Source organism: Salarias fasciatus, chromosome 6 (assembly GCF_902148845.1).
Source record: "Salarias fasciatus chromosome 6, fSalaFa1.1, whole genome shotgun sequence".
In the NCBI taxonomy this organism is placed as follows: domain Eukaryota; kingdom Metazoa; phylum Chordata; class Actinopteri; order Blenniiformes; family Blenniidae; genus Salarias; species Salarias fasciatus.
Genome location: NC_043750.1, coordinates 17624233 through 17694970, shown reverse-complemented (window position 1 = coordinate 17694970; position 70738 = coordinate 17624233). Strand labels below are relative to the sequence as shown.

The 70738-nt window shown below is 39.9% G+C and overlaps 4 protein-coding genes across 10 annotated transcripts; 3 read left to right on the top strand and 1 right to left on the bottom strand.

Moving 5' to 3' along the window:
* Window positions 1-24019: 24019 nt before the first annotated feature.
* On the top strand, window positions 24020-31633 carry bdh2 (3-hydroxybutyrate dehydrogenase, type 2). Of its 4 annotated transcripts, none has more exons than XM_030094086.1 (10): window positions 24020-24072; window positions 26831-26915; window positions 27792-27870; window positions 28938-29034; window positions 30094-30202; window positions 30502-30562; window positions 30673-30786; window positions 31139-31197; window positions 31268-31360; window positions 31524-31633. In XM_030094086.1, the coding sequence occupies exons 2-10, from the start codon at window positions 26844-26846 to the stop codon at window positions 31575-31577; spliced, it is 738 nt and encodes a 245-aa protein (XP_029949946.1). In that variant the 5' UTR covers window positions 24020-24072; window positions 26831-26843; the 3' UTR covers window positions 31578-31633. The 4 variants fall into 4 exon arrangements, with proteins under 4 accessions (XP_029949946.1, XP_029949947.1, XP_029949949.1 ...); XM_030094087.1 differs by having other exon boundaries at window positions 24029-24059; XM_030094089.1 differs by having other exon boundaries at window positions 24030-24059; window positions 26834-26915.
* A 787-nt stretch (window positions 31634-32420) lies between these two features.
* Window positions 32421-41827, top strand: si:dkey-162b23.4 (sodium/hydrogen exchanger 9B2). 4 transcript variants are annotated; one of them, XM_030094744.1, is made up of 13 exons: window positions 32421-32535; window positions 35173-35428; window positions 36100-36301; window positions 36515-36685; window positions 37670-37812; window positions 38238-38365; window positions 38604-38779; window positions 39376-39482; window positions 39590-39739; window positions 39981-40089; window positions 40300-40436; window positions 40522-40744; window positions 41071-41132. In XM_030094744.1, exons 2-13 carry the CDS (start codon window positions 35294-35296, stop codon window positions 41130-41132), a joined length of 1743 nt encoding a protein of 580 aa, XP_029950604.1. In that variant the 5' UTR covers window positions 32421-32535; window positions 35173-35293. The 4 variants fall into 4 exon arrangements, with proteins under 4 accessions (XP_029950604.1, XP_029950607.1, XP_029950606.1 ...); XM_030094746.1 differs by lacking the exon at window positions 32421-32535 and adding an exon at window positions 32930-33044; XM_030094747.1 differs by lacking the exon at window positions 41071-41132 and having other exon boundaries at window positions 40522-41041.
* A 1576-nt stretch (window positions 41828-43403) lies between these two features.
* Window positions 43404-46161, bottom strand: cisd2 (CDGSH iron sulfur domain 2). Its single transcript, XM_030094748.1, has 3 exons — window positions 45961-46161; window positions 43923-44137; window positions 43404-43769 (listed from the first exon to the last, which is right to left on the bottom strand). The coding sequence occupies exons 1-3, from the start codon at window positions 46061-46063 to the stop codon at window positions 43680-43682; spliced, it is 408 nt and encodes a 135-aa protein (XP_029950608.1). The 5' UTR covers window positions 46064-46161; the 3' UTR covers window positions 43404-43679.
* A 1473-nt stretch (window positions 46162-47634) lies between these two features.
* On the top strand, window positions 47635-70304 carry suclg1 (succinate-CoA ligase GDP/ADP-forming subunit alph). Its single transcript, XM_030094811.1, has 9 exons — window positions 47635-47767; window positions 49491-49588; window positions 53053-53169; window positions 53374-53586; window positions 54515-54572; window positions 55137-55220; window positions 58326-58477; window positions 63201-63389; window positions 69881-70304. The coding sequence occupies exons 1-9, from the start codon at window positions 47734-47736 to the stop codon at window positions 69905-69907; spliced, it is 972 nt and encodes a 323-aa protein (XP_029950671.1). The 5' UTR covers window positions 47635-47733; the 3' UTR covers window positions 69908-70304.
* The last annotated feature ends 434 nt before the right edge of the window (window positions 70305-70738 follow it).

The following is a 70738-nucleotide window of genomic DNA, read 5'->3' as shown; positions in this document are numbered from 1 at the left end:
CGTCTTGAGACTGTCTGGGGCAGGTGGGCGGCTGGAGAGGCAGAGAGCTGCTGGGCGCTGTGGCGAGCTGATCGAGACTCCAAACTGCAAACAAGGAATAACTAGGTTAACTCGAGTGGCGACAAAGCTGAAAGAACTGACACACGTCACACACGGGCGTTCATGTTACGATCCAGCGCTGACTTCCAACTCAGACGTCACTTAAATAGTGCCAGGGCTCCAAGCAGCTGAAAGTCATCCCGCTGATGAGCTGAACCCCCGCCGCAGCAAACCTCCTCTCCAACTCCACCCACCTGAAAAACAAAACCAGAACCCGCACAGCGCCACTAGGAGGCCGCTGCAGTGCGGGACATGACAAAAACACCTTCAGTTAGGAGCAATGAATCAGGAAACGTCTTTTGATTGACAGACTGTCCATTTCTGAGAACCAAGAGAGGAAGATCCCGTTTACACGACGACGATTCAGGTGAAAAAGCAAAGTTTTAGCTTATTTGTTTCAGGAAAGTTTGATGTTTACACGGAAACGCTGAAAACGACGTGGTTAGCCGTTAGCATCGCCACCCAAACGTTGCCACAAAGTGCTGTTTTTCCTCGTTCCCATGGAGACAGACCGTTTTCGAAAAGTTCCACTTTGGGAGCAGCTGTCAAAAAAGGTCTGTTGCACCGTTGTGAAAAGTTTTGCGTTTTCACTTGGAAATGTTTTCGGTGTAAACGGGGCCTGAAACCGACATGAGGCCAGAGTTCCAGTCAGGGGTGACTGGATTCTAGACTCTTCCAGCAGGTATTTACTGACCGACCAGCCGATGGATTTCTTTTATTTTATTCTTTTTATTTTCAATAAAACAGACATGTGTCTTCATAATGGAGACTGTGGATTTTGATCAGCTGATCGGTTCCTTCAGGTCTGGGGTCAGAAGCGGGACTCCACTGGATCAGCAAGAACCGTCACAGCTGTAGACTGAATCAGTTTTAAATCCTCTCCAAGTTCACCAGCTCTTCTCCAATTAGTAAAAATCCTCTCATTATGGACTTTCTTAACATGTGCAAATCTACTTGTGACAGCCAGAGGCTGAGGGAGACCAGGCGACCCCCAAACAGACCCGTTGCCAGACATTTGTCTCGGGGGGGGGGGCATATCAAGTGTATGAGGGGGCGCAAATGTGTGTTCAGCGAGGGGGGGTCCGCATGTAGCGTCCGAGCTAGGATGGTGCGGTGCGTGCTCGTGCTAATATATTTTGGGGGATTTAGTTTGAGGGGGCACAACATTTATTTGAGGGGGCCAGGCCCCCTCTTGCCCCTGCGTAGACCCGGCCCTGGTCTCTGTTATCATCATAGAAGTTGAAAGAAGTTGGCAACATACATATTTTCAAGGATTAAAAGTGAACAATCAGTGAATCAGTGCTTTGTTGTCTCTGTCAGGTTTGATGTTTTACCTTGTGTGTCTCATGTGTCTTCCTCTCCTTGTGTTTGATTGCTGTTCTCCACTCTGATATTTTTCACCTGAGAGTGATTGTTGTCACCTGGTGCCTCCGGTATATAAATGGCCCTGTGTGTTCTGCTTGTTTGTCTGTTCCTGTGCACTTGGTGTGTTTTCGTCCTCCTGCTGCACTCCTGACCTGCAGTGTCTGTGGCCTGCTTTATCTCAAGAAGGTTCTTCTTTTTTTGGCCTTTAAGTTTCTTCTCATGGAAAATAAGACTTTAAACTCAACAAAAACAACTGTGTTTGCCATGTGGGGTTCACCTTCCCTAACCACCACGTCAGTCTCACCTTGCAGAAATGCTCGTTTGACGCCAGCAGCAGAAGCAAACTGCTTGATACCTGCAGAGTCGTGTTAGAGGAGCTGGGATGTGATAAAACGTGGACTGATGTGATGGAACAACTTTTTTACTCAAAGAAATGGTGTGAATCATCCCGGTTAAAAATAGAACATTCTTCCACACTGTGGTTCTCATGAACCAGTTACTTCAGGTGCAATTCAGCAGCTGCATGTTTTCCAGATGTCCTTTATTTTCTTAAAACAAATTCTAAGTCAGACCTAAAGCCTTTCATTATGCATATAGGAATAGAACGTTTGATATGTATTTGTTTTTGTTAATCATTTATCTTTTTATTTATTTGATCAGTAAATGACCATTCATCACTCTATATGTGTGGATGACATGTATACAACAGTGTCATTGTACTATTTTAAATTTGATTTTATAGTACATTTATTTATTGTAACACAACCTAGTGAGCTACTGTAAATAAATAATCGTAATGAAGGAAATAAGAATTTGTAGAAAAAAAACATGTACAGACATATGAATCTGTACAAAAAAACACACACAAAGGCAGAACATGCAATTGCCACAAAGAAAATCTCCCATTCCCAACCCCAAGTACATCCAGGAAAGAGTGAGCTAACTATTGTTCATTACTATGTAATGCAACAAACTACTCTGACTTTAAGCACAGCAGGTAGGGGTGATGAAATGTCCCTCCGTCAGCTGTAAGTCAGATCAGTGGGAGCTAATAAAACTCTTATTCATAACCTGATGCAAAATAAAAGAGACAGAATCCTCTTCCACAGGTTCTTTGTCCATATAATGACAAAGTGACTGATGAAATGAAAAGAGCTGTGCTTGGAGCTGTGCTTATTGATTCTATTAGACGCCTATACCATTAGAGCATTAAATAGCGAGCCGGCGATGAAGAGTTTAAATGACTGATTGGTGCGGGACTGCTGAGACAAGAATAACAGATGCGATGACATGCACACACTTGTATCCTGCATCCCCACAGAGCCCAGGCCGGCGCGGTGAAGAATACAAAGCTGCTCCACGCTGATGCCACACAGCACAGAGGTAAGCTGTTCTAGAGGGAGAGGCACTCAATCTTTAACACGTCAGGCCTGAATTAGCTTTTGTGAGTGATGTTATACATAAGTAGGTCCATCATTTATATTGCGAATAGTGTGCACGTGTGATCAAGTGGTTTACCTAAAACCAAATCCTGTCATTAAGATAGCGCAGATGTTGCTTCGGCATACGTGTTAATAAAATGAACGATGGCATCAATCCATGGTGTATTTCAAATTTTTAGTAACAAAGTAACATGAAGAGAGTCATCAGTAATGCCGTTATTACCCCTGTGCCTTCGTTTCAGTGAAAAGACGTGTCTGCTGGAGTAAACACCATCAATAGGGAGTTTTCTTGTCCACTCATCCATGCAGGTAGCAAAAAGGTTAATGGAGACTCGAGTTAAGTTGTCCACAGAAATATTATTGGTTTAAATGGATCTGTACAGCAAATATGCTTAACCTCAGGATTAACTTTTTCACAAACCACACATACATTTGATCTTTGTGTGGGAATATAAAATGAAGAGCTCAGCTCAGCACAGCATATCAGGAGCTTCACACTGCAATGACCCCAAAGGAAATTACACAGCTTCAATAAATCTGGCACATTTAATGAGAAAGAGCCCCCCTTAGACCGGATAAACACATAGGAACGTTACAAGGCGTGTGCAAATGCTGAATCCCACATTGTCCACCCTAAAGCAAAGCTGGAGAGGTTATGTGGGAAACGGCTTAATGCAATTTGTATTCGCATTTTTTTTCACCTTCTATTGATTAGAGAGCCATGCAGAACAAGGAGGGAGGAGATGGAATATTATATGATAATGCATCATGCAAAATATTGTAATCCGCTTCGTAAAGCCCACAATTTGAAAAACATTTTGAAACATTTGCAGAAATACACTTCAGTTGCCTGGGCAGCATGTTTCTACATTACACATTCTATACAGAAAAAATTGAATTGAATACCTGCTAATGCAACGGAATTAAACTTGTAATGGAAAAGACTAAGGATTCTCTGGATATAGTGAACATGTTATGGATCGAGTTATAAATTTCAGCACATCCACAAAAATCTTATTTTGACTACATCCTGGAGGTTATATAGACACTGTGTACTGCTTTAGATGTGGTTATGATCTGTGCGGACACAGATGTTTTTGTCTCTACGAGTGACATGAAAACAGTAAATATCAAAGAACTATTTGAAATAGTGTGTTGCACTGCATTCTTGCATGATCACACTTTTATTTAATGTTCAGTTCACTGTTGGTTAACTTAAATATGAACAATAACTTCATCTGCACAGCTAAATCAGTATTTATCAAAATAGATCACTGCAAAACTAAATTTGTTACAGGAGACTGACTTTGTTTACTGCAGTGAAGCTATACCTCTGTACACAAGCCGCTATTAAATAAGAAGCCTGAACAGTCACACAATCCTGATGTCCAAATGTAACTCTGCTTACTGACTTATTTCTTTGGCAGGTGCATTATGGGAGGTCTTGACACTTGTAGACAAGTGTTGCAAATTTGAAAAATAGAAAATAAATAAATAAATAAATAGATGATTCCATTCTGGTCTCGTGTGGAAAAAGTACTTGCCCCCTAAACCTAATAACTGGTTGTGCCACCCTTGGCCACAACTGCAATCAAGTGCTTGTGATAACTGGCAATTAGTCTTTCATGGTGCTGTGGGGAATTTTGTCCCTCTCTTCTTTGCCAAATTGTTGTAATTCAGCCCAATCAGAGGGTTTCCAAGCATGAACGACCAGTTTAAAGTCATGCCACAGCAGTCATTCGGATAGCTGTCCAGACTTTGACTCTAAAACCTTAATTTTGTTTAATTGAAAGCCATTCAGATGGGTTTTTTTTTTGGCATGTTATGGATCACTGACCTGCAAAATAACACAAGTGCGCTTAAGCTTGAGGTCATCAACTGATGGGCAATGATGGACGGACACAATATTCTCCATCAGGACTGTCTGGTGGAGAGCAGAATTCGTGGATCCATCAGTTACAGGAAGTCATCCAGGTTCCGAGGCAGCAATGCAGCCCAAGACCATCACAACTCTATCACCACATTTTAGTGTTTACACCAAATGTTTTTTTTTTTTCTTTTTCGTTTATTATTTTTTGCAAAAGTGTCTCACTTTGTGTCCTTTTAGGTCAGCAGTGGTTTTCTCCCACAGATATTGTTGCTCAGACTCTTTGTTACTGACAGCGTTGGGAACCACTGGATGTTGTGTCAGATAACTGTGGATGTTTGTATTGATGTTGCTGCAACACTCCATTTAAGATTAATGTGATTGCACCACATTTCTAGCAGAACTGTATGCTATTAGGACTTTGTTTCCCTAAATCGTTCCCGTTAATGTCAAAGTAATCAACTTCATGGGCATACATCTCTTGTTCATTAAGCGCTTAATGCACCAGTTTGAGAGAAATGACTCATTTTAACACAACTTCAACATTAACATTTGCGATGGCTGTGCTGGCCTTCCCACTTCGCTTCATCCTACGAAATATAGATGGAGTAATCTTGTGCAAAGGCGGAACAGTGGAACAGTTGCAGTGTGCGACCACCCAGGTCATTTGCAAATTGATTTCAAACAGATGAACTCTCGGTAGGAAAGGTGCACTCTGTGCATGTGGCCTGTTCATCCAAATGTCACTGCAATAAGAGGGAAAAAATAAAAAATCCATGCAGCGTGCGCCACACTACTGGCCTCTGCTCGATTGACGAAGCATCAGAAATTTTACAGAAGCGACAGATGCAAACAAAAAAAAAAAATTAAAATCATACCAAATCAGACCAAAAAAGACTGCCAGGTTCTGTGACTAAACAGCACATACTCAGAGTCGTTATTTAAATGGGGCTCATTGTATTGAATACTGTACGCAATATAATAGAGCACTAAAATTACATTGGGTAATTTTATTTTACTGTTATTATGAAGGGTTATATGTTTTGGCATGAGGTTGCTACATTTATTCTGTTTTATCATGAAATAAGGCCATGGTAACTGTTGTCCTCCATCTATGCTTCGAAGCAGCTTTTCCAGTTCAGGGATCATATGACAACTGAGCGAAAATGGAGATATAACAAACTCTTAATAAATGATCACATCTTACAAGAACAACTTCCAATTCACAACACCAATGCCACACAGGAAAGAACTACATACTTTTTCCAAGCTACTCACTAGAAATAAAAACATTAGAATTGAGTTTACCTACTTTAAACCACCTGATCAATACTGTTTTGAAAGGAAGCATGTTTCATACTAGTGACCACTTAGGAGAAGAATCTGAAGACCACTTCAGGAGCAAAATAGATTTTATTCGATCCAGTATTTCATCTACGTAAAGAACCGTTTGTAGTGAAACTGAAGGTCTGTTTTAACGGCATTGCACTGACTCTCCATGTGTTTTTACTTTATCATTTTAAGTTTCTTTAAATGTCTTCAAGTTCAAAGTCTTAATATTCGTGTGTCTTCTTATCCTATATACGAGTATTTACTTTTATCCTATACACCACTGCATGGCCTCAGGTCTTCTGGCACCAGTCTTTGATCCTCCTCCAAAACCTGAGGGAAGCAGTGAAAATGGATATTTTTAAGAGAAGGCGCATGACCTTCCTTTAGAATAAAACTTTCAATTAATGTTCCAGTTTTTTTTTTTTTGTTTGTTTTTTTATTAAACCATTGTGATGTTTTAGAATTTTTATTTATTCATTTATTTGTTTTTGACATGCATGTATAATTGCAGAGAGTGGGCAGATATTTGGGTTTGCCTGATTTTATTTTTTTTTTCAACCTGTATAGGTTTAATTTAAACTTAATTTTCTTTTCTTTTTTTCATTCATTCATTCATTCATTTTCTGCCGCTGGTCCCTTTCGGGGTCGCGGGTGGCTGGAGCCGATCCCAGCTGCTGTGGGCGAAGGCGGGGTACACGCTCTTTCTTTTTTTGCCACAGACAAATGACATGTAATTATTCTTTTTATTTATGTCATCCTGGGGCTTTTTCTATAATAAACAAGGTTAAATGTTTCTATTTTAAAGTACTTCAATAAGTCCCCCGTGATGTGAACCATTTTTTGTTATAGTCAGGAAAACTTTCCCTGAAAAAACAATTTTATGTGAGTTATTACCATGATGTTATATATTTTGGGACTTCAGTTGAGGACTCATGTGTTTCTTCACTCATATATAAAATTAAGGACAAGAGCAGTGTGTTTGCCATTTCTTTCTCCCAATTTTCCCTCCTGCTCGAGGCAACTTTTTTGCGTTTATATTTTATATTGGCTTGTTATCAGTTGTGCAAAAATATGGTAATACTCTTGAAATAATGGTTTAAGGATTTATTTGGACTCCACAAATCATTTATAGTTACAAAACACAAAACAATTACTGTGTACTTTCTGCAGCTCATATAGCACTGACTTGAGATATTTTCTTCCTTGGATACGTTGCTTCCCTCTCCTTTCTGCTCCAAAATAAACATTATTCAGTCATAAAAGTGGGAATAATTTCAAAAAATAATCTTAAAGACCTAATGCTGAATAAAACAGCAGGGACAAGCAATAAAGTGGATTATCTCATTTTAAGAGCTTGAACAGTAACAGGGTGGTTGTAAACAGAATCAGTTTGTTATCTTAATTGTTTTTTTAATTAATTACGTACCTAAAGAAATATAACTTCAAAGTAACTCTGCTACAGCCAAGCATACCTGCCTCACATGTGGCTTATTGAATATGCATCAATAATTCATCCAATTTCATGCCTGACCAACATCATGCACCAGCAGCAAGCTGGAATGATTTACAACCTTCTTGTAGGTGGTAATGAATTTGTGCAAACAAAGCCATGAAAACTTGAGCAACTTTGTCCTATCTGGCATTCAGAGTTATGGATTGTTGTGCAACTCGTCCTGAGCCAGATTAATCAGCTCGGAGCAAACAGTGGTGGTTTTTGATAGGAAAGAGGAAAGAAGAAGAGGAGAAACAGGCAAAAGACAAAGGTATGAAGCCATGTCATCTCCTTATATTTACCATATTATATCATCTCTTACCATATTATGGAATGGATGTGATAAAATAAGCTAACTTTACTTATTATAACTCTATGCTATTCATTTGTTTTTTTCTACTGAGAGTTTTTTCAGTACCAAGGGCAGCAGAGCGATTGAGGTGCCATGCTGCATACCACATAAAGGTCAGAAACCAAACTGAAAGCTCATAAAAACCATTCTTATGATAATCAAATATCAATCGATCAAACCGAAAGAGAGAGCGAAACTGACAAATTCAAAAAATTTTCAAACTGCATGGAGAATCAGCTGATCACTGTAAACAGAGCTAAAACAGCAGAGACCCCACAGAATCATTTATATCACTTTAGAACCAGGATTCACTGATCCAGCAGCAAAATAAGCGCAAAATAACAACTCGCTTTCAACAAAACATCCAGAAATATTGTCTAAGAAATTATAATAACAGAGTATTTGTCTGTTAAAAAAACAAAAAAAAAAAACGTTTTCTCTTTTTTTTTTTGAGCAGAGAGCCCATGGAGGGTCTTGTGTTACTAATATATTGCATTTTTGTTTCATAATTATTTCTGATGAATTGAATGAGAGCCTTTGTGTTGTGACTTGTGGTATTGACATTTTCAAATGAAGCATTTTGAGCAGAAGAGTGTGTTGTGAGATGACTGTGATAAAGTTTAAGTTTGGATGAAGTGGATAAGCAAATAAGTGAAATGTTTGTCTGGATAATAGTGACACTTCACTTCCACCTTGCAGGTACATTCCCTGGAACTATCATGAGACACAACAATCTGGGTTAATAGATTACCCAATTTAATTAAAACAACCCAATTAAACTAACCAACAGTCTCAACCCAACATTTTTAAGTGTGTAGCCAGAGTCCACCCATTTCTCTCTCAGGCCAGTACAGAGGTGCTAATGCATGCTTTTGTCTCCTGTCGGTTAGATTATTGTAATGCCTGGCTTTCTTGTCTTCCCAAAAAGAATATTTAAAACCTACAATTATTAGAAAATTTCCCGCTGGTGGTGTTTCCCATGATGCTCAGTACCATGCCATTCCTCCTCTGTTGTGTGAAACAAACTGGGAATGCGTCTGCTTGTATGTGTGTGTGTGTGTACACCTGGGTGTCTGTCTATGTATGTGTGTGTGTGTGTGTGTGTGTGTGTGTGTGTGCATACGACTCTGATTGATGGTGCGGTTTTGTTTTCTTTTTGTTGTTTTTATGACTGATTTTACTGTTTAGAACTTTTCACTGTTTTTTATGAATATGAATAGTGCTTTAAAAATAAAGTTTGATTGATTGATATCTTATAAAAATAAACAAGACAAAGAAGACTTGCAAATGTGAAATATTCAAAGAAACACAGCAACTGATCATATCATTTTTTTTAGACACATGAGATGGAAGACTCGTCCAAAGAATTCTGTTTTATTTAAAATTTAGAAACATGTGATAGTGAAATCTTTTCACATGTCTTATCTTAAAAAGCATTTGGCAAGTTAAGTGCTTCATCACTGGACAGTGGAGTCTAGCAAATAAAAATTTATGGTAAATTGTGGATTAATTGAGCTGATGATAAACCATATTTTGTTCTAAGTTCAGGGGTTCACTGCATGTCCAATTCACAGCTCCGTGCTGGTTTCTCCCCCGTACCAGTCGTCGCCAGGGCTCGTGGCTTCTGCATTATTTAAGACTCAAAGCTTTCATATGATATACTGTGTCATCCATTACCTCGAGCCTCAGGGCTGCTGGTGTAAAGAGCTCTTGTGTAGGAGATCCAGCTGTGTTAATTCGGCATAGAGAAAACCCATTTGGAAGGAGTTTATCTAACACAGCACACAGTGCTCTGATAAAAGTGTGGAAAATGCAACTGAAGGACATCTGCTCTTGGGCCACACTTGGTCTCTGAAAAAATGGGGATTCTGTATAAAGCGTATAATGAGTCTAAGCACTGGCATTACAAATTACTGAAGGCGAACGGCAGTGAAGTGCACACAACAAGAAGGGGCCAAGATCAGTTCTGCTCCATTCTGAAGCAGAAGGCTTGTTATACTAAACATGAAGAACAGCAAACACTGAGGAACAATTTCCACCTATAAAACCTGATCGAGCGTGAAAATATTCTCTATTTACATCTTTTTAATCTTGACTTTAAAGGAATTGTTTGACCACAGTTGATAAATAAATGTCTTCAAGTAAAACCAGTCAAGTCACACTAGTTACGTAAAGTGGTGAAGCTGCTGTTGAACATCCTTTTTCCCTTCTCCTGACTCAGGGTTTTGCGATCGGCAATTGCCACTAAGCCTCAAAATTACCTTTGAATAACATTGATTTTCAAGGCTGTTTGTGGAAAGCGAGAGGTGACCAGCCGTACAGCCAGTCTGGGAAACGTGCATCTGAAATAGGATTATACATTTAATCCTTACAAGGCTGCACAAAGAGTCATCTCAAACTACGCCATTTTAACTTCGTTAGATATTTTACTCTATTATAGACATTTTTTTCCTCATTGTTTTATTGATTGATGAAAAGAGAAAGAGGGAGGCGAGGTGTTTGTGGCTCTTTGTTAGAATTAATGTAATAGTTTTTCTTGATGTTAACGTCATAATTACTATGTCACAGTTCTTATTTGTCAAACTGCAGCTCATGACTTTTATTACATTCATACTGACCAAATGGGACATTTTAGATCCGGTGGCTATCAAAAATAAAGACAGAGGGCGAGAGAGAGTGTCGGTGCGGGAGGAGATCGGGGCGATCGCATATTCTGCATGTATTTGTGTCTGCATTTACTAATTTAATTATGTTCATGAATTAAGTTCCATAACTTTAGGACTTCAATTATGCAAGGTAACATTTTGTTTTAATGTTTTTTTTTTTTTAAAGTTCTAAAACCTTATCTCTGTTGCTCCTCCTGGTTTCTCCAGCGAAGCTGCATTTACGTTCACGTTGCCCGGTGGAAGCACCTGACCTTTTTTGACCCTACCGGTCCGACCTGCCCAAGCAAAACAGAGCAGCTCTCTTATTCTGTCATCTTCATTAATAGCCGAGCCCGTGGTGCATATTGTACTTGGCATCGAAGGTGAAGGTCAGCGGAGAGGTGGATGATGTGCCAGGTCCCAGGGGTGAACCGAGGGGGAGATACAGGGAGGAAGTGAAGCAGGGTTGAGTGGTAAATTGTTCAAGGAAGCAACACAAGTTTAAAAAAAAAAAAAAAAAGACTTGCAGGAAGAATTTGGCTCATGGTTAATTTAAGATTTTTTTTCCTCCAGATGAAAGTATTGGAGTAAAAGATATACATCATATCCACAGGCTGGCTTTCAATGAGATAAAACCGGCAATCCGTGTTAAAGACGAGACACAAGCTGGGTGTAAGCCCTGCTAAAGAATTCAACTCATTCAGTCTGCACACGCTCACCAACTTCAGCTTCTGACTGAGCTATCTGTGTGTGTGTGTGTGTGTCTGTAGCACAAAGAAGCTCAAGGAAAGAAAGGACGGAGTGTCTTCAATCTGCGGACAAGCAGCTTAAATTGCATGAAACTCATTTTCTGACTGGAGCTCATGCCCTCAACAGTTTAGTACAGAAGTCAGTTTGAAAATGAAATCTGTGATACCTGCTGCATGAATGTTTTATTAGTTACCAAACCCATAAGTTAATTTTTATATGGCTGAAAAAAAAAAGTCTAGCAAATCTATTCTGTGAAACTTTGCCTAACGAGCTACTTGCTGGTTTTATTGGGTGATATTATCAGCAGAATACACTCCTCTTTTCTCTCAGTTCTGCTGTCAGTCAGCATAATGAAGCAGGTTACTGTACAGAATGACATTTTATGGTGGAGCTGAAGGTCACTGCGATGCAAAATCTGCGATGTGAATACAATAACAGCAACAAATTGAGCACAAATGCAACATCAGGACAGAAATGAACGAGCAGCAGCATGTCTTTAATGGATCATACTAATGTGGCTACATGTGCAATAATATTGATATGATGTTTCTGGGGAGCCACTAAGATAATGTAACTGAGACATTTAAGCATATTAGACTGTCACAACAGTTAAAGTACACTAACTACAGTGTGTAGCTTTTTAAAAAACTCCGTTCAGGGTGAGCAACAACCTGCAGTTAAACCTTGGATATTGGATTCAGTTCATAATGTATGAAAAACAAAAATCAGGTGTTTTAAATAATATACTGGTGCCTGCATGGTGATTATCATAGGCAATGAATTTGAAAAGCTTTCCAAAAACTCCATGTAACATCTGGTTTTAGCTCTTCTGTCTCGGTTCAACATGGTCTTTCATTATTAAAATGCTTTTCGACCATTAGAAATGTTGTGAAAATCTTGATTATCATGTTCAGTTTAGACAATGTAAGATCAAAGTTATCATATACTTTGCAGATTTCACTTCATGACTATGTTCAATATAAGAAAATAAAAAAGACAATTCATGTGCATCAGAGCTTTTTTTTTTTTTTTCGCAAAACTGGACCCTCATTAAGATATGGAATATCTGAAGCTCTTCTGTATTTGCTACTAGATTTTAATGGGAGAAACTGCAGCCTTTCAGCATTCACACAAGGCCTGTTCCAGCTTGAAAACCTCATTCCACCACCAGTGACTACTGATGGAAACAGTGGCCTGCTAACGTGCTTTGAAGAGCTTCAGAGAGAAAGTGGTTTAATCAACCCTCTCCAGGGAGAATCGGCTGACTAAAATCACATCCCTCTGAGGAACATGGCAGATCTCTAATTCATCCCATTTGGGAACTGAGATTTCAAGTCAGAGTCAAAGTGAGCTTTATTTTCAATTTCTACAGCACATGAAAGACACAGTAGAATAGAAATACCATCTCGGTCGTCGTCCCACTGTGTAAACATGGATTCACACTAAAGGGTCGGGTTAGTTCATTACCGTCCATGCAAATCTGTAAAGCTGTCACCAGGTTATTATTTAATGGAGCCTAACCTAGTTTTTCCGCACTAGACACACCGGATCTGTTCGTCAAGGTTTAGCTGTCTGAAGTTAGCCCAGGTAACCTGAGACTGAAAGTGTCATTGACTTCAAATAGGATTTAGAGGAGTCTAAAGTGAAGAAAACTCACTCATTTAACCATTGTTCAACGACAGGAAGATAAATATGTCACGTGTGACTTGAAGGGGGGAAACAAATTGAAAACTTCCATAACATGTCTTTCACTGTGTTTATTGAAGAAATGTGCTATCTTTGAAACTGAACTGACATAGGAAGACAAGGTAATCGTTCCAAAATTTTTTATCTCAAGCACACTGTTACGCAGACAGTCCTTCATTTGTGTGCTTTCTACAGGGATATTTGCATTTTTGTCTCTGTGCCTGCAAAGGTTGCTTCAAGTTTCTCTTGCAAATCCCAGAAAAAAAAAAAAAAAAAAAAAAAAAAAAAGCTTTTTAGGTAATAGGAGTCTGTCTGATGGAAATGTGTGAAACACACGTCCAGGATCTTAAAAAAAAATAAAATTAAAAATTAAAGATTCCGGTTACATTGACATGCTTCATAATTTTGATCACTTCAGATGGAGTTGTACATTTTGTTTTAATGTCGACTTTTGGAATATCTTCATTAAGAAAATGTCACATGTTTCTATACGAAGAAGACTGAATCTAGTATTCACAGTTTGACTGAGTTCCAGATTAAGAGTTACTGAAAGTAGATTTCTGGAGTTGATGTACTTTCACCATTACAATGTTGCAGAACATCCAACCTTTTACCCTCAACTACCAAACATCGTCATCACAGTCATCTGTGGAGAATCCTACGGATCAGCAGTCCATCACAATATCTGGGATATTCAATTAGCCTCAAATCATTAGATCATTAGAAGAAAAAAGTCTTCAGAACAGAATATTGACGTTGTGTGTTATTAACCAAAGCCAGTTATTCCTCAGCAGAATGAAAAGCTAAATACAACAGAAATGGTGCTCTCTCACTGCTTTCCTATAAACTTAGATTGCTGATTTCACCTGAGTGCTTATTCTTAAAGTGTATTTGACCACCAGCACTTTTACTCAGATATGTTTGCTGAGCTCCAGGCATCATCCTGCGCTCCAAGCAGCTGGCTTTGGGTTCCAGGGTAATAATAACTATGCTGGTACTCGAGTAGAAAGCCAGACTGTATATAATGGGTTGCGCTGCAGTATGACAAGAGGCAGGGGACAGATGGAGCTGACATTGCCTGTTTGAAGTGTTGTTCACATATCTTGACTTGCGCATTTGAGGGACTTTTTTTTTTTTTTTTTTTAGAAATAATTGCCGCTGAAGGCAACCTCAGCTTTCAAATTGACAGGAAACTGTGCATCATGGCATTTTGAAGGCTTACCTTGCTCAGATTGAGATGCACTAACCTGTTTTGATCCCACGGTCTGAGTTTATTCATAAAGGCACATAAAAAATAAGCTTTTGTGACAGGGTGCACCTGCTGTGTGCCTCCGGCTCCACATCAGTGCAAAGCCCTGATTCATAAAAACCCGTTTTCCATTGACTCAATATTTTCCTGCTGGGAAACATTTTTCCTTCATGACTACCTTTTTCTACCCGTTTCTATAAGAAAACACTGCTTGTACAAGTATGTATGTATGTATATACAGCAAGTCTATATACATATATATATGTATATGTGTGTGTGTGTGTGTGTGTGTGTGTGTGTGTGTGTGTGTGTGTGTGTGTGTGTGTGTATATATATATATATATATATATATATATAGTTAAGGTCATTGTCTAATGTGTGTAAAATGCAATATGAATGTTAAATCAAGGTCAATAAGGCTGTGGATAAATCATGAGGGCTGTTCTGCACTCTTGGCAGAGTTTGGCTGACAACTGTCTCGGGGGTAGTGCTTTTTCAAGTGTAGGGCAGGCTTCCCCCAGGGGCTCCAGGGTATTTTAAAGGAAATCTCACATCCACATGTCTAATATCCTCATGATTTTGTGAAGCCAGTGATTGTCAACTTGGGCTTTTCTGCCTCCCAGTGGTCTTTTTCTCAGTTTACGCAGAATATTCATGCCATATCAAGGAATACTTGATACTGCGGAACTCATGCTTCTGAATATGTATAAACATGCATGCAAATTAATATTTTTTGGGTTTTTTTTTTTACATTTTTGAAATTTGGAGTTTGATTATTAAAGCAACACTAAGGAACTTTCAGTTTCCATTGATTTTGGCGGCGCCAGTGGACAAAAGCGGTAGTGTTTTGCCTGAACAAATACTACAGTTCCCATGAGGACTAGTGCATGGCGTCGTAAAATGCTTCTCCCGGTGGCATGCTGTCGGACTGAACTCGCCTGCATTTGTTTCCAGTGGCTGTGTGAAGGACGGATAGCGATGAGGTAATGAATCTAATGGTGGCTAAACAATATTATATCATAATGTGACGCATGCCGTGTGCTGGGTTCCTACCACCCTCCTCACAGTTTCTTAGTCCAAGTGAAAGCAATACTGACGCCCTCAGCCCGTGACAGAGGGGTCATTCAACTCGTTGTAAGTCGATGTATCATCACAAAAGATATTAAAATGTTTTATTAAGGTTGAAAAGTTACTTAGTGTCGCTTTAAATAAATGAAAAAAGATATCACTGTAAAATCAGATGCAACTGCTTCCAAAGAAGACGAGTGACCCTTTGTCTCTGTGAGAGGAGACATTTGTAACAGTTTTATTAAAGCTTGATTCTTTTATATCCTTGAAAGACATTTATGTACCAAGTAGACCACATTTCACAAAAGAACTTGAACCAAAACTTCTGTGCCGAATGGGGAATAAAAACCACCGGCTGATGAAAAGCACTTGGGCCTTTAGCTACTCATATTTTCTGTTCAGCACCACAGCTTTTGAGACTTACCGCTCATTTGAGTTCCACCGTTTAAATTTGGTAGCAACTTCTGACATGCGATCAATCCTCATTCAAAATAGATTTTTACTATCATGAATATTTCAGTAGAATTTGAATAATGTAGCGCCAGCGAGAGCTCGTTTTACTGCTCTTTGGTCATAAAATCACACTGACTTTAAAAGAGAGCTGAGAGTTGGGATAATTCTAGAGGAATGCACAGAGCTGTTTATCCCTTGGTACTATCTTGTCCTGTCTATATGTCAAAGTGTCCTTGAGCAAGACATTGAACCCCGGTTGACTCCAGGTGACTGAACTCCATGCATGGCAGCTATGATGCTGAGTGTGGTGAAAAGCACTCTGGGGACTGCAAAAAGCCGTGGTGTAGGGCAATATGAGTAAAACCAAAATCCACTTACTATAAGACATGATTAGAAATCTTCAGTTATACTTAAATTTGGCAGCGAATACTTTTCAGGATTTGGAAGTGCACAGAAAGTGTTGATTACCTGCAATATAAGTCAGTATTTTTTCTTTTTATTAACATGGTTCGAACTAATTTTTTTTAGAAACACTCTCCATGAATCTATATTCATTTGATATTCCACTACAGGGACGATTCAGGATGTTAGACAGGCTGTCTTCCTGCATCAGGCTTGTTCTCCACCAGAGGGATGAAAGGACTTCTTGGGTTTTTATTCTTTCAGCCTTTGATCCCGAACTCAAAAGTCAAGTAAGGCTGTTCAGCGACAAAAGAACCGTAGAAAAGGAGTCTTTTCTTCTAGACTCTCAAGGTGTTCAAGTAATGAGGCCTTGAAATTCTTACCATTTAAATCAGACACACACACATGCACGCACGCACACACGCACGCACACACACACACACGCACACACACACACACACACAAAAGATATGCTGCATGTCAAAACCCCATTTCTCAAAAAAATAAAGCTAAAATTGTCTGCATAGCAGTAAATATTAGCTTTGAAATACATCACAGTCAAAATACATTTCATTGTTTGAATGAATTCTTAAAATCCTTGAATAATAATTTGAATTACAATTCATTCACAAGTTGCTTGCAGTTCTAGCACTGGTACATTAGTCATCGCACATTCCTTACTTGAAACCTTAATCGCACTTTTGTATTAAAATAGTATCTGTCATTATGAGGAATATTTCTTTATACTGATTTTACTGCCTTGAAATTTCATCGGAGGTTAATTTTACGATGACAGTACATCACTTGCTTCTATTATGAATATTTAAAGTGGCCATGCTGTGTCACTGTCACTTTTATTGTCTTACAAGTTAAATTACCAAGTTCGCCTTCCATGTGTGGAAATCTAAATCTTAAAGCGCAACAATATTTTGTGCGACATATTGAAGGTACAGGTGAATGGCCGCAACGATGGGAGATAAATCTAAAAATGTGTTTATATGAATGCATATTTCAGCCAGATGCCTGAAGCACACTGAACCAATAAATGAAGGATTTTGTGAAATTAATGGGATTCTTATTGTGGTTTCACTTGTTAAGAAATATGCTTGTCTTTGAGTGAACATTCATCTCATATAAAGCTGTAGTTCAAGACTTTTTTAAAAACTGTATTTAGGGTGATTTAGAGTCAACAATTCTAATTTCTGGAATACACATTCTTTTATTTTGAGCATTTTCACAAATTTTAAGTGCCATTTTAACTTTTGTATTCATCTCTAATTTCTTTGACTGCTCACAGATGTTCAGCTGTTCTTTTATAGTCATCCATATCCAGGACTTATGCATGATGTATTTGCTTACAGTTTGATAAATGTAAGTTGTGAAACATGTGATTTCTGCATTGTTTCTTCCATTCGTGGCTTCATATGACCCAATAGCAACATGGAAAGAAATGATTTGTGTTTACAGTCAATATGGCAAATCAAGATGTGAACAGAGCACACTGATATTTGGAACAAGCTTCTTGGAGTCAGCAGAGGAGTTAAATAAATCGTGTGGAAAATAAACAGAAGACAAAGTCCACTGTTGTGGATGGTTTCCATTCTGTTTTGGCTGTGAAGGCACTCACATCAACAACACAGCAAAAAGCACTTTTACGTTCTCTTCAAATCAGCGTATGTCACACTAATGAGATTCCATCCTAAATATTATTCTTTAAAGAGACCACTACTCAACACGTTTCCTTCTTTGCCGGCCATCTGGAGCCGAGCGGGCTTCTGTTCAGGCTTCCTCCCCAAAACTCTCCCTGAAGTATTACTAATGAACAACAAACTGCTTTGAAAGATGGTGAATGAGTGAAAAATGGTGTTCTTTCAAGTATTATTAAGAGGAAAGCGTGCTTCTTTCACTTACTGTTTGCCGAGTAGATATATTCACATATATTAATGAAGAAAGAGGATGTTTATGTGTTAAAAGACATACTGGATGTAATGTCAGTGTGATGAAGATACTGTAATAGGCTGTAATGAACAACAATAAAATTTTCACTTTAGAAGTGCTCGTCATGGATTGCAACAACTATTAATATCATGCATATCTTCTATTTTCTTCTTCACGGGGTCTGACTTCAGAAATGTTTCCTGCTTATTGTGAGATCAAAGCAATTATCAGTTTTACCTACAATAGTTTTCAGCTTCGCTTTACTTTGATATTAAAATTATTTAATGTGTTCTGTTCTGTTGGCAAAGTCGTTTGAATCACAGTGAGATTTTATCTCTCCCTGTGATGAAGATAATTAAGCTGGAGTTGAATTTAACGGGTAGCAGTGGAAAGTCTCAGAACGAAAACAGAATGGCATGTGGTTACACAACCTGAAGGTGTGAATGTCAGTCATAAAACTGAATGTTTTATTGCAGTTTATCTCAGACCTGGTTGCTGTTTCCTTTATAAATGTCCCTGCGCCGTTGTGAAAGCGAGCAGCCTAACATTCAATCAAAATAAAACAAAGCAGGGTCAAACCTGGCAGCGTATCGGTCCAGCCTGTTCCGAACAGGAAGCAAAACGAGAAAGAGCTTTTCATTTGACCGTTGACCAGGATGCCACTCGGGTTGTGTTGAAAAGGATTTGAATGCATAATATGTTAGTTTGAAATTGTTCAAACTCCACTGAAGGGGAATTTCTGTTCCTGCATCTTGTTCGTCCAAAATAAATCTCTCATATTAATCTGGGTAAATTACTGACAGACATACTGTTGTTCAATTTACTCTTCTCTGCCACTTTCTAAATTGTGTACTTCAAACATTCCTTGTTTTAAAGCCCTGTTGCAGTCCACTGCAGAAACACATAAATCTAGTTTGTCCCAAACTGGATAGTGAAACACTCAAACAGCATCCAATCATATTCCTCCCAGTTTTCATCAGGGCAGAGCAGATTTGATTACTGGTTTTGAAGATATTTTTGGCAGATTGCAGTGTGATAGAAATAGCAAAGAAATTACCTTCACCAAATTGAAGTGTTTGTGAAAGCTGCTCCTTCATATTGTGACCAAGAGACACAGAGAAAGAGTCCAAGTCGACGTTTTGCTTCCTCCTATCACAGATTCTAATAGTCTGGATGTCACACCAATCGTTACGGCATTTGTTTGGCAATGTTACAGTAGTGGAAGAAATACAAACACTCCATCTGGACTTCTATGTTGTAATTTTCACGCACTGATACAAAACCGCACTGCCAGATTGGAAAAAGGGAGTTTCTGGTGAAAATAATAAGACATTACAGTCGGTGCTGTGTGTGATGCTGCTATGGTGTTCTGTGAAAACTCACTGAGTCACGATGCCCAGCACTGATGTAATGCCCATTTTTATTATGACATTTATCCATTCATTCTGCCCTTCTTTTGTAAAATACATTTTAGAGAGACTCTAAATTTCTATTCACTGAAATGATTACATATGGCATTAGTTTTATCATACTTGAAGCTGAAAGTATAGCTCCAGCTTTGACTGCATGCTACACAAAACTGAGCAGACAGTGGATGGATCAGAGTTAACTGATTTCATTACATGTCTCTGGTGCTTCAGTCCTCTGTGAGCTCTGTTTAAGTACTGTAATGAGTCTACAAATATTGTAAATGTGGCATTATGTCTTGACAGAGTATCTTTTATGAAACTAATTTGTAGCCTTAAGGTGGAAACCTTTTTATTCATTTTCACTTCAGTTCAATCGATAAGTCATTAAAGGTTTGCAACAAGTCACGTTTAATGCAGATTCCATGCTGTTTCATTGATTTCTGAAACGTGGACAAATTAGCTTGGCTTCCTTAGAAAATGCACAGGTTGATTCAAATCATCTCTACAGAGCAACAGGTTAAGGTCCCACATGACAATACAGAAGAATGACACCTCGACTGGCAAATAAAAACCTACCAGACAGCCTCAACAACCTGTGTGCACAGCTGAGAAAGTACACAGAATTTGAACTCTGTGTCAGGCTGTCATTCATCTAACTTCCATCCCCCAAGAGAAGATAAAATACCAGCAGTTTCCACTGGCTGAGTATGACGACTTGCACACTGACCTTTATGAAGGAAACACAAGAAATGCTTCTTTCAGCCCAAAATATAGCAAACCTGAAGGAAACACATCCCATATTAAATGTGACTTTCGTTGTCAGGCTTGAGCCAAACTGTCACATCATGCTGACAGTTGTCATTTCAGGTCAGCAATCAGTCTAATTTGTTTTGAAGAAATGCATGAGATTCTCAAGGAGGCCTTGGAGAGCTCTGTGTTCTCCACGGTCACGTTTGTCCAGAGGAAATCGAAAAAACTTGAAAGGAACATCCAATGACTTGATGAAGAGAAAATATACGAGTAAAAACAATATGTCATTATGAATAAGAAAAAAACTACATTATATTAGAAAAAAATGCAAAAGGATGAGAAAAATCATTTCTTTTTAAACCTGTCACATAAGGTCCCACACAAATAGAATGCATACTGTGTGTTGAGTTATATAATGCTCCATATCTGGATTAGTGTGGGAAACATAATGAAATTGTTATTCTCTGCCTCAACAAGAGGCCTGAGGGAGAGATTTTCTTGATGTAACCAGCTCGTGACTCGTCTCACCTTTGTAAATTATTGTATACTGATTGAATCCTACGTCGTTGTCGAAGGATCAATTATGTGAGGTGATGAGAATAATCAGGTTTCCTCACTTCCCCCTCAAGTCACTCAAGAACAGCTGGTGGTCTGGATTTGGCAATGGCAAAAGGGGAATTGTTCATGCAGATCCAATCATCCACTGCACCTACAAAGTCTCTTGAAAGGCCACATCCATCAGTCAGGCTTTTCTGTGGATGACGGCAAACTCGGGTAAGTTTGGGTGTATTTCTGTCTAATGTGGTTTGGTTTCTTTGCCTCTGTGTCTCAAATAGTATGCAACATTAAAAGTCTCATACTATAAAACATGACAACTTAAATTCTATTGAGAACAACTATCTCCTCTCACAGGACATACCGAAGATCTCAAGCTTGCAGAAAGCCATAAGAAGTGAAAATACGGACTGAGAATGTCAAAAGAAGCTCAAAAAAATTCCTGAAACAAAGCAAGCGCTACCTGATGGATCTCCATCACAATGGTAGAAGACATTCAGATGTTCAGACATCCATTATTTGACTCTTAAAGAAAATACCTGCAACCTGGTCAGAAGCAATGATATCTGAAATGCCAAAAGCAGGAAAAGGCAAAAACAGTGAAAAATTGCAAAAAACATTTCTATATTAAATAAAGACTTTAAAATTACATTTATCAATCATCTCTAAAACAACAAATCATCCACCTTCCACCCTGCACTTCTAAAGCCCTTCCCCCTGCTGTGTGCCTGTGTGTGTCCATGTTTTTTCTCTCAATAAACATATAAAAAATAAGTTATTATGTTCTCTATCCACTGTCCCTGACAGTCAGGATGCAGGAGTTCGCAAAGCTGCAGACGGCATCCGGAAGAGAAAAATGGACTCAGAAACTACATATAGGCTCATATGCATTTCTATAGTATTTCAGTAACGCTGCAACAAGCGTAACCATTCCAATGAAATATTAAAGGACATTAAGACATGATTTAAGAAGTCATGAAACCATAAAGAAATATTAGCAACATATGGCTCATGGAGCTATGGTGTCTGGCATGGCTCTACTGTTTATAAATCATAGTAGTTAGGCTTCACTACATTCTTAGAGGGCTTTCATCACTTTTTAGAATCCTATCATAATGTTGAATGAAAGTATTCTGCAGAAAAACAAAGGATGAATATTGTCATCAATGACAATCAAGACGTCTAAATATCAAATGAAAGGTGCTCATTATGTGTCTCTTGTTGTGTTGCCTGAATTTTTGTTTGTCACTTCCCATCTTGATTTTATTTCATTGGATCCATCTGTAATTTTTGCTTCACTTTGTTGTGTTTTGTAGGTAATAGTTTCACAATCTGTAATTATGTTTTTTTTTTTTTTTGTGTGTGTTGTTTGGTCATTTTGCGTGTATTTGAAGCCATCATATGTCTCTGTGTGATTGTATTGCGTCCCTTGATTTCAATATGCTCGATTGTTCTTCAGGCAGATTATATTTCTGAACAATAGCTGTGCCTCCTTGCTTCTGTCTTCATTTAGAAGTTTGCTTAAGTTATTTCCCAAATAATCTGCATGTAACCTAAATGGGAAAAGATTATTCATTCACAATGTTCATGAAAGAAGATGGAGTTGTCAAAAATCTTACTGAGGAATTTTTATGCACAGACCTTACTGGCTTTCATAAACACTTGACCTTTGCACTTCAAATTCAGTCACAAACTTTGTGTTAGATATGAGAGCACTTGTGGATCAGAGTTTTTCAGAGGGAGTCAGATAGTCTTGGTACGGTTTCACTGATTACAGTATTTTCTGTAGTTGTAAGGGTAATTTTATGCTTCTGCAGCTGTTGAAATGAGAGTAAAACCATTCTTTATCAGGTAACTGGCCATGGTTGGTCATTTTCACATTTTTCTTTCCGTTTTCTTCTATCGAAACTGATAAATATATGGTTAAACAGACCCAACAGACTGCTTTTGTGACATTTTTTCAAATTTGAGCGAAATATTAGAATCCACTATGCTTTCAGGGGTTCTTCCAAAATTTGAGAAATGCTGGTGCTTTGTCCTTCAGTTCACTTACTTTCAGTCTCCAGCAAGCAGCTGATGAATTTACAGCACATAAATTGTAACAAGAAATATAAACAAATGGTGTTCATGTATTTAATCGGTCAGTTACAATGCAAATGTTTGAATGATGAATGACACAGAGCATTGTTAAAATAGCAATTATTTTTCTTAAGAAATGTCAAGTCATGTCATGTTCATAAGTTTTGTAACAAGATTGTTTAATAAATGTCAACATTGCCTCAAGGTAAGACAAACTGATTCGATTCCCAAAGCTGATGGGTTCTCACTGTGGGCCCTCGAGCACTGTCACTAGACTCACCCACCTTCTCAGTGTAACTTTAGAAGCCCACCACTCCCAGTCATAGGATAGGTCAAATGTGGAGAAAATGCACCAGTGGACACTGGAAGCTATAGGACTGGACATGGGATTGGAAGTTTGTCGGTTTAGATCCCATGGATTACAAGGTTACCTCTGTGGGTCACTGAGCAAGACCTTTGAACCCCACCAGCTCCCTTTAGCACTGTAATGTCGCTGCCCAATACAGTCTAAAAACACAATGGAGAAATAAGGAAAAAGGAATTTCCCCACAGGGATTAATAAAGTATAGTTAGTTTAGTGGAATGAGCTTCATTTTGTTTGCACTGAAACACAGTAAAATGATTTAAATAGCTTTTATTTATGGTTTATTATGCTACAATTGTTCTTGTCCAGCCCACTCTTGATCAAATTCAACTACACATAGCCCAAAAACATAGCATAGGTTTGTCAACTCTTTTCAGTGTGAAGGATTTTCACTTGTTTGTGGCATTTTCAGTGGGCTTACGTTTTATATAAGGATACACGTTTTTATTTTGACTTATATTTGGTGATGGAAACACAATGGAGTCATAGGAATGTCATAATAAAATGCAAATCCGTTAAAAAAAATAATGCAATGAAAACGAAAAATTGAAGGTGGAAAAAAAACACCCCTACTCTTTATTTTCTACCTGTTGTGTTTATTTTGTGTTTATTTTTATTTTGGTATTTTTTCTGCATTTTATACACGCTGTCTCTGAGAGTATTTCCTGCTTTCCAGCCAATCGCAGCTCAAGAAGCAGGTGACGTCACTCACGCCCCTCTCTGCTGTTCATTCAGCTTGTTGGACCAGGAACTGAGCACACGGTGAGCCGCTAACGTGAGTTTGCTCATACTTTAGCCGAACTTGTGCACCGTAACTTTGTTTGTGGGATTTCCACAACTCGTCAGTGCTGGAGATGACATGCTGTTTAACGCTAATAAAGACAAAAATGTTTTTTTTCCCCTCTGCATAGCGGGTCTGGGTCATGTAAAGCTGTTATGCAACGAACATAAAAGAAACCTGTGCAGTCCACGTATTCAAGTGCACAGTTTTGCCCGATAACAATGGTGAACGCATACAGCCATGAAGGACATGTGCATGTAAATACCCTAGCTCCAAATCAAAACCACTAACCAAGTTCTACCGTAATCTGTTGTGTTTATTTCAATACCAAAGCGATCCATTGACCATCTGCTTTTCCAGCCGTGCACTGATTACTCGCCTTCTGATGATTCCCCATACTTCAGTTTGTCTTGAGGGTTGTCACTGTGCAGATGTTTCCTGAAGTACATGTAGCCCTACATTGCTACAACAACCAGTACTGCATGTTTGTATTCATGTCGGATTTCAAAATCAGTTACTTTCTGTTTTAATGCGATTTTGTTTTGGATACATGCCCATCTGAATTTACTGTCATATTGCACAGTGCATGAGACTTTTGGACAGACCATTGAGTTTTGCAAAATATTGCATTGATGCATAAGTTTATTTGATAGCTTCACACTTGTGACCAAATGCAAGATCTCTTATTTACAAAACAGTACGTTTCTTTGACTTTTCATGTCCACAACAAATGCAGTTTGAATTTCAAATAACTTCATTAACTTTATCAAAATATTAATTCTCAGTGCATTTTGAACTCATTATATGAGGATGTTATTTTCTAACTGGAGGTCAAAGAAAATTTAAAATCTTTTTTTTAAATATATTAAATTATTTTGTATTTGATTTGACTGGCACGCAAGAACAATGCTCAAATGTTTTGATGCATGTCTAGATACTAATCCGTTAATCCTCTTATTTGAGAGATATTTAATGAATGATCACTTTCACCCCACCAGGAAGGTCTGATTTTGACAAATAGAAGGACCCATGACGCATCAAATTAGCATGGTCATGGCCAACAGTATTTTAAGATTTCACCCATGTGCCAAAACTATATGCTTCACAAACAGAACGATCACTGTTTAGCTCAAAGTCTGACGGTCAGCACTTGCAGACCTTTTGGCAGTCAATGGAAGCTAACTATTAGTTGTCAAGTTGAATTTCCAACCAGCCTGACATGTTTTATTCAACGTTACAATGGCAATGTAAGAGTATGGTGGTGGAAACGGGCATTATATTAGCATAGGAAAGCAAATGTGTGGTTGGAGTCAGTCTACTTTGCTATTTCCGGGATTCTGTGCCGCTTGGTTCCTGAAGAGTGAGAAGTGGACACGCAATTTGGATTTATTGCACAGAAATATCTGTCCGCACCTGCTGTATGTTATGTGACATAATATTACTTATTGTATCTTTAAGTTAAAAGATTCAGAATAAACCATTTCTAGGCATGTACCGACCAAATTTAGGTTATGATGATGCCTGCATATTCAGCTGATTGGTTACTCTTTAACTGCATGATGTGGTTTAAATATTACATTGAATCTTGCTCTTCTGGAGATAAGATAAGAAAATGATTGTTAAAACACATCCTGTATCCTCAAAAGAACCTTTTCTGTGCAGTATAGCCAGTGACAATCTGACACTGTCAGGTGAAACTTATAATAATTTCATGGAAGACTGGTTCTGCATCATCATAAACAGTTTTTTTTTTTTTTTTTAATTTCAGGATGCTTTGTTGTAAATGCTGCTTGTTTTTATGATTTTTTTTTTCATAAAAAGGAGATGACACAAAACAGTTCAACACATTTTTTTTCAGCTATTGAACTACAAACCTCCAAATAACCAAGAGGTGTTTCTTAGTCACATGTTAGCTCTTTTTAACTGAGGATTGTTGCTCATTAATGTGTTTCTCTTTTTCTTGGCTGTTTTCTGTTTTTGTCCTCTATTTTTGGAGATTTGTGATTTTTTTTTATTTTTTTTTAGGTAGTAGCAAAAGATTCACATCATCTTTATGGAATATTGTGTGTAGAATTTTGAAGAATTTAATCCATTTTGGAGTATGAAACATGACAAAATATGGAAAAAGTGAAGCACTGCGATTACTTTCCACATGCACAGTATGTAATGGAGAATTGATAAAAACATAGTCTTTAGTGTGAACCCTTCGGTGAGTCGTATACTGGTTCAAAACTGAGTGACTTACTGTGCATAAAGATCTGCAATGTACTGTAAATCAAATCCTACAGAAGTTTTCTGTTTTCACTTGAAAATGTTGTTACATACATGGGGTGTCAGTGATAACTAGAAGAGTTGTGCTTTTAATGAGCAACATGCTTTGACCTGAGACTCCATCAGGAAGTCCCCTCAAGCTCTTTAAGGACTGATTCATTCTACCTGGATGGACTTCGATCGGGTTGCTGTTCTTGTAAATGAAGAAATGTGAAAACATGAATTGGTGTGGGCACAGCATTTTGTTTTTCAACACACAATACTTCTATTTTTTTTTTTTTTTAAACAGCATCTCATGTATTTGAATCATTAATGGTTTGAGATGAAACCTCCAGCTTAAATAATCCTGCATGAGCACGATCTCATCGATGCTCAGGTTCAGGGTTTTTTTTTTCCTTAGGTTTTAAAGAAATAGCATTTATCACTGAAATGAACCTGCTGCTGATCATCACTCTATTTCTGTTTACTGTTGTGTTCGCAGCAGCAGAAGCACAATGGGTCGCCTGGATGGGAAAGTGATTGTGTTGTCTGCAGCTGCGCAGGGGATTGGACGTGCTGCCGCAATAGTAATGAGCTTTAATAAGTACTTCTCACTGATTTGTTATCTTCCAAATCACAGAGGAAACAATTCATTTATCAACTCGGGCTGGAGAAAATTAAAGATCTGTATATTTTAGTTACTTGGTTCTTGCACACTGCAGACTTTAATGCTGGCATCTGTTGATGTTGTCGTTAATGATTTTTCTCAGTGCATTTCCTCCCAAAGAGCCGGTCATAGCAATGTGTTCTAATGTATCGATTTATTTTTAGCTGAAGTACCTCTTCATATACATGCATAACAAATAACAGCATGACAATAAGCATTGTCGGCATATTGGGAGGAGATGGAATTTAGTGGTCATGTACAATCCTCTGTGAAGGACACTTGACAATCTCACACACATTCTTCATTCTTTTCAAGTGATGTGTTCAGCTGTGCAGTGCATTAACAGAGATTTGTTATTTTCTGTGGTAATGAGGAATTCGAACAGAGACGTCTCAGATGTCTCAGATCATTAGGTTACAGTCATGTGATTTCTGAAGCAGGGGTGGAAGTTTGCTACTGAATCCCATTCACACTGTGAGAATGCTTTTTGAGCATACATACAATGGATTAGACTTGAGGGATTAGATTTTAAAAAGTGACCAGCTTGCGTTTTCAGATGCTTTGTAATCAATTATTCAATGTTACTGGTGATAAAAGAGAGTTTTTCTGCTTCCAGCTGGTCATTAGCTACATAGACCTTTGTTTTTCTTGTTCTGAACATTTATATAATCACTAATGTTTAGTCTTGATTCATATTATATTGTTTTGCTTTGATTTCGTGTTGAGGTTATGGTGGATATGACAGGTGCAGACATTTTGAAACTGCTCGGTTTGACACGCATGTTTTTTGCTGCAGGCATTTGCAAAAGAAGGAGCTCTGGTCACGGCCACAGACATAAATGGAGAGAAGCTGAAGGAGCTGGATGGTATTGAAGGTAAGACTCTGTGTGCAGGTCTGCAGCTGCCACCTGCTGGACAGCTGGTGTGAGGCAAACAGGAAGTCTGGCTTTTTTTATTCTTCTCTCAAGTTCACAACTTCGTGTGGACTTTTACAAAACGAGTTGCCGTTTATCTCTAGAGCATTATAATATGAATGCAGTGTTTGGAATTATGAAAGATACTGGGGGCATTTAAGATTCCATCTCACCTCACCTCACATCTTGTAAATACTTCTCCATCATTATCCGGTAACTGTTTTAGAATTATATTTTGATTCTAAGTCAGGAAATTTTTGCCCACTAAACACTCCAGTCCTTGTTAGATTATGGAAGTCTACTTTTGGTAAATGTTTTCAACCTATGCTGAAAGATTGGATGTGCAGCACCGTATTTTGTATTCAACAACAAATTGTCCATGTTTATTTGCCCATAGACTGTCATTAGCTGCCTTTTCACTATAAATGTATTTTTGTGCTTCTTTATTATTATTATCTTGTGGAACCTTAAAATTCTCAGCCATTATGCTCTCAGGGCTCCATGCAGATGCATTTCTCAAAAGTTAAATGTCAACCGGATTATATTTTTTTGACCTTTCAAAACTATTTAAAAGGATCAGAAATCATAACCTCCAAAACAGTTCTAAAGAAAGAGAAACTAGTTTGCTTGGCTCTTGTTTTGAATCTGTTATTTAATCTTCTGTTTGTTTTACTGTTGTTTTTGATTTTTTGCTGGTATTACAGTCTTATGCTGTCTTAACCAGGTTACTCCTGAAAGAGGTTTTAATGCGATAGTGTTTCATGTTTTAATAAAATATATTTTTTTGATTAACTAACCCTGATTTAAGTCTCTAAAATATATTAGCCATCAATCATTTTATCCTGTAAATCTTTCCTTACTGTAATGTAAACATTTTTCTAGTTTACATAAAAAAAATCATAGTATGTTATTTTCTTTAAAATATCTTAAATGAGCAAGAAATGATTATCAGAATTCAAAGAAAACAAATGTGACACTGCAAGTATTAAATGTTTTTTTTAATTTTATTTTCTTTTTTACTTCATCAGGGATTAAGACCAAAGTGGTGGACGTGACTAAGAAGGACCAGGTGGAAGCTCTGGCCAGGGAACACGACCATGTAGACGTGCTGTTTAACGTCGCTGGGTACACTTCTTCTCTTTTTTTTTTTCCAATGTTTTTCAGCAGCTTTGTATATTAAATGTGTATTCTGTGTTACATATGGAACATTAAATAATGGAATTACAATTTCATTTGATGTATAGTGAAGATATGGTCGGGTAATATCACTGAAGTGAGAAAGGCATGGTTAAGGTGGCATAGAGCTCAATGATACAAGCTAGACGTTTGCTGGTTCGAAAACCTAATATGTCTTCATATTTGTTGCAACATTTGTTAGTTACAAGAAACAGGCCTTATTTTTCTTTTTCAGTAAACTATTGGTCTATTTCAAACACCTTCTTTGGTTCTAGCGCAGGGTATAAAACCCTCCTATCAGGGACTCTATTTATGAAGCTCTTTCCAGCCATGGTCACGAAGTGCTTCTTAACAAGGTGAAAGTGTACGATATAATGAATAAGAGTATTACTGTAGCATCAAAGTCATCCTGTATCTACTTAAAGAAACTCTTACCAGCCAGAATTCAGACACCTGTATTGGCTTAAATAAGTCTTTTTTGTTGTTTTTGCACAAGCTGAGGTCTGTTTTTTTCACAGATTTTGTCATACCCTTGCTTCTGAAAGCAGCATAAGGAGGAGGCTTTCAGATAATGACCATGCTTCTGTTTGTTTTGTTATTTAAGCTGTGAATGACAAAAATTCTAATTCTTTAGAAAAGAAAGGTGTGTGCTGTTTATCCTCATTCAGTCATTTGTTTGTCTCTTAATTATGCTGCCTCCTCAATAAGCCCATTTAACCATCTCCTGCTGAATTACATTTCTAAAATCCCTAAACCACACGGTTTAACCTCTACATGACCTTTGCTCAATCTCCTTAGGAAAGGACTCTAAATTATCACCTTTGGGACTAAAGCCCCCCTCTACAGTAGAGCAGACCGTGCTTTCAGTGTAGTCATTTCATTCACTGCTGATGTATGAGATCTGATGGCACCACACCTCAAATAGTTTGTCCGTATTATCATCACATCATGAGATTATTTTGACTGCTCTCAGAGATTACAAGCCCCTCTTTTCTGTTTTTAATTCAGATTTGTGCACCACGGCAACATCTTGAATTGCGAAGAGGCCGACTGGGACTTCACCATGAATGTGAACGTGCGGAGCATGTACCTCATGTGCAGGGCTTTCCTGCCCAAGGTGACCTTCGCCCACGTTACCAAATGGTTGAACGCCTTCTATCCCTTCAGAGAATGAATGAGGCGCTGTCGAACATTGAGTGACATATGCCTTTAATTTTGTTCTCATCCTTTGTCTGCGAGGATAAGCTGCATTACTCTGAGCCTGTGACTGCCCAACACCTAATCCTGCTTTAGCTGCAAACTCACCAAACTGTCTCAGTACAATCTGAGCTCATTTGTCAGTTCTCTGAAAAATTAAGATCATTATAGAATTCCGATCTCCATTATTTCAATTATTTCATCTTCATGTCATTCTAGATGTTGGCGAAGAAGTCAGGAAACATTATTAACATGTCCTCTGTTGCATCAAGCCTGAAAGGTAGTTACAGTTTTCCCAGATTCAGTTAGCTTTAACTCTTCACTGCTGTCATCTCTCTTCGATACGGCTGCTGTGGACGTTTGACTGACAGATGTGCTTCCTTTACGTAGGTGTGGTGAATCGCTGTGTCTATAGTGCCTCCAAGGCTGCAGTGATCGGCCTCACCAAATCCATAGCTGCTGATTTCATTGAGCAAGGCATCCGTTGTAACTGCGTTTGTCCTGGTGAGTCTTGAAAACTTCTGAAAAGTCACATTTTTTTCACTGTATGTCTTTTACTCATGACTTTACTTGCTGTCACTTCACTTCGGGAGGCTTTATGTCAACATAGTGACAATGTATGAATGAATACATTTATTTCAAACGTAAAATAAGGAAAAATACAACAATACATAACAACTCTGAATTTGCCCATGAAATAAAGTCTTAAAGAAAATGCTGTGCAGACTGTGGCATATATTGAGTATGATTTGTACAGCAGAAATTGAGCCATTAATTTCATCGAAGGTTGTTTGTATTAAATCTCGTAGTCAAAGTTATGGAAGAGCGCCATGGTTTCTGCTGTGCGTTTCCTCAGGGACTGTTGACACTCCATCTCTGAGGGGTCGGATCCAAGCCCAGCCTGACCCTGAACAGGTACTGGAGACTGTAACTGGAATCTTGAAAATAACAAATGCTATGGCTGACACTATTAACTACTCCGCAGGCTTTCAAAGATTTTATGGCAAGACAGAAAACTGGCCGAATGTGCACGGCTGAGGAGGTTGCACACCTGTGCGTGTACCTGGCCTCAGACGAGGTGAGTGCTCAATGCCATTTCCTGAGAGTATGTATAACCTGCAGGTTTATCATTGAGAACATTTTAACATTTGAAGCACACAAAGGCAGTGTAAGTCACTGGTGTTTTGTAATAACTGAAATGATTTACACACGCTCTGATATTCCTTTATTTCTTTCCACAGTCAGCGTATGTGACCGGGACAGAGCAAATCATTGATGGAGGATGGTCTCTTTGAGCAACCTGTGTGACGTTCAGAAGCTCATTTTTAAGGCTGTTTTTAGGAGTCCTGCGAAAAAATAGTTAGTGGTTGACCTTTTCCACAAAATACATATTTCAAAAATGAATTAACAGGAGAGAAATCATGATTTGTTCCTACAATCGATTGTCAGTTTGGGCACAGTTTTTGTAGAAATTTGCTGGAAGGGCATTTTAAGTAAGAACTAATCCGAGACCTTCTGTGGATGCTGTCTGGTTTAGATTCTTCTGTCTCTCCAGGTATAGATGTCAAGATCAGGCTTCTTTTTCCCCGTTTCTCTCAGGTTTCTGACCACAATACTACAAAGAGTTTCAATTTAACCATGGCTTTAAATTGACTGCTGGTGTGAATGTAAGTGTGTTTATCCTGTAACGGACTGGCGACTTGTGTATTCTAGTGTATTTTGCTTTCATCCACAGTCAGCTGGGGTCAGCTCCATCCCCTGCTTGACTCTGAAAAGTATAAAGTTGTGGCAGATAGATGTTTTGGTTGCTTTTCTCTGCTGCAGCAAACATTTGTAGCTATTCAGGAGCCTTCCTGCTGGTAATACATTTTTCATGTGTACCATTGTAATACAACTGCCTTAAACTGAAGTCAAATGCTGTATATCACGAGGGAAAAAAATCCAGTTTGTTAAAACTTTGCGCACTAAACAAATATTGACAAATCTTGTAATAACTCGGTGCTGCAATGCTTGAGATAAGCACTCGACCTGAAATCTACTGTGTGCAATGAAGAAACGCCAATAAACAAACCCAAAAAAGATGTGTTTGAGAAACTTATTTCCCTCGCACCCATCTGCCCCCCCACAGCGGAGCACCGTGTGAGCTCCACACACTCCCTAATCCGCCTCAGTCCCTTCACCCAGCTGGTGGATCTGCACAGGGAAGGTCTGCCTCTGACGGCTGTGCGGCGGTGGAGATGTTTACCACATGAGGTGAGCTGATTTCTCCTCTGTAATGTGTTTATTGAGAGTACCGGGGGTCGGGGAGTCTAGCTAGCTGCTGCTGCTGCTGCTAGCTGTGCTGAGAGGAAGGAGGTGACAGCTGTTGGCAGTAGTCGGCTACCGGCAGCGCTTCCATTATCGGACAAGGGTTAGCTTTCTCCGTCTCGTAAGTAATGAAGCGTACAAAATGTGTCAAATAGAGACTTATTGAAGTAGCTCAGGTCTGGTGGTCACCACCCCGTTCGGCGATAAACGTGCCCATTACAGTCAGCCGACTTGGCTTTGCTACACACGTAAAGGCTAGCTGATGTTACTGTGACTTCACTACCGGTGTGTGTGTCGGCTCCAGGAGCGGTCACACACACACGCAAACACTTCTGTACGGCAACGCGGGTTTCCCCAGCACGGCTTCGTTTCCTCGTACGGGTCGTGACAGGAGCGCTTATTGTTTGGCTAAGCTACTGAAAGAAATACGACCGAGTTCAGCTGCAGCTACCGAGGTAACGCGCTTGTCCGAAAATGGGTCTAGGGGGTGGAGGGAGTGAGCGTGTGAATGAGGGGGTGAAACATCTCTGTCTTGTCACACACGTGTCTCGGCTGTCAAATCGATACACTGAAAGCACCGAAAACAACCTCCGTTTCCAACGCTCCCAGTTCATTTGCATCGGCTTGTTGTTTGCTAGTTAACCTACTTGTAACCTACTTGAGCTAACTGGCCCCGCGCGCCATATGGCGGAGCTGTAAGCATTGATTAGTGTGGTTCACCTACAATTGGATTAACCAGCGTCTGTTGCCATCAGCAGCTGTCAAAACATTGTAGTAGCGTTTGTTTGGCCTCTATTAAGGTATCTGTGTAATAGTTTAAACTCCAGCTGCTCTGTTGTTTCTGTAAAGGACTGTGTTCCTGTGACAGACATGTTGGCATCAGATCATTTGTAGAGACCCAAGGCTTGATCACATCAGATCAGGGATGATCAATTTTGATCTTCATGAGGGCTACAAATGTACCACTAGTTGTTAGTTAAGACCAAGGCCAGAGTTTGCTCCTCAGGAAAGGGTCTTGGGTCAAAGGTCGCATAGGTTCAAAAATTACCAAGACAGTTTCACTTAAAAACAAATTAAACAATGTAATAGAAAAATATAATTAAATAAGGTCACACACCAGTTAAACTGACTCAAATTGGTGTTTTGGACAATAAAGATGGAGGGCAGGGCTGGGGCTCACCATGCAGCAGCAGGAGGGCAAAGAGAAGAAATGAGGACCCTCACATGAATCACCTGTTGACTGCACACACACACACACAGCACTGCACCACCACCAGGGATCAAACTGATGCATTCAGTTCACAGCACCTGGCAACAAAGGCGCACACGTCAATACAATATGCTCAGGAGCTTAAAAAACAAACGAGTGTAGGGAAAAAAAGAGAATCACATCATTAAGGGAACACCCACACTCCTCCACCCGGACCCCTTTAATAATTGAATCAAGTCATTAAATAAAACTTACAGGTGCAGGTGGTGATTAAACCACATTAATGCAATGAAGGAAACAGAAACGTAAACTTACTAAATAAGCTCTAAAATAACAAAACAAAGTAAGACATATAAAAGCTTAAAACAGGAGATTGCAGATTCAGGCCTCAATCTCCTGTCTGTACTAAGATGATATCCAATCTAGGTGAACTAAGAACAAAACAGCCAAGAAGAATCCATACCAGAACATAAAGGGAAAAACAAAGGGATAAGTTGAACTCAAAACAATCCCAAAAAAAGGGTATAGAATAGAACCAAGACAGGAGCACAGCTCAGGGACTGATAATACAGGCAAAACACTCATTATGTTGTATATTTGAGGACACAAAGAGGCCGCATAGAGATACAGTACTTGCAGAAATATGCAACACTGCCAAGATGCAACCAACGGTAACGGCAGTCAACCACAGAAGAACACACCTTTAATCTGCCAGAGCCATAAATCTACCACAAAGTGACAGAAGATTAAACTGATGATAAATACTGTGCACAGATGTAGAATGAAACTTGGGGAATAAAATCAGTACAAAGAGATTTAAATCGACATAAAACATGACATGAAATATTTATGAAAAACTCAAAAAGCTCCCTAATGTCTGCAGCATATCTCTTAGAACTATAAAATAAACCTCAATTGTGGAAAATGTACACACTGTTCTTGTTTACCAGAATAATATTGCAATGGCTCACTTTTTTATGCATACATTGTTTAAGGATTATAGAATTTAATTCAGAGAAGAGTCATGAGGCATGAACTCAGTGAACCCATTTTCCGAGTTCACACACACTATCGCATTATCATTGACAGTTTACTACTCCTACTTTTAAACAGCCGTAATGGGCCGCGGCTGACTGTAATGAGTCAAGGAATGGTGGTTCAGACAGAGGATCGTCATAGAACTCTCCAGAAGAGATGCAGAATACCTCAGTCGAAAGACAAATAAAATACAGTAACACAAAGCTTCCTCTGAAACACCCACAATGTGTACAATAGGATGGAAGACATCCCACCGTACCAACACGCTCCATTTCTGTTTAAAGTATATTTAGATATATTTTTTCTTTTCCTGCTGTTATGTGTTGATTGAACAGGACCCTGAGGTGAGAACTGGATGAACTAGAAGGAACTGCCCATCGATGGCCAACCCCACCCCTGGGCTTGATGCACTGTGATAAAGACGAGAGCAGAGCATAAATAAAGGAGCAAGCTGCCATGGAGGACACCCAGCAGAAAGCTGCTACCCCGGAGCCGAGCCCTGCACCCAGTCCTGCACCCAGTCCTGCTCCCAGTCCCGTCCCCAGCCCACTGCTGGACAGAATCCCTCTGCCTTCTGCAAACCATGTGGAGGTATGATATTTCACTAACCACAGCTTATGCATAAGATGGACTCTATAGAGCAAATTGGTAAAAGGTGATTTTGTTTGTAGTTAAGTCAGATTATAAATCCGTTGTTTTGAATTCAGACTATTTTTATTTCCAATAGTAATATAGATTTTTTTCACATGGCTCTTCTCTCTCTAGCATGAATCTTCAGTTATGTTATTACTTCCATATTCCATGCATTTTTCTGTCAACTATTTAACTTCAATTATTTACTCTTTTCGTAATCTTTCTATGTATGTTTGATGTGAGACTGTTTTTTATGCAAAAATAGAACTTGGATTCAGCACAGAAATGTAACAAAGAAGTTGTAGTCGTCGCTATCAGCAATGAGGGAAAGTTCAGGGTACAATAAGTCCGCTATAATCTTCCGTTATGGCGAGGGGATGTGCCAACATCGTGATAGGGCTTTGAGGTTAAAGCAATGAAACATCCTGTAGGAACAACACTCTGATTTCCCACAGTAGTCCTTATGTTTAATCAGCTACGTGTTTAAGGATAATATTCAACACATTGTGTTGTAATTGTGGTTTTTTTTCATTTTGTTGTTGGATTAACCTGCAGATTGTTTTGTGTAAAAAAACTTTTCTTGGTCATGATCTCTGATGTGTTTTTCTTTTTGTCATTCTTTTCTAAAGCACCTAAACGTGAACCAGATACAGGTGGTGGTACGGCGCTGCTCGACCCCAAACGTCACTGAGGAGACCACTTATTTTATTCCTCGCAACCCTGTAGTGGACGCAGGCACCAACACCGACCCCCCAGTGGTCTGTTGCCCTTTGCTCCACAGGTTTTGCCCCTGTCCACCAAGAGGCCTCTTTGCCTCTCTTATTACTAAAGGTGAGTTTAAGATGGGTTTCCGTTCATTTGTTGCAGCTCATTTTCTTGCTTTATTTTTTTCAAATAAACTGGGATGTACACACACATATATAATACTCCATAATCAGTTTATAACTTCCAGATTGGCGATAAAGTCTTTATCACTTGACGAGGGTGCAGTTTGTTGGAGGCTCTTTGATCTGCAGTCCCTCCACCGTGTTTTTCCGTTGGCAGTGCTGTTGGCAGCTGTGCTCTTCGGAGTGGTTTGGTCCGTCACGGAGGAGGAATGCCTTCCAGGAGGAAATCTGTTTGGCATCACGGTGCTCTTCATCTCTGCACTCATCGGTGGGAAACTGGTGTCTCTCATCCGTCTGCCCAGCCTCCCGCCGTTTCCACCGCTGCTGGGTATGTGAGGGGAAAGAATCCCCCCCCCCCCCCACCACCATTTGTTTTTTACATTTACAGACACACACACACACACACACACACACACACACATTCCTCCTCCATGGTGACTGAACATGATTTGATGTTGTGAAATTGAGCCAGCTTTTCTTTATGCTTTGGCTAAAGTTTTTTTTTTTTTTAATTCAAGGTTTGTTTGTTTTTTTCATTATTTTATAGTTTGACAAAAGATAGTTGCAGTACCAAAAGCAACACTTGAAGACTGTGGAGCTGTGCCGTGACTGTGTCTAGCTATTGTATAATTAGTGTGTCGTGGAAAAGAAACAAAAATACAGCCAATATGGTGCTTTTTTTCTTAAATACTTCTGAGTTTGCGATAAATCACAACATTGATGAGAGGGGAGTATAAATGCCATGTAATCTGACTTTGCCCCTGATTTTATCAGTTTCCTTGATAGAAATCCGGGAAACTGTAGCCTCTCCCTCTCTGTAAATAACATCAGAAGGTAAACCGCAGCGCAACTTGGTGTTGATTTCTTTTAAATGGACTTCTGCTGGTTTGTCTTTGATGTCTGTTTTCACCTTTTGAGCAGTGAAAACAATGTCCTTATTGAACAGATAAATGGTGTTGACTTTTGTAGTTTATCCATGAAGATTATGTTCAGTTTTCAGCGCAGAAGGAGAGTTCTCAGTCACTACCAGTTTTAAGTATATTCTTTGGATATTCTTGCTGTTTCCATAATGTCTTTGCAATTTGGCGTATTCCCTCTTTACTTAAGTTACTTGTTTTTTTGAATAGATGACCTGATACAGTTACACTTTTCACAGCCTGTAGGCACCCTGAGTGAAAACTATCTGAGCAGCCCGCTGTCAGAGACCGACACATGACCTTTTATCTTGCTCTGTACTGGCGTGAGAAACGGCGCTGAAGAATGAGCAGAAGGGATGAACTTTCCCTCTCATTCTCCCTCTGTGGTGCTGCAGGTATGCTGCTGATGGGCTTCGCGTTGAGAAACATCCCAGTCGTAACAGACAAGGTTTACATCAACTTCAGATGGTCTGGGTCTCTCAGGAATATCGCTCTGGCTATCATTCTGGCCAGAGCTGGCCTGGGGTTGGATCCAAAGGTATGTCACACACAGACATGGTTATATCAGATAATAATTCAATATGGGCATCAGATCCGAACATACGACCTTCCTGTTCTCAGTCTGAAAGTTTTCATTTCACTACTCAGAATAATGTTTGGATCAGTGGTCTAATTTGTTGTCCCCACATTGTTACACTTGTTCATCCAGCATCCAAAAAAATGTTCAAATCAACCTTGAACAAGTGTTTTTCCTGCAAAAGTAGCTGAAATGATTAGCTGTGGTTTTATCTGTCACTTTCCCAGACAGTTTTCCAACATTTCGAAATTGCATCTTTTCATTTAGTTGAGCATCAAAACACAGCGAAGCACGCAACTCATCAAGTGTGAATAAACATCACAGTGCATGTAAAGACTTTATTTACCGGTAAAAGCTCCTCAGTGATTTTATGTTTCCGTTGTCAGGCGCTGAAGAAACTCAAAGCTGTGTGTGTCCGTGTGGCATGTGGACCCTGCTTGATTGAGGCCTGCACTGTTGCTCTGGTCTCTCACTTCCTCCTGGGCCTGCCCTGGGTGTGGGGCTTCATCCTGGGGTAAATAGAACACTTCATTCTCTCCCTCCATCCTGACCTTTCTTTTTTTTCCTATATCAAAACACAGCAGCATGAGATCAAGTAGACTCTGAGATCCTTTTAATAGACAATATACAGTGGAAAATGTCATTTGTTCAGTAATTGGTTTCATCAATGGGTAACATTTCGTGTTTTCTGAATCTGTTCTTGAATTAGAATCCGGTGCTTAAAGAAACACCCTTTCTTTTTCTCCCCATAGGTTTGTGTTGGGTGCCGTCTCTCCAGCTGTGGTGGTGCCCTCCATGCTGCTGCTGCAGAAAGAGGGATACGGAGTGGAGCAGGGCATTCCCACCCTGCTGATGGCTGCAGGCAGCTTTGATGACATTCTCGCGATCACAGGCTTCACCACATGCTTGGGCATGGCTTTCGCAACAGGTACGCTTGCATCAGTGGAGCCATAAAGAAACAAAGAAAACAGAAGTGCTGAATTCAGTGTTTTTTTTTTTTTTGTAACACAACACCACCTTATCAGTGAGGAGAGGCTGCGGACTCAGCAGTCCACATTGAAAAACATACACAGTAAACTGCTAACGTTTGTATCTTAAAGTAATTGGATTGTGTCAACTACATTTGCTAATTTATGTCCTGGAAGATGTTTCGTTGCTTTTTTTTTTTTTTTTCAAGTGGCTTTATGAACCTCTTGGGTAAGTAGACAAACATCTTTCAAGACATACAACCAAGTCCAGCTGACATAATCCAATCACTTTGAGATGCCTACTGCCTGGACAAGCAAGCAGACAGGCGTTTGCAGTTCATCATGAGCTCAGCAGAGGGCGCTCCTGTGCAGGTCGCTCTCTTTACACTGCATTTTCAATATCATGAGTTGACTGTACAGGATGGTTCTGACTCCAGATTACAGCACTAAGGTGCAAGTGAATACATTTGCTTGAGGATCCTGTGCAGTGATCTTTCTCTCTGCATGTAGTGTTAATAATTTACCGATCAACATGTTTTCTCTTTAATCCCTGCAGGATCCACTTGGTACAACCTCCTCCGAGGCGTCCTGGAGGTGGCTGGAGGGATGGTGGCTGGAATTCTTCTTGGCTTTCTCATTCAGTACTTCCCCAGTGTTGACCAGGTGGGAAAAGTGAAGCGAGACCACTGACACAAGTGTACCTTCATCGTAGGCATTTTTTTTAAATATTATGTTGACATTTTGTAAACTCCGTCTCCCTTTTGTTCCAGAAACACGTGGTAATGAAGCGCTCCTTCTTCGTGCTGGGTCTGTCTGTCTTCGCGGTCTTCGGCAGTGACGTTGCAGGCTTCCCCGGCTCCGGAGGCCTCTGCACTCTGGTGTTGGCTTTCCTGGCCGGCCTCGGCTGGGGAGCGGAAAAAGTAATTTCACATGATTTACTCCGTGCTTGCTGCTCTTCTGCTCTCTGTTTGCAGTTATACATCATTTGGATTGAAGTTCTGTCGAGAAAAGCTCAGCTCAGCAGAAATATGTATTTCATAGTGAATTATTAAAACACATTTACTGCTGATCTGCAAAGTTTCCCATCAAAAAAAAGTTAACAGAAATTAATAATCTACATTTGGAAGCTTACAAGACATTTTCTTCCTCTCCTGTCTTGAGGAACGGGTGGAGGAGGTGGTGGGATGGGCGTGGGACGTGTTTCAGCCTCTCCTCTTCGGACTGATCGGAGCAGAAATCCGACTCTCTCAGCTGGACGGACACACAGTCGGTGAGAGAGATGGTTTTGATTTTTGCAAAGCACTTTGTGCTCGATTTGTTAAGGGAAAAGTGCTCCGTCAGTGATGATGATCACTATTTTCATTCAAGAAAATTTATGCGAGTAGCAATATTGAGCAAAATGAACAGGACACTGTTGACATCAGTGCTCCAGCAGCCTCTGTTTCTCACAGCATAGCTTGATATTCATGTCTCTCCTGAGGTCTGGGAATCGCCTCCCTGCTCATCGCTCTGCTGGTTCGAGTGCTGTTCACCTTCGTCTGTGTATTGTGCGCGGGCTTTAGCATGAAGGAAAAAATATTCATCGCCCTCGCATGGATGCCCAAGGCAACAGTGCAGGTATGTGAATGGATATGTCACGTCAGGTCGTGTCTGCCGGCGTCGCGCTTTGAGAACATCCTCATGGCTGCGATGTCTTCCTCAGGCAGCTATAGGCTCCAAAGCTCTGGACATGGCCCGGGCAATCAAAGACGACCAGCTGCAGAGGTACGGCATGGACGTGCTGACCGTAGCCGTGCTCTCCATCCTCCTGACGGCTCCGGTAGGCGCTCTGATCATAGGGCTCTGTGGACCTCGCCTCCTCCAGAGGCCCAAGAGCGCCGTCAGTGGTGAGCGAGTCAAACCCAATCTGTCAGCTTTTTTCTTAGGTGGGTAAATTCAACAATTCAAACTCATCAACCCTGTGACATGTGGCTCGGTAGTTGTGTTCCAGTAGTGAGTATCACTTCCTTGTCGCAGTTCTGCTTGCGTCACCCGTCCTAGCTGTGTGCACAGAGGAGGATTTGCATAGCTTTCAGCTGACCTCTCTTCACCCTTTCCGCCAGACGTTTCCACACAACAGTCATGTTGTTGTAGATGACAGTGCAAATAGTCCATGTGCTCTCGTCTTGGTGTTTTGTTTGTTTTATTACTGAATGTTTTACATGAACATCTTTCTCCTTTGTGAAATCCGTCTCCTCTTCGTCCATCCCAGGCACCGCAGCAGGAGCCGAAGATGACAATGAAACCCCCGTCACATACGAGAGTACGCTCTGATGACGACCGTCAAGTGGAGAAGACGTGTAAAGAGACTCCTGACTCTTCAGACGTTTCAGCTTTACTTTAGCCACCGAGTGGCTCTCTTTGTCTCTGCAGGTCAGCTCCTGATATTCGCCATCCTGCAGGAATCCATGAATCACTCTGTATTTATAGCCCCGGGTGGTTTCTCGGCCCTTGTGCTCCAAACAAACGACCCACATCCCGCTGTCTGCTCCGGCTCGCTGCCGGGGACAGTTCAGGGAAAACACACTTGATGCAAAACATACTTTAACTTATGTTGCAGGGACATGACTCAGCAATCCAGTCTACATTTTTATGATTACTTTTCCTAATTTATTGTATTTTCATTTAAAAAAAACTTCTTTTTTTTAAACAGTTTTCTTTTGTGGCTGTGAAATTGAATGTTTTGATATTACCACTGTTTTGTTTGGTTTAGACGCCATAGAACAATTCTAGTCATTACTTTTTATAAAGATGTGTGTTTGTGTGTAAATTTATTATTTTTTTTATGTGAGATTAGCGACATGTGTTGGTGATAAGGATTTATGTAGTTTACACTCAGGAAAAAAAAAATCATGATAATCCACAAGGTTGGTTTCTACACAACGCTGCTAAGAGTAAAACCGGTCGTCTAAGCTTTATGTCCACTGTCTGTCTGGAGACAACTGTCAGAAATCCTCAGTATCCATGTAAACCCAACCTTTTTTTAAAATAATTTTATTACAAATAAAAGTGAATGTTTTACATTTATGTTCTAGGTCTTTCTTTTATCGTGACGAGTCATTCAAGTGTAACTTCTTTTAATCTCATGGAAGTGATAATAAAAAAAAATTGACTTGCCAGGATGTAGTGATTAAAGAGGAGTGTGATCATGGAAATATGACCTCTGAAGGTCAGAAGCAGGCCAGAGAGGCCCCCCCAAGACCCAGGCAATAGGCAGCAATCCCAGCCACCACACTGGGAAGCCGTCCATGCATTCATCCAGAAGGGGGCAGAGGAAGACCCCAATCAGGTCCAACAGACCAGGAGGACCAAGACTGCCTGCTGCTGACCCCATCAGGCACAAGACCCCCAGAGCACTGGACCCAGGGACCCCAAAGTTGGTGTGTGAGTTCATTACTCAGGTTACAGACTACATGGTGTAAAGGTTTCATCTCACAGCAACGGACCAGCTTCCTGCAGCGTTGCTCTTTCAGGTTGTGATGCCTTAGGTGTCAGCTTAGTCAAAGTAAGAAGTCTTTAAGTCATTTAACGTTCCACTTAATTCCTTATCTGGTGGTTCTCTACATTCACGCGGCGTCCATCAGGTATCTGGTTCACTTTTAGTCCTTCAACACGTGAAGTGTCGTGCTGAAACTGAGCTGTCTGGTAATCAGGGAAAACTACTAATGTGCATCTTTTATTGCCACTCCTTCACAGCCAATAGCATTTAATATTTGCTAATCAGCCTAAAGTAATCATGCTTTTTTTACAAGTTTTGAGAGGAAATAAAAATGTACATTTAAAGCCAATGCACGCCACCGAATTCACCAACTGAAAGTAGATGTAAGTGTTCCAACATCGTAACGGTAAAAGAAGTCTCAGGTCTGCAACAATGAAACAAACAAGCAGAAAGTTTGTTACTCTTTTTTTAAGATGAAAAGATTCAACTGATGATTGTACAATGATTTATGAGTTTTTACAGTTATTCACGGACATCATTGGTTAAAAATGGAAATGAGAACAAAAGCCATTTCTGTATGAAATACTGCAGCTAAAATAAAAAAAAAATCCAGCAAGAATAAGATGCAGTCATTACAAAACAGAAGCTGAAACAGAACAAAATGACACAGCAGAACCGTTCACATCTCAATATACCATCGAGTTAAAAACAACCCTTCGACTGGACATTTAACTGCAGTTTGAAATGCTTGAAGGCAAAAGAACTGAACACACCATGTGAAAGTCAAACAATTTAGACAAAGATAAGAAAAAAAAACTAAGTAATAAGTAGCCTCCTATACCAACAATAACTTAGAAGAGTGTTTCACATCATGACAGTGTTATTTGGCACACAAACAATCCAGAGCAGGAGAAAGCAAGCTTAAAAAAAACAAAAAAAAAAAACAAAAAAAAAACGGCTGGCTGTTAAATAAACAAAGACTTGCGGTAGAAATGTGAAACTCCTTTTTGTTACATGAAGTGAGAGTTTTAGTTCAGGCCATGCATCTGGCAGGGGTTCAACTGACTCGAAGCCTCGAGTTATCCCCAATAGCGTTTCAAGTTTCGCCCTCTCGGTGGTCCCAGCGGTCTGTTACCGACTCCAAAAAGACTAAAAGCTGACGTTAACGGTTGTATGAAAAAGCTGCTCTCTTAACCCACAGCAGTGAACAAACGGGACATTAGAAAAACAGTCAAACCTTCCGATTTGTACAAAAACAGCTTTAACTGCATTAGACCGTCGATTGTCCTTTAAGAAAACGTGATACAAAGCAAAAAAACAAAACAAAACAAAAAAAAAAAAAACGTCAAGCGGGATAGAGGACAACTGCCATCAGTGCTGGATTAAAGGATCTTCTTCTTCAGTATGAGCGGTCCCACGTTGTCTCCCGTCAGCTCGTTGTGCTTTAAGTGCGACTTGTCACAAACAGGAAACTAAAACAGGAAACAACTAATTATTAAGTGATCACACACAGATGCAGAATCCCCAAACACCCCAACCCTCAGTTTCACAACCTCCACACAGAAGATCTGTGTGAGACGCAAACTCCACCAGTCAGGGACGGGGAAAAATAAAAGAAGACTCACAGTTTTGGAGCGCCAGCAGCGACAGTAACACACATTTGTGCTTTTCAGGTCCTCGATGTCGATTTCATTGACCACTTTTGGATTCTCCTTCTGGATCTTCAGGTTGATCAGGCTGTCTCTCTGCTTCTTCTTCTTCGGCAGAAAGGGGCGAATGGTCAAATACCCCAGCAGTGCCAGGATACCCAGGAGGGGCAGCAGCCGCAGCCATTCGGACACTGCCGACACATTATCAGGAATAAAATACAGTAACATAAAGAAAAACATGCAATAGGCTTTATAAACAATCTACAGGTAAAATCTGTCAAACTGTTGACGGGGTCTACTTTTCAGAGGTAATTCACATTAGTTTGAACAAAACTAGTTTAGGAAAACCGATGATGTGTAGTTTTTTTTTTTTAAGGACCAAAAAAATAAGATTCTGTGATTTCAACTTGGATCAAATTAAGTTATACTGCACAACACAAGCGAACAACAATTTACAAAAATGTGTGATTCTTAATTTTTTAGTGTGACACAGTTCATACTGTATTAAACAATCATCTGTTTTTTTTTAAATATAAATTCTAAATCATTTCTTTATACACACATTTCAGAGAACATCAATGCATTGTTTCTGTGAGAAATATTACTTTAGCTTTAAGCAGTAGTCATGCTTCCTACGGGTGGTGACCTTAAATTGACCCTCGGTGTGAGAAGCTGTGGCTGGGATGGACTTCAGTCCCATTCAGGGTGTATCCTCCTGCCCGTGCCTACAGTGAGCTGGGACTGGCTCCACCGCCCTGCGTCCCGGCACGGGATTAAGCGGTACAGAGCTGGATGGATAAAGAGCTCAACTATTTACTAATAATATGTAAAAAAATGAATTTATTCAATACATGATGACTAGTCCAACATCTTTTTTCTGTGCACAAGCATCCAACCAGAACATTTGAGAACCAGTGTGTACTGACTGTCGGTTCAATGAATTTTTCTCTTCACATTTAAATTTTGCAAACAAGTCAGTAAAGGAGTCTTTGTCTGAGGACATAAGCATATTTTCAATGTATTTGTTTTCTGGAGATCAGCCAGACTTCATTCACAAGCACTGAGAATATGCTTCAGCTGAGCCACATCAACACTGGCTTCAGTTCAGTTTCTTTTTAAATAAATAATTTTGAAACTATAAATTCAATTGAATCTTCACTCTCACCAAACAACGAGACATGGAATTTTTACTGCCAGGCAATTCATTTGTGGGCTTAAAAGCACAAGTAAGGCAGTATTTTATAACAAACTATCATGTTTTCAATCAATGAAAAAGTGACTGAGTGACAAAAGAACATATGACATATTGGTGTTTGACCTGATTACAGCAGACATCACAGATTTCTCAGATTGAAAATGAAACTAATGCCATTGCTTCAGAAAAAACAAAGTTGTGGTAATTTAAATGGCTCTTAATGGAACAATACACTGATTATAAACTTGTGAAACAAGGATGTTTAGACGGATGTGGCAAATGTCTATTTTCATATTAGTCCAAATGAGGATTACTAACTGTAAGCTGGAATAAATTCTTATGCTTCATCAATGACAGGACAGGCTGAGCTGAATCTGAGCCACTGTGGTTCCTTCATGGATCAGTCAACCTTGACACGGTGTATCACTGTCCCAGTTTCAATCTGCTTTTTACCCGACAGGTGGAATGACACTTGTCATTTCCCCAGCAAAGGGGCTTTGAATGCAAGTGTATTGTTGTGCCATGACCCTTCAAAGCTGAAGTTACAACACGTGGAAACTTGGAGAGAGTGGGGAGAGTACCGCTTTAAAATAAGCACCACTTTAAGGTCATGGGTGACCTGCCTCTAAATACGTTTTACAAATAAAAAAAAAATCTTCCTGTCGAGTACACAGCTTTTCTTAATGTTCCTCAAGTTCCACGAAGCACTTCCCTTCGGTTTCATGAGGTTTTATTTGCAGGTTGTTGAAGAACAGCTAGATTTGAAGTGTCACCGACGGCTGCACGGGACGAGCAGCACAGCTGCAGCTCTGTCTTTACCTGTTAACCTCGCAAAGCCGCCGATCGTCTCCGGAAGTGGAAGCTTCTTCAGGTAGGCTGGAAGCTGGATTTTTATTATCCTGGAAATAGTTTCTAAAACCATCTCGAACCGCTCAGTGGAACAGGTTTTGTGTTTGACTTGGACCTAGTTCCTGTGCTTCGTTGATATCATTGCGTTTATTTCAGAGCGCAGCCTGTCGCCGGTGCGTAAACTCCCCTGCAGGAAACGTGAACGTAAACGGAGAAGGGCGCAGACGCTTCGTGAATAGACGTAACAGTGGCACGTGACGGGGATGTCGGACCAATCAGTGCCCGAGGAGCTGGTGCTTGCTGATTGGACAACTTAAACTTCGCGTGAGGAAGCGGTATGCATGCCATGTCATAAGTCCTCCTAAAGTAATAATAATAATAATAATAATAATAATAATAATAATAATAATAATAATAATAATAATAATAATAATAATGATGATGATAAATAACTGCCTGAAAAGAAACACTTTTGGAACAAAAAGTAAAAATATATTAGTTATATTATCTATTATTTATTGAAACAAAATCCTCAAAATCCTGAATGCAAAGTGAGAAAATTACAAAATCTGTAGAAAAAAATTAAATGGACAGCATTTGCATGGTGCTTTGCTTGAAACTGAATAAATACACAAACATATGAATTGAAGAATTTCACTGCTAAATGCATCTCAGATTTATTGTGTAGAATATGAAATATCTTCACCCCTGAGGTCCTCAGTAAGAAATTTACTCAGTGTTCTAAAGTGTTCTAAAGAGTCAGAAGCAAATTAGGTGAAGTTGCTTTTAGTTCCAATGCTCTTTATTTATGGAACAAACTTCTTAAAACCTGATGACTGCTGACACTAATTTCTGTCATATCATGCCTTGAAACATTTTTATTTGCCCAAGCCTTATCGATAAATACAGTTTATATATTCCATTACCGTTGTCTTAATAACGTTTTTACTTTGTTTACTCTAAGCCTTTCTTAATGGCTTTGTTTGAATGCAATTTTTGTATGTGAAACACTGCGAATTGCCTTGTGTGTGAATGGTGCAACAGAAATAAATTGGCACAAAAAAAGTAAGACACTTTGGAATACTTTATTTTAACTGTTGTACCTTCTGATTTACATAGTGTCTGTAAACGTGTCCCGAATCCATTATTGTGGGTGCAAAGACGACATGAAAACACAAAACAACATGTATAGTTGAGTTTAATAAAAATATATTGAGATTCATAAGGTTTTGTGATCAGTTTTAGGTGGTGCTGATCTCTCTCATTGCTCACTTAAATTACATACTGGGAATGTCACGTTAATGATCAAAATGTTTCTTTAATTTTCCACTGTAAGTTGTTTTGTCAACAACACGCTCAACTTAGCATTCGTGTTTAATTGTATTGAAGGTTATTCAGGGGACATTTTCTGAGATTACTGTGTTTTTTCTGACCTCTAGTGGTTGTAATTTTTACCTCTACGTGGTGAACTTCATTACCCAGAAACGCTTCCGCTTTAAAGCATCCCTCTGCTTTGCCTGAAAAGAATGTATTGGCGTCTTAAAATATATATTTATTTCTCCCTCCGTTTACGAAAAAGCACACGCTAAACTGAATTAATCGATGAAATTGAAAATATCAATGGTGAAAAATTATGGTAGGTTCATTTTTTATACAAATACAAACTTATCGGGGACGTATGCAGTCAGCTGGCGGCTCTATGTGAGGTCCTCAGCCTCCAGTGTCATTGGTGAATGACCGAAGATGTCTCACAGCAGGTTGTTTGCCAGGCTGCTTTGTGAGTATTTCAGCAAACAACACTTTTACTCACCTGAGATATGTGTCACCTTTGTGTCTTCTGCACGTGCTCTCTCTCTGGGTCCGAGGGGTTTGTTAGTGAAGCTTGAAGGGTCACTTACTGCCCAAGTTCTCTGTCACTTAGCTTTAATGCTAGTTAGCCACGTTAGCCTGGGTCGTAGAGATATGCAGTGAAGCTCGCTGTCAGTTAGCCAGCAAGCTAACCAGCTGTCGTTTCTGAAACTCTCAGATAAACTCGGGCTTATCGTCAGCAGCTCTGCATGTGGGGCGATTTTTACAAGTTTTCTCCTCAACTTAATCGTCTTAAGTCTTTGATTCACACGCTGCAGTGACTGCAGCTTCACTAGCTTTTCATCTTGTTTGTAACAATGTCACACAATTCACACCATAACTCGCTTTGCAATGATACAAAGTTAATGTTAGTACCTGTTGATGTGCGAAGACCGTATGTTTTGCGAGACAACCGAACTTTGAACGATGGTATTGATACTGAGTCAAGCAGAGCAAAGTTCATTCTTGTATCCCGCTGCTTCTGTTTGTCCTGTTGCTTTATGTTCAACTCGTTACAGCCCACACTGAATGCAATGTCCTTTCATGGTTTTGAGTTAATGCAATTACTGGACAATGAAAATTGTTTTGGCAGCAACTCTCCAATGCAAACATCAGGGCTCCAACAAAAAGTTTTGTCTCGTAGAAGTGTTAAACAAATTGGTGGATGGAATGTCAGAAATGTAAATGGTGGAATAGGAATTCTGCAAGTTTACAGAGCCTGAGATTATTTTGACAATGCTTGATACATTAGATACGTTGATTGACTTGCTTCATTTGATGCAGTTTACTTTGAGTGTTGTTGTTGTTATTATTAAAGTGAATGGAAGAAACATTTGAAGCACCTACCTGACCAGTTACCATGTCTGCAGTGTTCGCAGATAAGTTCTGCTGCATGTTGCTATTTTTTTATGGCGGGGGATCTGAACTCATCTTAGCCTGCAACTTGACCTGTCTGGAAGGTTGCCATTTTTTTCTCTGGAGTTATGCAACACCTCTCTCACCCTTTGTTTCATAGATTTGTCCTAAAACTTTAGTGTTTCTCATTGGATTCTAGTCCTTAAATGTTCACAGCAGTTTGTAGCTGTAGCATACCTGTGTTGGTCAGAACGATGATATAAAATCTAAACTGCAGAATGAACTGACATGTTCTCTCTGTATTTTCTGCCAGTGAAAATAAACATTTGGTCTGTATGTCTATTTTTTTTAAGTGGTCACTTAACAACAGTATATGTGCAACATTGTCAAGCTAAATATTTTATGTGCTTAATGTAAAATATAGCAATACTTTGAAAAGTCAGGAGTGTTTATAGACGCTTAAGTAAAAGATAAAGGTATATAGATATGAAATTGATGTTCAAAATATGTTGAAATTTTTTCCAAAAGTAATAACTTTTTCGTCCAAACACTGCAGGGTCAAAGTCCGTTTTTTTTTTTTTTTTTTTTTTTTTTTTTTAAAGAACAGCAAACAGTTCTTCAGATTTTGACCTTTTCAACTCGTGTGTTAATTTCCAACAACCGGTCACATTTATATGTTTACACAAGTCACTTAACGCATAACTTGCACTTGACTGGTATTGATTGATGATGGTGATTTGTGCTTTGACATCTGACACCTCAACGCTTCCTCTTTCCCTTCCCTGTCTCTGTTATAGTGCAGCACAGTGGAGTCAGGCACTATACCGGATCAAGAAAGAACCTGTACATCACCAAGAACACAAAGGTCATCTGCCAAGGTTTCACAGGGAAGCAGGTTTGTACTAACATCATGTCTTCATTATGGCTTTATGTCAGTGTGAGGTTTTTTTTCTCACTTTGCTTCCAACTATCTGTACTTTTCATGTCTCAGTAAAGACCTTCTTGAATGAGGAAGACCTTTAAGGATAAGATATGATAAAAGTGTATTTTATTCAGTTAAAAATACTTATACTAAATACTAATACAGTTAATTGGATTATCTCATTATTGCTGTGAGGCTTTTCCTGTAGCTGTCAGCACTGTGGGTCAGTCCAGTTCCTAGAGGTGTAACGCAATGCTAAACTCACAAAATGATGTGGAATTTGATTCAAGGTTCATGATATGAGAGAAAAACTGAAGAAAATCACCTGATGAAGATGGCGAATTTGATGAAAAGCAGTTTGACAGCAAAAATTGGATGGTGTAATGGTTTAACTCTACAAATAAAGAAAGAATGTAATCTGATGTTAACTAACCAATCTCACTGGTCTTTTTTTTTTTTTAATTATTTCTTAAACAACAATGTCATAAAAACGTTGGTCTTCGTATTGCTTTTAGATTTTTGGTTCAAATTAGTGCAGGCCAAAAAAAATTCAAGCAAATTTTTTTACCATAATCTTCCATCTTCCTTTTTAAAATATTAAAGTCAAAAAGTTGTATTTTGAGCTAACTTATTCCTAGTGATAAATAAAAAATATTCGTTAGTTCCTTCCCAGTGCAGACTCTTACACAAACAGAAAAAGTTATTGCTGCCTGTCTTCAGTAAAAATGACATTTTTCTTCATTATTTAGACCACAACACAAAATGCAAACATAACATTTCAAAAGGTGCGTTGTTGTAAACAAAGACCTCTCCTTTCTTGAAATGAAAATGAAACTAAATCCTCCTGAGGTCTGCAGTCTACCCTGAGAGATCTGGACAATTAGACACATTTTAAAGTTATTCATGTTTCCAATTATATAAAAGGAAAACAAGTCCGCAGCAGCTGTGGACCTTGAAGAGAAATAACTGAGCTTCATGAGGATTAACAGAAGCAGGGAACGATATGGAAAAACCTCAACATGCTTGTTTTTAACAGCATTTACCACTGGCTGGCTGTGCCACGGCGCACATGCTGCCTTGTCGATAAAGCACATACCTGAGTAACCTATTTACTTCTTGACTTTGAAGAGGAACATTTATGAACAACAGGACTTATAGTAAAGGGAGATGCACACAACATACAACTTCCAGTTCATGTTTCAAGGAATATATTGATTTCTTTAGGTGAAGTTGCATTGATTTTGGTGTCATTGTGACCTATTTTTAAAAGGGAACAACTGAAAAAACTCTCACTTGTAATGTTTTTACGGTTCAGGTGGAAATAGTTTGAGAGAAAGGGGTGAGGAGTCCAGAGTCTGAACCGGAGCATTATTTTGATTTTAAAAGGAGTCTTTTTTTTTTCTTCTTCTTCTTCTTTTTCTGATGAGAGTAAATGCTGAAATTTGTCCTTGGAACATTTGGTGCTCTAGCAGTTTGTTTTGTTGTTGAAACCATGTAATTGTCAAAGTTGAATCCCTGCTTAAAAGCCATATAAATCGTGCTTGTTCCATTTATTTTTCAGGTACTTTTGAAGAGAAAATAACTTTCATTTTAACTTTGACTTCATTTTTTCCCCTTCCAGTGACTCTCTTTTGTCATTGTGGTAGTCAATAATAAATAATAACAACTCTGAATGACAGATAGTTGATTTTCAGCGTTATTTCTATAACCGTGAAAAGCTCAGGTGTTTTCTCTTTGAACCTTCTCCAGTCGTGTAGAATAAAAACCTTGGCAAGTGTGTTCGACGAGGCAGAAACATGAATTTAACAGGTTTATATACCCCCTCTGTCCTTCCTTCCAACCATCCTTTTTTTTCATCCCTCCATTTTCTCCTCAACATAATAAAAGGTTGTTAAATATAGTTTCGGTGAGCACTCTGGGTAATTAGAGAAGGATGAGAAATGAAGCAAGAGCTAAGGAGTGCACATCCCTCTGCACTCGGAGCAGGATTGACTTTTTTTATGCATTCATTTTTTAAAATAAAGTTTCACCTTCCGGCATACTGTTTACTCCCTCAGTGGTTCTTGCTGCTTCATTGAGTTTATTTTCCTTTTAAACTTTCTCTGGTGATATTTTTTAATGAACAGGAGGTAATAACAGCTGATAAACGGCAGCATCCTGCTCCTCACCAGCAGATTTTATCTTCCTTCCTCTTCATTAGTCTCTCAATGAGTGTACAATACCTGCAATGTTTCAGATTTTGGTGAAATGATGTGAACTATAGAAACTGGAACTTTGTCACTGTAAACATGTGTCAGTCATGCTGTAGGCAAATTTTTGTCAGCACACAGCTTGTTTCTTTTAGTTTCAACTCTTAAAAATGGAAAATTAAATAATTTGATCATTTATAAATGTTGGAATTTTCATATGGAAAAAAAATATGGGGAAAAAAATACAGAGGGACAGATCAAACAGTGAAGAATAAGTAGCTTATAGGTAAAAGTAGAGAAGCCAGGTTGGGTTATGTGATGAGGAGAAACATAGTGGACATATTGGACAAAGGAGGACGAGGCTGAAAGGCAGGAGGAGAAGGTCATAGATGTGATGGAGACGGGCAGTGTAGCATCAGAGTTTAACAATTTGTGGTGACTTGAATATTGAAAAGAAAACCTGAAGGTCAGCGTTTTATTACAAGAATGCATTTTCAGAATTCTTATATTTGAGCAATATGAAGAGCAGTAAAAATAAATGGTGCGTTAGCTAAAAGTCTTTGAAATTCAATGTTGAATTCACTTGAATGTGATGGTAGTGTTAGTCGTGAAATACTTGTAATGAGATGTAAAGTCAGGAGAAATTCTAGAGTGAAACACTGTTCAAAGTTGTTCTGAGTAAATCCACTAAATTTTCAGAGAAAATGAAAGGACGCTTTAAAAGTGTTTATTCCCCAAAACATAAAATACATACATTTTTAAATTCCTTGTTCAGTAAATGTTATTTTTCCGACAGTGTTTTTGTAGCGAGTGAGCGGCGTTGAGCAGCCATGACACTTTCTCTGTGGACCGCATGCAGCAAACCGCCTGTGAAATAGTTTCTTAAACTCCTTTTCTTCAGAGAGATGTTTTACATTTGTTCCCCGCAGAACGTCCCAATCTGCCTTTGATTTGTTTTTCGAATGTACCTGGAGGAGATTAAACCGAGCTTACATCATTATTTATTTGTCAGGAACGTTTCAATCCCCCCTCATTGAATATATTTACCGGGAGCTTCTCCCAGCCTCCTGCTCAGCAGCAGCTCAGGTGATTAATCCTGCGTGGCAGCATATTTCCTCCTTCCTCTCTGTCTGCAATGATATCTCAATGTTGACGCTTTTAGAGGTAGCAGCGCCACACTTCATTACACGCACACACACTCACACACACACACACACCCTGACTCTTCTTCCCCTTCTTCTCCTGTAGGGAACGTTTCACAGTCAGCAGGCTCTGGACTATGGCTCCCAGTTAGTCGGAGGTGTGTCTCCTGGTAAAGGTGGCAAGACGCACCTTGGCCTGCCGGTCTTCAACTCAGTCAAGGAGGTGCGTGTGTGTGTGTGTGTGGTTACTTATTTCTCTGTAGTATTTTGAAATCTATTGTTTATGTATTCTGTGAAGATTTTCAGGTGATTTTTCACAAAGAAACATTAGGTGGCACTATTTCATAACTAAAGAATTTGCTGCTGCTTCTTTTTTTTCTTTTTTTTTTTTTTTAATGCACAAGCAGTACTTTAATTCTCCCCTCAGGCGAAGGAGGGCACAGGGGCCGATGCCACTGTGATTTATGTGCCGCCTCCCTTTGCGGCGGCGGCCATCATCGAGGCCATCGACGCAGAGATACCCCTGGTGGTGTGCATCACCGAGGGCATCCCCCAGCAGGACATGGTGAGAGTTAAACATAAGCTGCTGCGCCAGAGCAACACCCGCCTGATTGGCCCCAACTGCCCCGGAGTCATCAATGTAAGCACACACACACACACATGCTCAGATTTTTTAAAAGTAAATAAATAAATTGTGAGTTCATTGGTAATCGGAGTTTGCTGCATTAATATTCTGCAAAGACAAACCTCCAAAAGCAGATTGTTGTCCGACAGTATTTTGTTAATCTGGTGTTGGAGCCTGACTTGGTCGTAGTGCCGTGTGAGGAGAGCGTGGACTGGAAGGTCAAAAGTCAAATAATCTATAAGGTGTATGGTGATGTGGGGACAGGCAGCTTTCTGGATATGTTCTGCAATATGTTGGGAATTTTCGTCATGTTTTTGACGGAAACAGTTAAGACGTTAATGGAGTGTCTTGCATTTTATCTCATTTTTGGTTATATGGAGGGAGATTAAACAAATGAGTCAAGCCTAAAGAATAATATTTTCAGTTTGTATCATTAATTTTGTAACACATTTTCTTGATTGGCGAAACAAACTAATGGTCTCATATAATCACCGAAATCAGGAAATATTTTCTTATAGAAAGTTGATGACGTTAGTTCCTTTTGGATAAATTGTCAGTTTATGGCATGTGGAGAAGTTTGAACTCAAGTTTCCTGAATCACTGTGCTGTTGATAGATACAGATTTGAACAAATAAAACAATTGAGCTTTTCCAGTCACTAGAATCATATAAAACTAAAAGGTTTCAAATGTTTTTTGTTTCATTGTTATGAAAGGAGATGAAAATACCTGAATAATGAAATATTCAGTTATTTTGAGATACGTTTGTTTTTATTCCAAGTTTTTTAATGTCGTGTGAGCATCGAAAATTTCACCTCATTTATCATAAATCTAGAATATATGTAAGTTTCACTATGAGGTAAAGGAACTTTTCAATTCTGTCATAACCTTGAGAGATGCATGTGTGTCCTGTTAAAGTTGGCTTCTTCGTGATTTCCTTTCCAGCCCGGGGAATGCAAGATTGGCATCATGCCAGGACACATTCACAAGAAAGGTCGCATTGGTGAGATATAAATATGTAAATCTTTACACCTTTTTTTTTTTTTTTTTTTTTTTCTCAATTTTAAAGATGAGTGAAGTCTGAAGTGTTGACAGAGAGCAGCTTCCCTCCAGAAACAAACTCATTCAGTATTTCCCAACTAGCCTTGGAAAGAGTGATGGAATAGAAGGAAAACAACTCCTGAACTTCCTAACTGGTCCTAAATCCAAGATGGAGGTCCTAAATCCAAGATGGAGCCTGTACTGTTGACAGCTTGATAAGCAGTGTGTGCTGCCGCCGGCCACCAAACCTTCAACAGGAAGTCTGTTTTATAGTAAATCGACCACCATCATTACAGAAGTCCAGACAGAGCAGCTGTTACAGAGCTCAGGCATGATGGGATCTGTTTCAGGGTTGTTGTTTTTTTGTTTTGTTTTGTTTTTTTTTTTGTTTTTTTTTTTTGCTTTCATGATTCAGTGGAATTCAGGCATAAAATGGCAGCTGTATTCTGTATCCTTTCCCTACATTCTGAAAGGTTTTAGTGGATTTTTCATTTAGGGAACATAAGTACATGCTTTTATCTTTCAGGCATTGTTTCTCGGTCGGGGACTCTGACGTACGAAGCTGTGCATCAAACTACACAAGTGGGCCTGGGACAGTCTCTCTGTGTTGGTAAGCTATGGGGGGTTTTATTTTAAGAGTGATCAGAGTGTATTTTTAAGTTCCATTTCAGTGTGAGCTGGTTATTTTCTGATCCTGTTCATTTTTTTAGGACTCAACTTGCACCAAACATTGAAACTCAGAGCCGCTTTGAGGGCATCAAGTGATGAGATTCGCTACTTGCCATGAAAATCCTGAATAATGACAGATGGATGGTTTAACTTGTAACGCAGAAAGTGTTGTAGTAGTTAGATTCTGCACCTCTCAATGAGAAGACATCTAGTTCACGCAGGGTTTTTGTTAAAAACTTTGCATTTTCACCTTATTGTGTGTGTGTGTTTCCTCCATTTTTGCCATTTCCTGTCAAAGAATGCCCCCCAAGCATGTGTTGAAGGTTAATTGTTGACTATATAAAGTGGAATATGAACACTATCAATGAAAGTACATACATTTAAAATAAGTCATTACTACACATTTTCAAATCCTGCTTCTGCTGAATACGACATGAAAAACCGCTGTGCTACTGACGTTCATAGGTTTTCTCTGGATCTTTCGATTTACTCCCAAAGTGGAAAACACATTTCAGGATAATTTGTGGCTGCTGCCCCCCCGCCTCCCTGAGTTGAGTAAAACCGTAGAGAACGATGACAAAAGACTTTAATGGACTTATTAAGAGAAGATAGAGGATCTACAAAGCCCATCCTGCACTGGAACTCATCAGATGCCAATCCATGGCAGTGAATAGCCTATATTTAGTACTAAAACACCACTTACAGACGTTACTATGGCTGCTTTGAATATTCCTCTCAGATCTGAGCTTTAAAGTAGCAGCTTCCTCTTGAAGAGCTTCATTGAGTCTGAACAGACCCATTGAGTGGCTCAGATGGGAAAAAAAAGGCTTTGTCTGCCTATTTTTCAAAATTCCTTTGTCCTGAAAATCTTTGTGTGTTTCACTTCTCATCCATGACCAAGGAAATTATGCTTTTTGAAAGCAGAAAACAGTGGACTTAAACATGTGATTACGTATTTGAAAAGAGGACTCATTTAAAGCAGAAGTCGCTAATGTATGAATGTGCATAATTAATCGCTTTCTGCAACCCTTGCCTTATCAAACGGCGCTCCCTTTCTTTTCTTGCAAATGACCAGATTTCTCCAGTGCAGGTTATTTCGATATTCCTGCTCTCACTGCGAACAGAACGCCACTTTTTCCTCACGGCTGAAAGCCTCTCAATCCTGAAGGCTGGGAGATAAATGTACAATTAGATAGATCTCACATCATCTACTTTTTTTAATCCCATTTTTCTTCCCTCGCTTTTTCTCAGCCTTGTTTTTGCAATTTGTTCGTTTATTTTTTTTTTTTTCCCTTTCAACAAACAACTTGTTGCATACATTTTTTGAATACAGCTCGAAATATGGGAGAGGTTGGATCGATATGTTTTTACAGATCTCATTTGTGATGTTTGGGGAATATGTGGGGGAAAAAAAGGGGGAAAAAAACCAACTGTTTTTGGACAAATATGCCACAATTGACCCTAAAGAGCTGGTCAAACGCCAGAGATTAATGGAAGAATCTATGGCGGAATATTCTGCAGTCAGACTTCATAAAGCTAGTGCAGTATTAAATATTGCAGAGTTCATTAAGGGGGTTTATTGGTGGGTCTGCGAGCGACTTCTTAAGTTTTAGCCTGACCTCAAGGCTACAGCAAATTACTGTTAATACAATATTTAATATCACTGTCGTCTCTGTCGCCGGTAATGTGGTTTGCTTTGATTATCATTCGTGTAATTTTTTTTTTTTCTTGCCAGTTTTTAATGGCATGTGGATAAATTTAGGTGACATTTGTCCGTGAAGATTTGTCCTATGGAGGTTTGCCTGTGACTTTATAGATCCAGCAGGCAGTGAGTCTTAAATATTATGATCGGACACTCGTGGTTAAAAAAAAAACTCTTCCACTTGACGATTCTCAGATATGAAGCGAAAGCTGTCGTCAAACCACCGTGGAGATGAAACAGTGTCTATAAACCTCAATCCAGTGATCCTTCATTTCTAAGAAAATGTCTCATGAAGTGCTCCACATTTCCCCTGAGCCCTGTGATCTTCCAACTCAGTGTTTTGGTTCACTCAGAGTTTAATAGGCTCCTTAAAAATGCCCGATAAACAAAGTTTCAGACCTGAAAATGTCTGGAACGCGGTTCTGCCGAGTTCCAAAAATAAATTGGATTTTAAAGTTAATGGCGTTTTCATCCAGTTAGATTGGCTTAGAGTTGGAATAAAAGTGATATTACTTATTAAAAGATTGCAAATCCGAGCCGTTCGGTTTACCTGCTGCTGCAGTTCTAAGGCTGATGGAGAGTTTAAGTGACTGTGACACATTCTGATGAAAACCATGCAAAAGTAGGTTTAGTGTTCTTATTATGAGAGCTGAACTGCATCAAACGTATTATTAATACTCCGATAGAGAGTTTAGTACACCCACTTCGCTGTGCTCATGTGCAAAGCTTTCGGTCATTTAGCGACAGTGTAAATTTTCCAGTGTGGCTGTGAAGTAGCTGTTAAAGTTGAAGCCCGTTTGTTGTAGAAACTCTTGAATTTGTATTGTTGAAGCCTGCAGACTGAGTCCACAGGAGGCAGCTGTTGCACAATTAAAAAAGGCTTTTGAGAAAGTGGCTTTGAGCTACCTGGGACGCTCCGAACGGCAGATGGACAGAATGAAGGCGACAGGCTGGTTATGCTACTGCGCAGCATTAATTAACCAACCATTGTTTCGTTGGACCGAAATCACAAATCTCAATTGTTTTTTTTTTTTTTTTAATAAATGAATTAGTTGTTTGGTATTTCAAGTTTTAAATTATAACCAGAAGTTCACAAAACTAAAGATGAAAAAAAAAAAAATCTAATTTTTCTGTTGGTCTCCACATCTAAATGAAATTCCATGGCTGGGGTCAGTTTCCTGTTAAATGATAAAGCTGGAGAATCAACATTTAATGCAGTAATCGTTTCACCCATATCTCATTCCAGTTTCGTTCGCGTCCCCCTCAGATATTCACAGGCGTGATCATCACAGAGTCTTGAGCTTTATATATTTCTTTGTCTCTGGCTTTGTCTCCTCCTGTCAGGTATTGGCGGCGATCCATTTAATGGCACGAACTTCATCGACTGTCTGGAGGTGTTCCTGCAGGATCCCAAGACGGAGGGCATCATCCTCATTGGAGAGATCGGAGGAAACGCCGAGGAGAACGCAGCGGATTACCTGAAGCAGCACAACTCTGTGAGGAAATAACACTTTGCACACACACTATTTCACTCCGTGGTCTCCTCTCCCTGCAACGCTTAGCCTCAGCAGAGTTTTTGTTCCATCTAAAAGGCGTAACCTTCCTTGAATTAGCTCTTCGTTATCCTCTCTTTAATCTGTCAGCTGTAGTGAGCGCTGAAAGCCATCGAACATCAAGAACACGGCGGAGGTGTGACACGCCTCTCTCTGACGGCAGCTGTAACCTTTTCTTTCTTTTTTTTTTTTTTTTTTTTTTTTTGTCAATGTGAATTGTGTGATCAAGAAAGAATGACAGATGGGATAAAGGTATGATTCATCGTACGTGTTGCAGAAATCTGCAGTGTTTATGAACCGGGAACCTTTTGCGATGCCGACATGCGATGAGGAGCAGCACGGCTGAGAACTCTCCTCTGACATTCCCGACAGCGGCAGGCCTGAACGCAGTGTTTTTGCTACCCAAAGATTACTTTTAGACCGTTAATTTTTCAGTGTGTATGTTGTTGTTTCTGTGTGCGTGCTCGCGTGCGTGCTTGTGGCGCTCACGAGCTCAGAAATGGATTTGATTTGCCCTCGGCTGCTTCTAATGCATGCAAATCTCCTGCTGGCGTCTCAGGAGAATAACTTCTCTCACTCAACAAATAAAGTAAAAACACCCCCCCACCCAGTCACCCACAGTGTTGACAGTAAAGGACGGCTCAAATGAGACACGTGCATGAAAACGCCCAGCCGAGCATGCCACTAAAGCTGCACATCTCCTCTTGTGAGTCAGTTGTGTAGAAAATAAGACATAAGATTGTGCTCAGAGACCTTTTCTTCACAGACGAAAAGAGAGCAAAGATATCTGGAGTTGTTTTGCTTTTTTTTTTTTTTGCTTTTTTTTTTTTAATCAAACTTGTCTTGATTTAAACATTTTAATTCAAGTCATGGACTCCCTGCAAGGCAAAAGTCTTATTATGAGGTGAATACTGTATGAAGATGAAGTGCAGTGTGTGAAAATCAGCATGAGGCAAGTTTTGCAAAGTCCCCGAATAAATTAGTTTTAATTCTTGTAAACATTATCGCCCCTGAAAACAAAGTTGGGAAGCATCGATATTTGTCTGTGAACTTAAATATTCATTGGTGAATAGGAAACCTAATCACGGCAGTCTAAAGGATGACAATAGAAAACTTTTATAGATGGTAATTTTGTACATTCAGCGCTATTTATTTACTCAGCATTGCATGAATGTAGATTTGATCGAATTGACAGGAACCCACCAGCTAATAGGTTTCAATCAATTAAATTTATACATTTCAAATTGGATCAGTGACTTTTGGATGGAATTGGGTTTTGTTAAAATACAAAAACTCTTCTCAGCTGAGAAGTTGTCTGTCGGCTTCGTAAGAACATGCAAAGGCTAAAATATTTCAGTGCATCCGGTATATGATTGGATTGTTGTGTACTTACTAATGCTGACTCATTTAAAAGTCAACTCATTGAAAACGTCATTAAGTCATTTTCTTGAAAATGTCGCTTTTTTGCCTTGTAGAACTGCGGAGATGATCTTTTTGCATTTCCTAACTTTAAGAATATGAAGTGAAAGCATGACTTCACTGGGTGGGATCACAGCGTCTCTGGTTAAATAACATCAGATGAGCCTGAGTGCAGCTGGGGACGTTGTTCCAAGCAGGTTCAGGTCCAGATCTTTGAGTTTAGACATGGTGCATGTTGCCCCGACTTTGTTTTAATGTTCTTGATGAAAGTACTGATAAAAAGCGTAGGTTTTTATCAGAGACGTCTCTCGAGTGTTTCACCCTGCTGCGATCTCCTCGAGCACTTTCATGGCAAGGACAACTGCCGTCTGAGGAGTTTTCAGCCCAGAGAGGTGGAAGTCGACAACACGAAGAATAAAAAAGACACCAGGTTGTTCAGCTAACTGATATCTGGAATATGAAGTTAGCAGCTGCAGTTTGTCATTGTACTGCACTCATTGAGCTTGCACTGTCGGTAAACGTAGAACGAAAGCTGCAGAAGATGGCTGGTTTGACCCAAACCACCAGTGACACATATGAGGTACCTGATAAATATCTGTGACGGTAAACTGATGAAGGGGATGATCTGCAGTCAGTCAGTGTAGCAGTCAGAAAAATTGATTTCCCTCTTCAATCTAAAGGAATTTAGTTGAAATCACCAACCTTTTGCACCAGTTATGTAATTTCTTAAGCATCCATTCGCACCGACCTTGATAAATCTAAACTAAACTAAATAATGGCCTTTACCATCTAAAAAGCAATATTTTGATGAAACTTGTTTGTTGTGCTGGTAAACTGTCACGTCAGTGTTTATTTCACTGACCCGATTCCTGTCATTGTGTAACATTCAGCTTGCTGTGCACCACAGTAAAAGTTCAACAGCAACACAAATAAAAAGCCAACAGCCAAAAATGTTCTCCCAACTGATTCAACACCTTCTAAAGGAAAAAAAAGAAAAGATTTTAACGTGAACATCTCTGTAAACATAATATTTACTGCAGGACAGCTTTAGTACTGGCACGGTGCTGCTAGTAAACTGGCAAATCAGCGCTATCACCGTTTTCCAGCTCAGTCCGAGCCACCTGGTGAACTCAGCCACCGCAGCAAGACGAAAACATCTCCTGCAGAATAAATAGCACTCTTCTCACTTCTGTGTTTTCTCTGGTGAAGTCCCATTACCTAAAAGCAGGACTTTAAAAGAGAAAAAAAAAGTATCCGATTTCTCCATTTCACATGAACTGCACTAAAAATATCACATTAAGGTCGACTGTGATGATTGATTTGTGTCGTGCAACAATGGATGTTCTCAGACTGACAGACTGTGCAGAAATGTGTGGCTGTATTGATTTCACTATGCATTAGTTCCTGAGCGGGTTTTTATCTGCTGATGCCTGAAAGCTTCACAAACTCAAGAAAGCAGCCTCGTACTTTCTGCTGTCAAATACTTTGATGCAGTACATGTTTCAGCATTCAGCCAGCAGAAACTCACCTGTATCAGAGGTCTGTGTACATATTGCCACAGTCTCAAAGGCTTTCTGGAGTCAGGAATACGTTTCACACAAATAAACATATTAAATTCTGGTTCATGAATATCAAGCAGGTTGGAGTATTTGACATCTAAGCTACCAGACGTTTGCAGAGTTTTTTTTTTTTTTTTTTCTTCCTTTCCCAGCCTCTTGACTTCCTGCCCAGCCTGTCTCCACTGACCTTAACTAAACCCCTTTTAATTCTGTGAAAACAACTCTGAAAAATGAGCACAGGTTGTATTCAGTGGGAGGTTGAGGTGAGGAACGTGCTGCTGTGTGTTGCGTAAACACACACACAGACACACACGTGTGCCGGTCCTGCATGCCTTCCCGTCATGTTTATGAGAGCGTATAATTGTCTGTTTGAATTTTCAAGCTTGTGAATACAATTATTCACTTTAGAGGGGGCTATTTTGTATTTATAGAAGGAACCCCCCCCCCTTCCATGTTGGAAAGCAGCAACAGGGGGAACTGCCCTATTGGTCTCCTAATTAAGGTAATAAATCTGCGCTGCTAACAGTGGAAGCCAAAAGACGGGTAATGTGAATCGTAGTACAACTCCCCTCCCCGTATGAATTGTTACTTAGAGCACGGAGAGGCTGGGATTAATAGAGTAATTAAACCTCTTTCGTTTGTGGTAGATTTAAGGCCTGATTCACACGAGGGCGGTTTGTTTATTCGGGACGTGATTTGACTTCTGAGTGCTGAGTGGGATGTTTATGCTTGCTTTTTCTGTTAAATACTTTTTTTTTTTCTCAATGCACAGAACAGACCCTTTTAGAACCTCCTCATCCAAAGCGGTAACGCCTTGTTGGTGGCGAATTTTGAGCCGAGGTGCTCAACGCTTCCCCATCTGAGCGACGCCCCGCTCGTCTTGAATCGCGGGATGCCGTCTGCAGGTTATGTTTGACGCCGCCATCTTGTCCCCGCCAGTGTCGGGGTGGAGTTTGAAGAATAGATGGCAGCAGAAGTGGATTTTTGAAGGACCTCACTGTAATTGCAGCGGCTGTTAAACACACCACGTTCACTCTCTGGTAGTAGTCTGGAAAATGAGCCACAAGAAACAGAACTTACACTGTGTGTGTTTTATTTATAGATACATATTTATATATATACAATTCCGTTGTTATTCCTTGCTCTGAAATATTATCCGCCATGCGTGTGCACACTGTCGCTCATAACTGGTTCCGCCGTTATTGCCGAAGATGAAATATTAGCTCTCTTCACCTTGGAAATGATCTGAACTGTTTGAATGTAACATCCATCAATGAGCGAGCGGCGCAGACAGCCGCTGAGCTAATCAGCGCCTGCATGACTAATTACCATTTCAGAAATGAGATGATAGGAAATGGCAGGAGCCGGAGCCCCTATCTGGTCATACACCAGCCCATGCAATTAAATGGCTTGATTGACCCTTTGTTTTAATAATGCAGGCTGAGACAGAGATGGCTGGTTAGACAAGCCTGTTATCGTGGGACTCGGTAATGGGAGGACATGGGGTGTTTAATTTCTAATGAATTAATCAAATGCAGGTGCAGGAAACTAATTCTTGCTATTTTTATGCAGTGCCTCTTCACCCCCACTTGTTTTTCTTCCCCCTTTTGTCTCTTTATTTCCCTCTCCCTTGAGCTCACTCATATTTTATGCACACGTCTTTCTCTGTCCTCCCTCCCGTTGTCCAGGGTGCTAATGCAAAGCCCGTGGTGTCCTTCATCGCCGGATTAACCGCTCCTCCGGGCCGCAGGATGGGCCACGCCGGCGCGATCATCGCCGGCGGAAAGGGCGGAGCCAAAGAGAAGATTGCAGCCCTGCAGTCGGCTGGAGTCGTAGTCAGCATGTCCCCTGCTCAGCTGGGCAGCACTATGTTCAAGGTGAGCCTTTGGTGAGAGAAGCTTAGAGATAAGTATTCACAAAGAGTGATAGAAGGTAACTCCGAATATTTATTCTATCGATTGACCTCAGGGTTTTTAGTTCTGAGATTCTTGCAGTTATACTTTGTGCCTCGACAAACTTTCTGTTATTCTTTGTGGCAAGAAAGGCTAAATTATTGGCAGTGCAGCGGAAAATCTGAGAAAAATGATGTGACGATAGTTCATTTTTAACACTTAAAGCAATTTGCGAGCCGAATTCACGGGGTAGAAATCATTTCAAAGCGGCATCATTTCTTCTAAACACACTTGAGCACAGTTTTTCAGGAACTTGAGAGAAGTTTGTTTGAAAACACCTCGGAGAACGACGGCCCGGATCTTCTGTGAATGTGTGTTCTGGATCAGTTCCTTCCGTCTCTAAATGTAAAGCCATGCAGACGTGATTGAGTGAGGATCAGGGCGCAGTGGGGGCGGTCCCACACAGTCGTTTTCTCAGTGTTCTTCCTGGTATTGAATACACAGTATTGTATGTGTCTGTGAACATTCGACTCTCTATTCAGATTTCATGTAAAACATAGTTGTCAAGCACTCCAGTCCTGACTGAGCCACTCTTTATTATTCTTCTCCCTCCACTTTCTCAATAATAAGGTCTTATGAGCTGAGACCTTTGCTGGCTGACATGGGTGAAAAACCACAATATAAAACCCTCAACAGGTCGCTCTGTCCATCACAGTGCACATTTTCAGCCGTACACGCCACTCAATCACACACACTTCAATTAGAGTCAGTCTCTGGGACTCAGTAGACTTATGATTGAGTTTAAAAGCCTGATTTCTTTGATATTTTTTGATATAAATTCTATCAATCAATCAAGAAGCTTTTGACTTTCCCATTTCTTTAACATTTTACTGGACTGTTGCTGAAAGCCATGAATAGTGGAAATAGTTTTGTAGGAGTTTTTCCTCTTAGATAATTGGAGTGCAACAGAGAGACCTGCTGCTCCCTGTGGGAGAAGCAGGTGGCCCGGAAAGTGAAAGGAATTATCAGCCAATCTGACCGTGTTCTGCCCGCCGAATTCCCTGTGATGCCCTCAGGCCGGCCTCATAATGCCGCCCCAGAGGAGAACAGAGCGCGGCCGCCGAGTCCTTCCCTCCTGCTGCTGTCAAGCAGCCCTGCAGGCGTTTTAAAGGACCGTTACATACTGTTGGTATGAACCCTAACAAAACAGGCTATGTTTTCTACAGCGCCCTTCTATTGACCCCTCTACATGTTGATGTGCTGCCTCAACCACTTCCCCTGTGAGTTTTGTAGGCATGCGCTTGTGTTTACTGTTTAAGATTAAGATCTAGTGTCTTCCTTTGGATCAATAACTGTTGAATCGGATGTGGAAGAAACGATTCTTCAAACAATTCAGCTTTGGTAATCGGTCACTTGCCACATGAATGATGAGTCTGTGCTGTGGAGCATATTTTATTGGGAGGGTCATGTTTTGATCACCTTCGCTCGATCCAACAAGCGCTACAGAAGTGAAATTTCCCCAAATAATAACTAGAAGATATGATTATAAATGATCATCATTGTTCATGTTAGTTTTATTTAAACTTTCTTTTCTGTGTTGTAGTTAAAATTCTTTTCTTCAAAAGATGTGAGGCACTCATCCCATTCTGGTGATAGTAATTGTGTTGTTTTCAGGGCAAGATCACCTTTTCAGAGTTAATAGTAGAAAGAAATTCTTCCCCTCTTGGCATTTTCCCATTAGAGATTCATCTTTTCCTCCACTCTGTCTTCTGTGTCCTCCTCCTTCACTTCACTCGACTCATAAACCTCCTCCCCATCGTTCCTCTTCCCCTCCTCTAATCCTCAGCATCAGTTTCCCTTCATAACCGTTGTTTACTTTAGAAATGAGAAGAATGATATTGAACACGTGATTATTTGACGTGAGGGATGGTAAAGTGTCTGACGCCACGGAGAGGAGTGAGAACTTTCACTGTCACCTCATTATGGAAACAAATTTTACACCGCGGTCTGGAATTAGCAGCAGAATCACTTCAAAGTCAAACCTATTTACATTACTGTGATTTTTTTTTTCTTCCTGTAAGAGTTCTGTCACCTCTGAAAATAACGATAATTTACATAACATTCACCTCTGAATGATGAAAAGCCATCACTTCAACAGATGGAATCCAGCAAAGTTACTCTGTCCTTGGCTTTAAAGTTGCAACGTGCTACATTTGTGCAATCTATATTCTCACCATTATGTAAAAGCAGTTTCAAAAGGCTGAACCACACAAAGTAGCATTTTTAAAGTTATGTCTTATCAAGGTGAAAACATGATCAAAAACACGCATCTCGTGTTCTGAGCCTCTACAGGCTTTGATTTCCTGTTTTATCTTTAACCTGAATTTTAAATGTCCGTCAGTTCAGGGTCAAGATCAATATATAAAATGTTTGATAGATTATTGTAGTGAAGAAAATTACACATGCATTTCGAAGAAAACCTCACAACATACATGCAGTTTTACTAGTGTGGGTTTAAAAAAAAAAATCCTTTTGCAATATGAATGGAATGTTTTCTCCTCAGGCCTGAATATTTCAGGACGCCGGTCTTTTGTAGCAGTATTTCTCTTCACAGAGCCAGCCAAAAACCCAAAAAGGTTTACAGATAATGTGCTAGCCCTCCCCCGCTCTGGGAGTACCGAGCTTTAAGACTGAACTTTTAATATGCTGTGAAGAAAAGCAGAAAAGAAGAGCAGAAATTAATAAAAGTGTTGACAGTGGCTGAGTCGGTGTCACCGCCTCTTTATTTCAGTTTATCTCTGGGGAAGCTCTGTTAACAAGATGTATAAAAAGTGAAAGCATGTATTACACCCATTCATCATCTTATACTTCCATTACCACTGCTGGTACTACTGCACACAGATATAGATTTACAGGACCCCCCCACCCCCCCCCCCCCCCCCCCCCCCCCCACCCCCACCCCCCACCCAAAGTTTAATTCATAATCATTGTGCTTAATGATGAAAAACGTGCTGTGCGTTTGCTCATTTTGCTGCGTGCTGCGTTCATACATCTCTGTTAATCTCATTGAGCGCAGGAGTCGGAGTAATAACACGCAAGAGGGTGCCCTGAACCCCGAGTTCCCCAAAGAAATATAAAGTCCGAGCTCCTGGAGGGCTTTGTCTGGAGCAGCTGACCTGCAAAGCATGCACCTGCAGAAGCGCATGCGTGTGTTGTCATCTTGAATGTTAGATGGAAACATTAGAGCCACGTCAGACTCTGTCAAGCTCTGTAAATTGTACAGACAGGCAGGAATTCACTTTCACTTTTAAAAAAACAAACGCTTTTGTCCTCAAACTTACATTGTCACACGCTGTTCCAACAGTTTTTCATAGAAATGATCACAGGTACACACTGCCACGCTCGTGCTGCCTCCATCATCTCCGCAGGACTCTGGTAATATTTCCAGCTCCGTCCATTTAATAGTTTTGACAGGAGCGTGAAAAGTGGCAGGCCGGGTTTTTACATTTCTGTTGTTCGCTCATATAGACCAGACACTCGCTGTCTGAAACGAGTTGAACTCCCGTCCCCAGATGAGCAGGCGTGCAGCATTTCAGAAGAGGACAGTCTTCACAGTAAAAGAAATATGAGAAGTTCAGACGACGTCGGCATTCTCAAAGTGTGACAGTACGAAGCCCCTCCGACAGCTCAAACCACATCACGTCCTTCAGTTTTGTCAAACTCCAACAAGTACTTTTTGGTTGTATGGCCCAGTCCTTTACAGATTTTGATATTCATGAACTCCAGCATAGCTCTTCTCCTGCAGTTCTTCATGTAAAGCCTGCGGACTTGTGGTTTTGTATAAAGGCTACACAATATATCAGACATTTATGAATATTGCAGTATCAGCAGGCACTAAAATACATTTTTCGTGAGAATGAACTATATAAAGCATGCACTGAGCGTTCCTGCTTTGGCCACAAAAATCTAAGGAAAATGACCCAAAATGACAAACAGTCCAAACTGCTTCCATTCTGAAATGCTGCAGAGTTGAAATACCCGGCTAGTGCAAATTAGGGGCAAGAGAAAGAACACTGTTAGTTAGAATTTAAATAATATAAAAAAAAAACAAGCACAAAGACATTAAAATTGTCTACTTCAGTGTTTAGACTTATAACAAATTGATCAAAATGTTTTATCTCAGTGTTTTGTTTTGTTTTTTTTTACTTCCCTGCACATCATCCTGCATCAGCAGCCAGATTTGTGTGGCGCCCCCGAGGGAAGACCCCGCCCCTTTATTTAAGAATCGCTGAGATGGGGGATAAGAGGATGATCAGATAACAGCCGGTTCATGTCTCATTATATTAACGAGCCTTGAAAGGTTTGAAAGTTTAAAGTCATGAATCTGTTTCTGCACATCTAATCTTTTATTCATGTTCTCCATTTTTTGATCTGTATGCGGCACGGTTTGTCTTTTTCTCTTCAATTATCAGAGTTGCGACTGTCCCCGGTGTTTGTGGCTCTTTGAAACCTGCAGCATGTTTGCGTCAATTCGAGAACGTTCCGGTTTTCAGATTCGAAACGCTGCGTCTGGCATCCAGCCGCTGTTCAAGGTGGTTTCTTTAAGGGTCTCAAACATCTTTTTGCATGTTCAGCTTTATGATTATTATCCTTTCAATTTTTTCCCGGCCTCTTCCCTTTGAATATATTAAGTATTAATTATAGCCTGAAATATTAATGGTGGTTAAGCTACAGTTGAAGTTCAAGTAAAATGATAAAAATCGTATTTATCAGGAGGCTCATGAAAATGAAACCAAGCTGCTTCGTCAGGACTGTGTTGGTTTATCGTTCATACAGTAACATGTGCAAACAACCCCACAAATTTCTGGAACAGGAATCAAGCTGGATTCAGAAATGCTACCAAAAAAAAAGAAAAAAGCTGTAAGTTTTTGGCAGAAAACTGCGTGCAGAGCTTCATATTGCTTGGCAAGATCACATTAAATATGCAGAGGCTTGCAGTGATAACCAAAGAAATGTTCTGTGGCACCGGTGCAAGGATGAGATATCGCTAAACTTTGAAAAGGGACTTAATTCACATGCAAGGTAGGATAATTCCGACCTTTAACTTGTTTACAAAATATCCGCGGCTCCTAATCAGACGGCATTATCCCATCAAGCCCCACACCAACAGGCGGAGATCTGCACAGACAAACAGAAGCACTTTAATCTCAAGATTTAGTCTGTATACCAAATTCCACAGTTGAGGGAGGTGCGGAGGCCACGCTGCTGCTGCCGCCTGCACCCCTCGTCTGTCGGGGCCCGGCTGTGTCGAAAGCCGCTGTCAATGCCGGCTTGTAAATGTCTCGGCTTGTCTTTGGCGTCTTGTCTTCCTCTGTTCTCCTCGATTTGAATCCAGCGGTATTTTCACCTGTCGCTTTTGAGTGGCAACCTCTACTTTCCTCATTTGACTCCCCCGCTGCCTCTCGACTTGTCAAACATCTGACTCTGTCTCATATATAAAAAAAAAATGCTTCCTCTTTTTTTTTTTTAAACATTTTTTTCTCTCCAGCACAAACAGCTCTGCTCTCGTGTCTCACTGCTGTGATTCTTGTCCGATCCACTCGGCTTCTCGTCTGCCCAGGCCACGAACACCATCATCCTCCTCCTCTTTCCATCCCATTACCCCTTTTTGTCCTCATTTTCTCTCCGGCTCTCTCCCTAATTACTCCGTTCCACTTTTCTTTTTAACACAGCCTCGCCTGTGGAGCAGATTGACCGAGGCTGGAGCTCCTCTCTCTGCTTCCCCTCACCTCAAACACCGTGTGCTTCTCGGGGTTAGAGGGGGAGTCCGACTGCCTCCACAGATCTCTGCAGCTTGGTTAAACACAAACCCTTCTCCTCCTCAAGGTGGCAGTAGAGCTCCGCGTATCCACAGTCCTCAGATACGTGCCAGAGCCCCTGTGTGTTCTGTGGACCTGATAAATGACATTTGCATTAAGTTACTTTCCCCCCGTGGAACAGAGGATTCTCCGGGAACGACGTCTTCTATCATCCCACCATTTGTGTGATATTCCCCAAATTGAATATGTAAATAGCAGCATCCTTTCTAATGGCCGACATAATGCTTGCTCGTTTATAGTCACATGCTTGGACTCTGCTGATAAACACGGCGACTATAACCTGGCATCAATCAGATTTTTGCAGATGCGTCGGCCCGATCAATCACGCCAAGTGAGCTGTTTTAACGCAGACGACTGGAAGTCACTGACGCGCTACAGGATTTGCGCACTCCAGGAAAAAAGAAAAAGAAGAAGAAAAAAAAAAAACCAGGGAACAACGGGCACTGCGAAGCTGTTCTCCCCGCCCCTCAGCAGCTCGTCTGACTGATACACTGGATCAAAACAGAGCCGTGCGAATTCTGCATGAATAAATCATTCACGTCTGACTCCACTTCACGTCTCTCTTCTTCCCCCTCCTCTTGTCGTCCATCTCTGCAGGAGTTCGAGAAGAGGAAGATGTTGTGAATTACGCAAGAAAGGCTCCCGACCTTTTGACCCCTGCCTCGAAACTGAGACGAGCAGCCTGATTCTGGAGGTGGATAAGCCCTACAGTGTCTCAACCCTGATTATTTCAGCGAGCGATGCGCACATCAAGTGTTTATATTGTAATTTCTGCCATGAACTCGTACCTTGCACATAAGAGGAAAGATTAAATACATAGTGTCTTACTGGTATCCTAAAGCAGTCATTGTACACCATGTAAAAGCTTTATAGATGTTTTTTTTCCTCCTTTCACATAATAGCAGCAGCTGAATGAACGACGCCGTGGTGATCTGTCTCATTCTGTTTTACTCCTGCTGTAAGATGTATTTCATCACCCAATTCACTGGCTGTCCACCCGAATAAGAAATATTTCTCATCATTTTGAAGCCTGCGTTGTCTCTGCTTTCACAGCTCATCCACATTTTTAGCGTTATCGAGGCGGTAAAGAGCTCAGAACTTTACCTCCGCAAACAGAAACAGATGGCGATGCGAACCTCACCTCATGCAGCTGTATGTGGGGAAAGATTTGGGAGGCGAGGCCAGAAGACGAAATCACTTTCTTCTCCTCGGATGTCAACATGACCCACTTCAGAGGAGTGAGAGTCTGAGCTTCTGGTTTTGGTCAGACCGCCTTCCTGAGGATAAAGCGACAAGTAGCTGACAATTAACAACAATGGAGGTTTGTTGGTCAGTGAATGAAAGGTCTGGTCGTCATTTATATTAGGCTTGATTTTAAAAAAGTAAAGCTTTTAGGCAATGTGAGGTTTTTATTCTCCCTTGATTTTGTCTTGAGTTGAATGATGGAGGGAGGGT

Excerpts from the sequence above, each read along its gene's own strand:
- bdh2 (XM_030094086.1), top strand. The coding sequence starts at position 26,844 with ATGGGTCGCCTGGATGGGAAAGTGATTGTGTTGTCTGCAGCTGCGCAG. Across the intron at positions 26,916-27,791 it reads TTGGACGTGCTGCCGCAATA|GCATTTGCAAAAGAAGGAGC; the intron begins GTAATGAGCTTT and ends TTTTTGCTGCAG. Across the intron at positions 31,198-31,267 it reads CCCAGCCTGACCCTGAACAG|GCTTTCAAAGATTTTATGGC; the intron begins GTACTGGAGACT and ends ACTACTCCGCAG.
- si:dkey-162b23.4 (XM_030094745.1), top strand. The coding sequence starts at position 35,294 with ATGGAGGACACCCAGCAGAAAGCTGCTACCCCGGAGCCGAGCCCTGCA. Across the intron at positions 36,302-36,514 it reads TGCCTCTCTTATTACTAAAG|TGCTGTTGGCAGCTGTGCTC; the intron begins GTGAGTTTAAGA and ends TTCCGTTGGCAG. Across the intron at positions 40,437-40,521 it reads TGCCCAAGGCAACAGTGCAG|GCAGCTATAGGCTCCAAAGC; the intron begins GTATGTGAATGG and ends TGTCTTCCTCAG.
- cisd2 (XM_030094748.1), bottom strand. The coding sequence starts at position 46,063 with ATGGTTTTAGAAACTATTTCCAGGATAATAAAAATCCAGCTTCCAGCC. Across the intron at positions 44,138-45,960 it reads CGGCTTTGCGAGGTTAACAG|TGTCCGAATGGCTGCGGCTG; the intron begins GTAAAGACAGAG and ends ATGTGTCGGCAG. Across the intron at positions 43,770-43,922 it reads GCTGCTGGCGCTCCAAAACT|TTTCCTGTTTGTGACAAGTC; the intron begins GTGAGTCTTCTT and ends TTCCTGTTTTAG.
- suclg1 (XM_030094811.1), top strand. The coding sequence starts at position 47,734 with ATGTCTCACAGCAGGTTGTTTGCCAGGCTGCTTT. Across the intron at positions 54,573-55,136 it reads TCACAAGAAAGGTCGCATTG|GCATTGTTTCTCGGTCGGGG; the intron begins GTGAGATATAAA and ends TTTATCTTTCAG. Across the intron at positions 63,390-69,880 it reads TGGGCAGCACTATGTTCAAG|GAGTTCGAGAAGAGGAAGAT; the intron begins GTGAGCCTTTGG and ends CCATCTCTGCAG.